A 72,089-nucleotide genomic window follows, 5' to 3' on the forward strand; every position below is an offset into this window, starting at 1 on the left:
GGTGGTATTTACTGGTCTAACCACTAGACCATAAACATAGACACAGAACCATAAACATAAATATCTGCTGGTAATTCTACACTAGAGTTTCATTTTAGTAACTGTTGTTTGGCTGTGTTCAATTAAGTTGATTAAAATGACTTCTCAGGACTCATTTCCCATTGCTTTCAATGCCTTCGTCCCTCATTCAGGGCCAGAGAAGTAGTAACTACATCGATGGGAATGTTTTCACAGTTTGCATGGCATAGAGAGTTTTCAAGTAAGGAAGAAAGGAATCACACATGAATAAGGTTGTGAAAACACAAGGGAAAGGAAAGAGGAAAGTGGTTTAGCAGAACATTTCAAAGGTTTTAATAAATCATACATTTACACTGAAATGTCATTTTAGCCAGTTTCCCTTACACTGATCACTGAATGACAATATATTCTTTATCTGTGTGTATGTGAAAGGCTGCAAGGTGCTGCTATGTTTGCACAGCATTTCTGAGGGAAAGTACTGATTGGAGCACATATAATTTCCATTTTTATTACTACAGGTCTTTTCACATAGCTTCTGTTAGTTCAGCATAAGAGTATTGCAGGAAGTAAAATAAAATGTTACAAATTTACAATGTAAGCCAGAGATTTCATTCATAGTCCCTAAAAATAGGAAATCCAGAAAAACCTGGATTCCTATTAGATTGAAAATGGAACAACTTTATGCTCTACTGATTTTTTAATGCAGCAGATCTTGGAGAGAAAATATAAGATGATGCCATGCAGAGATGCAAGAAAATATTTTTTGAAGTGGAAGAATCAGATAAATCATGAATCACCAGTGTCACTGCGCATGTTCTCATTCCTATTTTTAGATCACTGACCACCATCCTACCATCCTTGCCCAAGGATTTTAAGCACTGCTTTCAAAGATTCATAAACAAATGAGACAAACATTAGAAATCAGCATAATCACCACAGTACTTTCTGACTTTGTCTTCTGCTCTGAGCTGCAACCTTCCATTTAAAGCACTATCCTATCCCAAAAATTAGAGTTTTAAGCCAGAAACTATTTGCAGATTCAGTTACAAAACAACTGATCGATAGATGGATGTAAAAATCAATAGGAATGGATATAGGTCATCAGGGATAAGCCGGCTAGCAAAGATACTGAAAATCCATCTAGTTTTTGCTTCCACAGTAAAGATGCAGCCATGCCAAAAGCCAATATTGTAATTAGTACATTTGATGTTTTACAGATAACTCTCTTCAGAAGATAGATTCTAAGTGGTCTATGTGTATACTCCTGCTACAGTTCAAGATTGTATTGCTACAGCTGTAGTTTTTAATGGTGCTAAATTCAATGAGATTCAACAGAAAGAAGAAGAGCAGATACTTAAACAAAAATGTCTTTTTTAAAATGTGCTGCCATTGCACTACTGTAAGTATTGTGTTTCTGCGTCATCTGGACAAAGCATCATTTTCTTAAACTTTCTTTTAAATAGAAAAAAAAATAAACTTTTAAATAGCCCAAGACAGAAAAACCCCTAAGAAACATGTTTACAGTAGAAGAAAAACTAGCATCTTTTCCCCTCCACTCTCCCCTTCTCTCCTTTCTCATCCCATCTCATCAGATGTTTTATAACAGGATCAGAATGATGTAGGTTAGAAGGGACCCCTGGAGGTCACTTGGTCCACTGCACTAAGCATCACCAAAGCCAAATCCAGCTTCAAAATTAGACCAAGTTACTGAGTGAGGGTCATGTCCAGTCCAGTGCTGAATATCTTGAAGGATGGAGATTCCACAACCTTCCTAGGCAGCTGGATTCAATGATTGTCCAACCTCATTTTTTTCCTCGACTCTATCTGGAATTTCCCTTGCTGTAAAATGAGCCCTCCTTGAGTCCACAGCCTCTTTTGCATCCCTTGAACACTGATTAAGGCAAACACTGGGTACAGCACAAGACTGCTTTTGTTGCTTTGGACAACCATGGCATTCCAATAGTCCTTACTACCTGCATCTAGAATTTCTTCCAAAATGCATTTTTCAAGTACATAATCTTAAGGGCTTTGAGTCACCAGAGGGTTTGCTGACAGATAAGACTTTATAATTGCATATTAGCATCTTTGATCGGCCTGTTGCACGACACATACCTGGTTGGCAGGGAAACAAGTTTTCATTGCTAATACTAAGATCTACATCATTTAGTCTGAATGTTTTAACAAAGAGAAGATTAAGATAACTTAATCAGTCTGAAGTCCCCGGAAAGAAGTTCTTGAAAGAAGTTAATGCCTTTCTCAGAGAAAGAGGAGAAAAAACACAGGATGAAAGATGCAAAGTTATTTTCTGCATAAAGCTCATATAGCCCAAGGGAGAATATGGAATGGCAGCAAAAGGGAACGGCTGTTTTTAAACGAAAACATTGCTGAAGCAGTACTTCATATAGCTAAAGTGTGGGTAAGTACAGATCTTCCCAGCTCTTAATGTGGCAAAGAAACACTTAGGTAATGACATGAAAGAGTCAAGGAAAACTTAAGAAGATGTGGGACATGCAGTATGCTACTCCACTGATCTCTGATCTTTGTCACTTGGTTTACACAGCAATATGAATGACAGCTGAATGAGAGTTGTCCTCCACATTCTTTTTTTCCATTGAAAGTTTGTTTTCCTGTTTCTGTAAGAGAAAAAGATGGGTTCTAGGTATTGACAGTTTGACATAGCAGTTTAGATTAGCCATGGCACCTTATAAAATAATTAGCGAGGAAGTGAAGAATCAAGTTCAAGAATGTGGTAAATGGAGCAATCATCCAGCAAAGTGAACAGGAAAAGATTTTGCAGTTATAGTGGAAGAAATCATTTAAACACCCACATGTGCAGTACATATGTGCAGTAAAGAAGGAGGCAAATTAAATACCAGGTTTCTACATGTTCTGCTGTGTGATCAGAATAAAAATGAGGATGCACTGTCTGCTTGTTGCATGGAGTGCTATGCCTTTTGAGAGCTACTACAGCAATAAAAATAATACCAAATCTCAAAACCATAAGGCAGTTTCTTGAAGCTGGAGATGTACAAAGAATGAAGACTTCAGTGTGGCCTAACAGCACTGAAAATTGTGAAAGGGACTAGAAAAACTGATGAAAATAAAGTTTTAATGCTAGCAATACATTTACAAGCTAGGGGAGATAGCTCCAGGTAACCTACTCATTTTTGAGTAATGAACTCAGACAGTTATTCCATTCAAACACCAGCAGCCCCACAGAATATATTAGCAAGTAACCAAAACATAAAATGAATTCAATGAGTGTAAGTGATGGTTTGTTTCGTTTGGTGAGATGGCAGAAAAAGCACCTAATAAAATCGTAATCTGCACATCTAGACCTCTGACTGTTGCTAATACATCCTGGGACAGCACTGAAAATGTTCGATTTCATAGTTATGAAACAGTCGGCAAGCTGATTAGTAGGAGACAAAGGTGGCATTTAAACAAAGAACAGCTTATTGATTTCCAATCAACCTCTCATCAGTTTTATCTCAAGCATACTCAGCAAGAAGTCCCTCTTGCTAGCAGCTCCTTAATCTAATGCTCCACGTTGCCAATAGAAAGGTCCTGTCCCTTCAGGATCACAAAGGACTGCTCTCCCCTCCGCCCTGTGCTGCAAAGTACAGCGTGCAGGGACAACTGGCAGGAAGTTTTCTTCAAATGCACCCCCCTATTGTGTACCAGCGCAATGCTTGTACTAATGTGGATGTAGCCAGTGTACCTAAATGAGCTCCTGTTACACTGTACAGCCGCATCTACTGAGGCGAGTATTCCCTGGGCAACAGGAGGACGCTGCTGCCTGGGTTTCAGCAAACGTTGCTGTTTCTGTAGGAGTGCCGGTACCATTAAAAGACTTTCAAGGACAAGCACAGGGAGCAGGGACATGCAGGGACATGACATTAAGACGTCTGAAAAACTGTAGCTCGGTTTTACACAAAGGCCAAAAGAGGGTGCTCAGGGCTTCTTCAGAAGCATGACAGAAACTTCTTAGTAGCCCTAATCAAAGGTAAAAAGACATCTGTTTGCAGGGATGAAATTGACCCTTGGTAGAATGGGAGCATAATCAAATGACATTAAGGGAAAGGGCTTTAATTAACACTTAACACTAGTTATATTAATTTTATTCTATTATTCTATTTTTGTTAACTATGACTTATTCTTCATTTAGCATTATTACATTAATATTCCCTAAGTTGTATAAGATTTTATTAGCACTTTGTCTTACTTGATGGCTTTATTCATGCACTGACTCAGGAGATTTTATAATTGTACTTTCCATTACTAATATATTCCTATATGAACACCAGAGTAAGGAGGTATAACAACACAACTGAAGGAAAAGAAACCTAATTTTTTTTTATACTGCAGAGGTCATTCTGCTTCCAACAAGTATGAAGAACATCACTGCTCTGGACCTCCTACAGAAACAGAATATTTTTTCAGTGGTTTGCTAAGTCCCACATTTCAGACTAGAGAGAAGGTACAACTTTTAATGATTTTGATGATGATGCTAGGGTCCACCAGGGTTCCCATGGGAATGACATTCAGCTCCCTGGAGAGACACTTCAAATCCCCAAGTTTCCCTGCCAACTGGTGGAAACCTATTTGCACCCTCTTCTAACCCCTACTCTCAGAACATGGCTCTCATAGGGTACCTGATATGGGGAACCACTATTTTGGCACCATACATTCAAGCTGACAGACACTAACTTCAGAATAAAAATGCCTGTGTCTTCAAACTTTCTGTGCTGAAACATTCATCGGAGGTTATGAGATTACCATTTTTAGCAGCACCCCACAAGCAAGCAGACAGGTAGGCGAACAAACCAAAGTACTGCTGAAGGAAGACAGTTGACAAGTGAAAGGTTCCAGTCCTCCTTTATCCTATGGAGATATTTTACCTTTCTTCTAGAAATTAATGACCCCTTTGTACAGTTGAGTTTTTAACTGGGGAAAGACAGCGGGAACCTCTTCACCTCCTGTCTTGTTTTTCCTGCTCATGCACCCTGGCTTGACAAGCGGACATTTAGACCCCTACAGAGGTCTCCTGGTGATCACCCTGACAAGCTGATGACCCTCCTGGAAAACCTTTCCCATGGCCACCCCCAGGAAATTAAACCATTTAGTGCTTTCTCCAGTTAATGCCTGTGTTTTCTCCCCTATGGCTTCTAGATCACACTTTTTGCTCCTGATTTTTAACCACATTTCCACAATAGGCTTATTTTACCCATGTCTCCTGTGCCAGCTCACATTTTTTTATATTGTGTGTGGAGAGTCTTTGAGGGGGAAAAAAGAGAGAAAGACAAACCTCTCTTTCCACTTGGGGAAATGAGGTATGGAGAATCCTCACTCCAAACTCAAACTGGGATGGGAAAAGGCTCAGTTTGACAAATGAAATGGCATCAGTGCTTCGGATGAACACATTAATCAGCAGAGGTGTGTTTCTGCCTGCTGACTACACCAGACTTTGGGAGAAAGCAAGGGGAACTGAAAAGACAGATATGAAAAATAGTGGGTTTTCCACAGCTTTGAAGTGGTGGCAACATGCAGACATCTGACACAAGACTGGCCAGATCACTGACGTATTTAAAAACCGACATTGTGGTACCTCCCATTTTGCAACTTGAAAATACGCAACCAGTTTATCAGTGCTGCTTTGGACAACATTGTTTTCCTACTAAACAGACCTGTGACAGAAAATCATGGATATTCCAATGTGCTCTGCTCCGTGCATGTAAGTGCCAGTTCCTGCTGCAGTCAGCATGTGCTGCATTGGAAGAAGAGAAGTGTAAGGAACTGAAAAAGCTCACAGCTGGCTGGGTATCTGGAGAAGAAAGTATGTCATTAAATAACATTATATTGGACAGTGTCTAAATTTGTTCCCACCTCAGACAGACAAGTACCTGCATTAAGCAAAAAGTTCAGTGAATACATTGAATACTAGAAATAATACACTAATATTATTTACAACACGTGGTGATGTGGCCATATTATTATAAGATGGCAGCAGCTTTTCTTCTGAAAACTTTGTGACTATTACAATTTCTAATTCCCACACTACATCTGAGTTAAATTAATTGGAGAGACTCATGCAATAAAAAATGTGGTTTAAGTCTAGACAAATCTGATTATCATAGGTCCTTCAGAAATATGTTATATATTCCCAGCATGTCAGATTTTACATAGCATTACCATTAAACATTGTCCAACTTCAGCTGACAAATCAGAGAATAAAGACTAGGATGAATCTAGCAATTTATTTCAGTTTTAACAGATTGATTATGTTAATGACAAGTAAGATAAGGTATTTAGAAAATGACATTAGATGGATCTGAATAAAATAACTTCATTTCATGTTAAATGTATTTCTAAAAAGTATTTTCAGTATCATAAACAAGTATGGTAAAATACAAAAAAATATATAAACAATAGTTTGCGTGGAGTTTGCTGAATTGGTAGTAGAGTATTTTGAGATTAAATAGAATTCCTACTTAGCTAAAAGCAATTAGGGGAACAATATTCACAGTAAAGGCGCAGTCTCAGAATCTGCAGAATTACAAATTTGTCAGATTAATGGAGAAGCCTGTGGATATTAAAGAAAAAAGTGGATCTAATTCTGCTTCCTGAAGATGCTATGAATTTTGCCAGTGATTAGTGTGAACAAGACAAATCTTACTAAATTCACCCAGAGAGCATCTTAGGTTGTCACTTCTTGTTTCCCTGGTTTGCATATAAAGCCAGGATGGCTGGATTCATGCTGCCTTTCCCAAAAGGTAAAGATGACTTCATGGTTATTGGTGTACTTGTCTTGGACCTGTTGAGAATCCAGGTTACCACTGTTGCTTCAAATCCAGAAGGGGGATTGTAGAGCTCATTTAAGAAACATGTTAAATTAATCCAGCTGAAACTGGGGAAGGCACAGCAGCCACTCAGAGTGAAGGGCAGGTTGTATCTGGCCATCCGGATTACACTCAACCAGCCCAGACCAGGATCCACTTGTGTTAGTTACTGAGAACTCCTGCCAGTAGGACTGTCTCATTATCTAGATAAATGTAATGCACAGATCCATGCCTGAAGCATCATATGACATGATTTTCAGTTTCATGTGAAAAACTAAGGTATAGAGATCTTAGATGTTATGCTAGCAGTTACACAAAAAGAGAATTGAATTTACAGTTCCTGTGGGCAGCAAGCTCCTGCCCCACATGTCCTGGCATGCAGAGAGCACCATGTAAAACAACAGCTGGGATACTTTACCCGTGCAGCCTCTTATGTTCCATGCAAAGTGCTCTGCAAGCGCTCATTCTTCCAAATGTTCTGCAATATTACACTCACTGACCACTCCACTGTGTTGGTCAATGCCATTCAGAGGATATTTTGTTGGCTGCACGATCATGAAAGGAATTATGTTGCACATAAAAGTCATGCTATTATGCATGCCCTACATTTTGCCCTGTCTCAGTTTTAATTAATACTAATCAATGCTTTGCAAGGACAGGTGTGAGTATGCTCTTCTTTTGAATCCCTTCTTCCTGTAAATCTTTCCTGCCCCAGTTAAGCTAATCAACATTCTTACAATGTGTTTTCATATGAAACTGTCACTATTCCTTAAATGTGTTACAATCTACCAATTACCATTTTCTACTGCTCATAACACTTCTTTCTTTGTCATTAGCACTTCAAAATATTCTCACGTCCTACAATATCTCATTAAACTGGAATCCTGATTATTTCTATTGTGCTAGCAAGTGTGTCACTGGCATTATAATGGTTATCTTTTTCCTATTTTAATTATCCAAATGAAGCAAAAATCAGTCCCATTTCTTTCTTCCCAGATGAATTCCATCACCTTTCATTTAAACATCCTTATTTATACTTATTTCCAATGCTACACTATTCCACTGTAATGAAACACCTTTTCATGGCATGTCCCCTGCAATCTTACTGCAATATATACTGCATGCTAAGGCAAAGCTAAGAACAACCCCATTCTGAAACTTTTCTTAGCTGTGCAGTGGCAAACAGCCCCTATTTGTTGCTGGATGGACCTGTCTTTGTGTAACATTCAGTTACTTTTTCCCTGCCATACAAATTTGGTGCATTATTATTATTATTATTTTGTCATTGCTGGAAATATTGACTGTGAAGCACGTCATGCCTCTGCACATGATGTAAAGGCCCCAAATGGAAAGAGAAGTCTAGTCTTGAACACTGACGATGTAAATATGAGCCAAGAGAGAAGGGATAGCAAATAGATGGAGCATGGAGGTAATAACAAGGCAATCAAGGTTAGCAAAACATGCCAGCTGGAGCTCTTCTGTACGTATCACATCAAGAGGTAGGTTGACAGAGGGCCACAAAAAGAGAACGACCCCATATATTCATGAAGGTGTGTGAGATGGAGCTCCATCAGTAAAAATGTTAAGGTGTTTACAGAGGAGGATTTTCAGAAGCACCTAAGTCATTTTAGAATGTGAGCCCTATTGGCTGTTAGCAAGGCTGATACTCATAAAGAACTTCGAAAGTGCAGGGTGTAATTTCTTGTCCTCCTGATCCAGTTTTAAAATACAGATAAATTACAATATAAACAAAATCAAATTGCTTTACCAGATAATGTCAAACATAATTCTCTGAGAGTCCCAGGTGCTGTAAGATAATTTTGCTCCCTTTGGTGAGTCATTTAGACTGTCTACAGTGATGTCTACTTCAGAAGCAAGTTGTGGAACACAATTTATCATTTGCAAGGGTTCTATGAGACAGCAGCATTAAGGACCTTTTACCTTCAAAAGCACTGGCACTTCTGGAGTATTGGTAGAAAGCAGGACTCACAAGTAGCGACCAGAACACATTGAAGCAGGGATGTCTGGTTCGCCAGCTCTGCTTGAACACAAGTACATCAGCTGCCTTAAGAATCACCTTATCATGGTGGGTTGCAGGACAAGGCTATGGTCACTGGTCATTGGTCATGGATCAGTGTTGAAGGGGACCTGTCTAGGAAACAAGACAGGTCCTAGGATAGGGAACAAAAATTCAAGTGCTCTGTGCAATCAGACGTTGCCCTCAGAGGCAGGGATTTTTGGACAATCCCTTCCAACCCACCTTGATCTTCTCTGATAGGAAGATGGTCCTCCAGTACTATAGAATAAATGCAGATGCACAGCAGGTAAATACTAGCAGCAAACTCAGGAAGTGAGCATGAGCTAGGAAGCTGTTCCTCTTACAGTGACAATAAACAGTGCAACAAACGTAAGACAAAAATCCTTATGCCAGAACTGAAGTTTTGACTGGGAGTAGCCAGGATGGAAATACCTCCAAGCCCTTCCCAGGGGACTGCCCTAAGCCAAATCTCTGTTGAAAAACTGAAATGGCAATTCTTTTTATCAGAAAGTATGGTCCATGTATGTGTTGGGTGTCTGATTTATATTAAGCTAAATGGGCATTAACAAACCAAAAGCAATTTATAGCCACTTAAATAAAAATTAATTTTCCTGTTATCTGGATTTTCCTACAGTAGTTTATGCCACTATAAATCTTCAATGATTCTATCACTGTCTTTAAATCATTCTATGAAAATTAAGATACTCAAACACATATAACAACTACAGGAAAAAAAGTATCCTTCTTTTTATTTGGATAAGTTCTATATCAAGCTGTCAGTTTACATCATGCAATCTTTAAAAAGATGGGGTTGCCAAAAAATGATGCCTCATTTTTTTTAAATGTTTTGGGCCGCCAGCAATGAGTTTTCATTTTTTTGTATTGTAGGTTATAGGTAGCAGATATTTTTGTTTTCAATAAAGAAAAATAATTATTTTTTTCAAGGTGTATTTATGCTTAGCATAAAACGATCTTTTACTTTAAATAGGTCCTCTCCCAGAAGAAGATCATTGAAATCAGGACAGAAAAGTCCATGGTACACCCTGACACATGGTTCAACATAAATAAGGTCTACAAGATGAGTATATTTGTCTAATCATGTGTTATTTATAACACTGAACATTTGCTTCTACACTGCCCTGTTCAAAGCATTTTCTTTCCAACCAATTTCAGTGCATACAGAGCATCAGGAAAAGACTGCACTTGCCTCTGATTAAAAGAAATCTGATACTGGAAGTGGAACTGATTGAGACTGTGCCCAACTGTTCAGAGAACCAATTATTTTACACATTAACCTAAGCTCCCCTCAGCAGCTACTGTAAGCGAAGAACATGTCAGATCCTGGTTTAAGATGACGACAAATACCACCACTATTGAATTATCACAGGCTCCATCTGTGCTGAAATTTAAAATGGAATCCAAATAAAAATGTGTTTACACAATTTCATATTTCAGAGCATGCATCTGACCCTAAGTTGTTTTTCTATACCGTACAATTCTTATTTTTTAATGGATCTTAAGCTTGAGGTACAGAAAATTTTCTCGCTGATCCAAATTTGTACTTAAAAATTCAGTCTTTCAACAAAAAAATCGGTTACAATTCCTTTTGTTGTTATGCACTTGAATTAGAGAATGCAAAACCGCACAAAGGGTCAAAATATGGACAGGCTTTCTTATTTTGGAAGACTATCACAAATTCAAAAATAAAATAATCTGAACTAGATACATTACTTGGTTGCTAAGAACTCTTCTGGGGATTTGAATATTGGAGCTGAATTAAAAAAGAAAAAAACAGCTATCTAATAGGTAAATGAAATAGCAGCTGTGCAAACTCTTCCAAATAATCACTAAACCGCATTGACATTTCTGGCAGAAGATAGAAACCAATTGTACATTCTGATTACCAGTGTGACTACACGTGTCTTAGGGCTAAATTGCTCCTTGTGATCTGCTCACTTAAGTGTGAAATCTGTACAAGGATGTCTGTACAAGACCGACACAATGCACTTCTTAAGCTGTCCCTGATTTTGGAGGATCAGTGCTAGTGAGTCTCCCTCTGACTTCTGTCTCATTAAGCATGCTTACATGTTTGAGTAAAATACACTTCATGTTCTGTCCCTTGTTACAGTCCAGAGGTACCGTGTTCCTCGTTCCACAGCACCTCAATGCTGGGTGAACTTACTCGGCTACAGAATGTGTATGATCTCTGTAATGTTTTGGGATTCCTTGAGCTGGAAGTCAGACACCTTTGCTAAGCATTGCGAGGAAACAAGGTGTATGTGGCCACTTCCATGTGTCTGTCCTCCTCTAGTATTAGAACAAAAGAGCTGATATCACTTGTATGTGCTTTGATACTGCAGGTGGCATCTGAAAGCCAACGTGACCTGATCAAACATGCATCCTTTGGGCAATGAAGGATCTATGTACCCCATAGCAAAGCACAGTGCAGAGACACTCAAACTGGTGGCAACCAAACTCCAGTGTCAGAAGCAGCAGCAGCCTGGTTATGTCCCTGTGACTGAGATGGAATTGCTTATTATTTGAGGCAGGGTACACGCTACCTGCTCAGGTTGGAACTAAACTGGGTATCTCCATCATAGGTCAGATACAGTCAGAATGATGACTAAAGATGAAAGGGACCTCTGTCAGACATTTTTGACACAGTGTTTACTGAATAATACAGAGTATTGTGAGCATAACCAAGGAAATACTGAGCTGGGATTTAGAAACACTGACACTCTTAAAAATGAAACATGAATAAATTAAAGAATTACTTGCTTCACAACTGTAAGCAACTAGCTTCCAGGAAATACTCAAGAGCCAGAAGGGAACTAATGGTGAAACCACAGACACATGAAGTTTGCCTTCAGGTTCAAGTATTATACTTTTAAACAGAGTCCAAAAAAAAAAAAAAAAAATTGCAGCTTATCTACAAGTGACAAACCCATCCTGGATTTTTGATAGTTTAAGTGGGGAAAGAAAAATCACAGTTAAGTAATTAGAACAAAGAAAGTCAGAGTTCATTAAATGTATGAAGCCATTACCAGAGGTAATGACATCACTATGGAAGAGAAAATTTAGACTCTGTGTGTGCTATAAAAATAAAAACAAACAAAATAATAAAAAAACCAAAGAAAAGCACACAGACCTCAGAGTTTAAAAATGGTGCATAGATCTTACATGCTGTAGGAAGCACAAGGCAAGAAAAGACAGAAACCTAGATGCAAGACACTGTGCACTACTGCACTTAGGAGGAGTCTGCACATGTCAGAAGAGCAGAAAAGTCCCAGGCAATGATCAGTTGAGCGCCACAGTGCTCCCACTGAAAGCAATGATACGTCTTTTAGGCCACACTAGCAGGCATATACTGAAACATTTTGGTTTGTTAGAGCAGAGGAAAGCATTTCCTACAAGCCAAAATGCTGAGTTAGTGAAAAAAGTGTTATAAATGTGAAGCAACAATTAGAAAAAGTACACAGAGATGATTTATTCCTCACAGGATGTATATATCTTTTAATACCGGCAAATCCTCAGGCTCTAATAAACTGAAGCACCTATTTTAAGGTACACACCAATCAAGCCATGCTCATATCTCTCAGGGATAAACTTTCTGGTTTGTGAAATTTAACTTCCTACTTTTTTTTCCTGGATTCCTCATGCATTTTTCAATTTGTTTTTAATTATAATGTGCATTTGGTCATTAGTTATTACCTCAAATGTCATCTGTAAAATATATATCCAGAATGTCTGATAGCATAAACATCTTTTGTATTTGGTCTTGGATAACTTACATTCTTTTGCAGTATCCTTTATAACACCCACGGATAATACACAAAGAAGGAGACAGCAGAAACCCAAAGTTTGAAAGGTGATTCACACTCTTCATATGAAACAACAGCAATAAAAATAGGAGATGTATGATACAATTTACTCCTTTGTTAAGCAGCAGACATCGTGTCAGCCAATGGCTGTAAGGATTTCAGTACTGGTTCAGCCTAGTGTCTCATTAAAAACTGATAAAAACCCCCCAGCAGTCTAACTTAAAACTGCTACTTTTCCAAACGAAGTATGCTGTCATGCTTTTGCAAATTAGAATATATATCTATTTTGATGCATGTGCAACTACTGAACATTTCACTAAAATTTTAGAAATATCAGAGTGACATCAGTCAGTTGTGCATAATACGTAGTGAAGTACAATGCTTAATATTTTCTTCACCTGCTGAATCTTTTCTTTCTAGAGAAAGGTGTGATATTTGACACATTTTGGGGGGCAGATTCAATGAAGTATGCATCGTTCTGTGCCATGCCCTCACAGCTGACTTCCACATTCTGTCTATAACTGATGTCCATATTCTGTCTAATTTCTGAGTCACAGATGACCTTGCAGGCAATCTACTTTTATTACTTTCTGTCAGATAGCTGGGCTGATGTATAACTCTATTTCTATAAACAGGCTATTTCCTCAGCAGGTATCTGAATTTTATCAAAAGTATCATTTATCAAAGGAAGCCCTTTGTATAAGCATTGTACAAGCTTTTCTTGTTTTAAGAGCAGTCTGTACTTGAAAAAGTCAATCACCATTATAATTTTTTTTTCCTGGAAAATAGCATGTATCATTGCATATAAACTCCTACATAATGCCACATTTTCATATAAGCACACTCAAGTTGCATTTGTATTGCAAATGTATGCATACAAAACAGGCATTTGCACAAGCAAAATAGATAGAAGATTGCACAAATTCAAGGGTTTTTGTCATAACATGGTCTGATTCTCCATATTTAAACATCTAGCCTTACATAGCCTAAATATAATGCAGTTTATGTCAACTTGAAAATCTGGGACATTTACTGTGAACATCTTGTGCAGTGCACAAGAAGGAAGAGATATGGAGACTCCAAAAGTTCACTTTTTAGACTGTTGGGGCTTTGAAAGTTACACAGCTTTTCTTGGTGAAACAAGCTGCTGGCATATACATCGCCTATGGGTAGTTCCCATGAACGTCTAGGTACCTTAAACCTTCCTGACCTCCGTGCAACTTCACTGATGTCATTCTACATTACAGGCATAAGTGAAGAGCCCTTAAGGAGAGTCTAATGCACAGCTAAGTTTCCAATTGTCCAACTAACAATCCAGCCACCACTGTTTCACTATGGCTAGAACATTCACTTTCTGTAGGGTGTACAATGAGATAGACATCAGTGAGTATAATATATTTAGTAACAAACAATGTTGCTTGCTCATGTAATGGAGATTTGAGAGAAAGACACCGCACAAAGATTTCCCACTTATATTTTGAGTAAAAGGACAAAGTATAAAATACACTGATCACAGTGGATCAAGTGCAACAGGCTTGGGGGAGACTGGCTGGAGAGCTGTCAGGCAGAGAAGGACCTGGGGGTAGTGGTTGACTGCAGGCTGAATATGAGTCAGCAGTGTGCCCAGGTGGCCAGGAAGGCCAATGGCATCTTGGCTTGTAGCGAAAACAGTGTGGCCAGTAGGTCTAGGGAAGTAATTGTGCCCCTGTACTCGGCATTGGTGAGGCCACACCTTGAGTACTGTGTGCAGTTCTGGGCTCCTCACCATAAGCAGGACATTGAAGACCTGGAGCAAGTGCAGAGAAGGGCAACCAGGCTGGTGAAGGGGCTGGAGGGCAAATCCTATGAGGAATGGCTGAAAGAGCTGGGGATGTTTAATGTGGAGAAGAGGAGGCTGAGGGGAGACCATATCACCGCCTATAATTATCTAAAAGGAGGTTGTAGAGAGGTGGGCGGTGGTCTCTCCAGCCAGGTGACAGGTGATAGGACCAGGGGAAGTGGCATAGAGCTGCGCCAGGGCTGGTTCAGATTAGATGTTAGGGAAAAAATTTTCACTGAAAGAGCTGTCAGGATGTGGAACAGGCTGCCCAGGGATGTGGTTGAGTCACCATCCCTGGATGTGTTTAAAAAAAAGGTAGATGAGGTACTTAGGGATATGGTTTAGCATAGGACAGGAATAGTTGGACTCGATGATCTTAAAGGTCTTTTCCAACCCAGTCATTCTGTGATTCTGTGAACTGAATCCCTTACTGAGACAGAGTACTTAGTAAAGAAGGCAGATGTATCTAGCAAAGAAGCCTGAGTCTAAACACAATTTCAGACGAAATAAATCTCAGCCATGTTCAACCACAGAGATTCTTATTCCCGGAAATTTCCAGTGGCAGATACAGTCTATAAGATTCACAGAATCAGAGAACCGTAGGGGTTGGAAGGGACCTCGAAAGATCATCGGGTCCAACCCACCTGCCAAAGCAGGGTCGCTAGGACAAGTCGCACAGGGAGGTGCCCAGACGGGTCTTGAATATCTCCAGTGAAGGAGACTCCACCACCTCCCTGGGCAGCCTGTCCCAGGGCTCTGTCACCCTCACTGTGAAAAAGTTCTTCCGCATGTTGGTGCGGAACTTCCTGTGCTCCAATTTGAAGCCATTGCCCCTTGTCCTGTCCCCACAGACCACTGAGAAGAGGTTGCCCATTTCCCCCTGTGCCCCACACTTCAGGTATTTATAAACATTAATCAGATCCCCTCTTAGCCTTCTTTTCTCAAGGCTGAACAGCCCCAGTTCATTCAGCCTTTCCTCATTGGTGAGATGGTCCCCAGGCCCTCCACTGGTCTCTCTCCAGGAGATCCCTGTCTTTTTTATACCAGGGAGCCCAGAACTGAACACAATAGTCCAGGTGGGGCCTGACCAGGGCAGAGTAGAGGGGGAGGATCACCTTCTTTGACCTGCTGGCCACAGTCCTTTTGATGCACCCCAGGATCACATTGGTCCTCTTAGCCACCAGGGCACACTGCTGGCTCCACGTTTATCTTACGTCAATATATTTGCCCTTTCAGGCATCAACTTGCTGGCCCATGGTCCAGACTGGGTGACTTTTAATCCCAGCAAAGGCCAGAGTCTCCTTAAACTTTTTAGTGGACCCAGGTAGGTCTGACACATGAACGTTGAGGAGATACCTCTATTTCTCACCATTGCTGGACTTCCCCACCATTACTGGACTTTAATCACAGTTGTTAAGAGTTAGTTACTTGGCTGAAGCTATGGATGCCCCTCGTTTTCAAGGCAATTACTACATAGGTCTTCTGAATACCAAACGCAATCCCTGCAACATCTTTCTGTTACAACAGAAGAAAACTAACACAGAATTAGTAATTAAGTCCCATTCAGTCAGATGTTGCTCCTTGACAAGTGAAATATATAGATTATATATGCAAAACTGAATCATGACATTATATCTGCAAGAGACAAAACAGCTTTCTCAAATCAAAGCTTCTTTCCTCAAAAATAAATAACTGCATCACGGTAACAGGTTTCAGAATAACACTGGGACCACATGCTATGCTATCTTGATTTCTGGATAAATAAACCTGCACCCTGTTGTTTATTGGATGAATAAACCTTTGGGACATGTGACAGTGTACAACTAGAACATGGTGACTCAACATTCAGGCATTCTTAATCAACACTTTGAAAATTAAAATACTTAATTAATAATCTAATTGAACCTTACAGTGCTCTCAAGCACCTAGCTACTACTATTTATACGTGACAGATACCAACCCTGCAGTTAAATAAGCTGCTTGCAGTCACCAATGGAGCTGAAATCAAAACCATGATTAGTGCTCAGAAGCTCCTGACTCACGGTGCAGTTTCATGTTACGGTGAAATGGATCTAACAGCAAGCTGTGACTGAGAAGGGAGGCCTGCTCATCATCTCTCCCAGGCTCCTGTTGCCTGTCTTGCACTAGATTTAGCAGTCATGCAACCACACAGCCAAGCTACATGATACTTAAGGTCAGACACCCTGAACCTACTGCAGATGTCTGTGAAACTGATTTCAGTGTACATGCAATGCAGATATCTCTGCACAACAGCAGGAAGACCAGCATGTCAGACTTGTTTATGTGACGGCATAAGGACTGGGCAGATGTTGCATTTAGCACCTCACCAGCCCTGTAGGATGACCCCTATCTACAAAATGTTCAGCTAGAAAGCAGTCATTTTGTGTATAAAGTATAAAATGTAGGCTGACAGCAAATCTTTAATCCAGATTTCTTAGTAAAAGGTTTCCTTTCCGTCTTACTGTCTTTAAGATTTTTCAGCCATTACAGAGATGCTACCAGGGTTAATCTTTTGCAGCTATTGGTGCTGTTTCACAATAAAAAAAATTAGTGTTCAGATTTGCCAATAATCTTTTGTTTCTTACTTTTTCAGGGAAAATATTTTAAAATATATTTTATTAACGGAAGAATTTACTTATTTTCATTTTGTCACAACTTAGTAATATATTTATATACGAGTTAGATTTCACTGAAAACAGAGGAAGGGTCTGTGTCTAACTCACAAGTATATATTGATAACTGTGTATTTAATAGCAAGGTTGTGATTAGGATCATCCCCATCACTCAGGTTATTCTTAGCTCTGAGTTCATAAGCACACTCAGTGGCTTGACCAACCATCATAACTCTTAGCCACCTGGTTTACTCTGCTAGTTCTATTACTTATTTCAAGTTTATTAAATAAATAGTATGCAAATAGTCATCTGGATGCAAATCAAAATACTATTTTCCAGCTTCTATGCTAGAGGCACCTTATGATCCCTCCAACTGTACAGCTCCAACTATCAATTTGATTTTTTTCTCGGGACTGTAGATTTTCAGACCTTTCTGTGGCTCTTTTGGGGAAATTGCCATTGTACACAGTGATTGCTGTGAGCAGGCTGCTAGGCAGAACGCTCCCAGACTGTCCAGAATACTGTTCCTTCATCCCAAGCAGAGGGCACTGCCTCCCCTCCCAACCACAATGCTATGTAAACACAGGACAAAGCACTGAAAACCAGCTCAGACTTTTGATCTCCTAGCTCACAGGAGTCCCCGATCCTGCTAATCTGCAGCTGCTCATGCCTTCTGCATTCCCCATATCTCTGTGTGCCTGCAAGCCATCCGTATGTCTCCAGCTTTTCAGACTACTCCAGCTCTTTCACATTTGCTTCTCTGCTATTCATGGCAACTGCTCCTCCTGTCATCCCTCTATTTTTCCTACTCCATTGTATGGCCAATGAGCCTGCCATACCTCCCACCTTTCTCCACTTCTTTATTATCCTTCTCATATACCCTGACCTGTCTGAGCACCTTTGCAGCTTCTGACACCTCCAAACTTTCTCCTCTCATTCTCCACACGATCTCTCCAGATAATGTCTCACTCTACCCCTTTCCATACATTTGATTTCACTCCGTCCTCTTACTTTCAAAGTTCTGGCTGGGCTCCTAAGCAGAATTCTCTCCCCTTCTGGCTTCACAAGATCCCATGAACAATGCTAGGAAATGAAAAAAAAAAAAAAAAAAGAGAGAGTTTGTACTAGTGAACTTAAGAAACATTCCTGTTACAGATCAAAAAAGGGAGAGCTCCACAGGTATATAAATTATGTAGTTCAGCACTTTCTTCAAAGTTAACTTTTTAATGGATATTAGCCACAAAGCCATTTGGGGGGGGGGGGGGGGGGAGGAAAAAAGCTAATTTAGATATCATTCCAACATAGTACACTCTACAAATGTGGTTTAGATAATTAAGATATTGGTGGCAACAGCCTCTGACTCTTGCAATGTGCTCAGAAAAAAGCCCTTGATCAACACAATTTATACCGAAATGTAATGACTCAGCAATCTTTTTTTATGCAAAGTGATTTCTAGAAATAGACTTTGTATCTGTGAGGAGCAAACAGAAAACTACAGCATGGAGGATCAAAGTTAAAGTTATCTGAGCAGTTTAACTAAACATTTGAAATATTTTACAAACAGTGGGCTCCTTTTTCAAGTTAACTCTGAACTTCTTGATTTCACGTTCTGCTTTTTGACAGCTGTAGTATCTTACAGCTGTCTCTGTAGGGTTTGTGGGTCTTTTTTGTTACCCCTAACAGTATCTGTTGGCAAACTAAAATCCAGCTCAGATTCTGCACCTGTTACACACCAAGTATTACCAGGGATTAATCAGCCCCCTTTGCCGTATGTACGTTCTTGGTGCTGAATTACAGGTATTAGTCAACCACATAGCACGAAGGTGTTTGTATTGAGAAACAGAACCAAGGAGAGAGCTTTGCCAGCACACCCAGTTTATGTGACCAGTGAGCTGGCCTGAAGGGTTTTATTTGTGTACGGAAGTCGAGTTTGGTTTCCAGTTTGCTTGCTGCCGATGATGGTTTCAGTTTGATCTTATGACCCTTCTTGCTACCTAATTCCCCAAAAGTAATATTCAGTCCCTGAAAATGGCAAACTCTTTCTTCTCTTTTTTTTTCCCCTCATGCTGGAAGCGTATTCTGGCATGAAAATGCATGGTATGCTAACAAAACCTGGGTGTCAGGAACTGGGTCAACATGAGAGCTCTGCGGTCTCAAACACGGGTGGGAACAGTCTCACAGCGTGCGCTCCTACCCTGGCAGACACTGCTGCTCCGTCAAACCGCTCCTAAACAGCGAAGGCTTCCCTAAGGAGCGCTGCTGGATGCAAGAAGGAGCGATAAAGCCACAAGCGGCGGCGCCAGGAGGAGAGGCCAAGCTCTGCACGCTGACTGAAGGCGGGACAGACCCGACCATCGCCTCACCACACCGCTGTATCCCTGTGACAGCAGGCGGAGCCGGCGGGACTTTATGTGCGCCGTGGAGCAAGTGGGAGGTGAACACATGTTGGCTTTAAACTATACGACTTCTCGGAGCCCTTCACACGGACCGAGCCACCGCCTGCCGCCGACCCTCCGCCTGCCACCACAGACGGGGAGAAACCTCCCACCGCCCCCGCTCTTCCCCCTGTCCCGCCCTCGCTCCCCATTGGCTGACGCGCCAGCAGGGACGGAGGCGTGCGGGGCTAATGGCGCAGGCGCGCTGCCTGCGCGGCGTCCCGATTTCCTGTTTGCGCTGCTCCGCTTCCGGGTCGGCGGGGGAGTGCTCGGAGGTTGTCTCTGGGTCCGCGGCGTCGCTGTAGCCTGGGGAGCGGGACCGCCACCGCCACCCGGGCGGAGGGCAGGAGGGGCGGGCTCGGGAGCGACGGCCGCCGCCGCCGGGACGGCATACCGCGGCGGGGCGGAGGAAGGGCTGCGGGAAGGCGGCGGCGGCGGCGGCCTCCGCCGAGGCCTGGATCGGTCCGCCGCCGCCGCCGCTCGGCCGATGCACCCGGGGCGCCAGCCATGGACAAGATCCTGGAGGGGCTGGTGAGCTCGTCGCACCCGCTGCCGCTGAAGCGGGTGATCGTGCGTCGGGTGGTGGAGTCGGCGGAGACGCCGCTGAGCCAGGCGCAGTGCCGCGCCATGTTCGCGCTCAGCACCCGGCTGGTGCTGCAGGGCCCCGACCCCTTCCAGCGGCAGGTGGGGCGGCAGGTGCTGGAAGCTTACGGCCGCTACCACCGCGCCGAGTTCGAGGACTTCTTCAACCGCGGGCTCGTCCTCGGCCTCCTGCAGCGCGGCTACGGCGACTTGAGCAACCGCGACCCGGCCATCCTCGACTACATCCAGGCCGGGCTGCGCCTCATCATGAGCTGTCCCTCGGTGCTGGAGCTCTTCGAACTGCTGCAGGTGGAGGCGCTGCGGCTGGTGTGCGAGCGGCCGGCGCCGCCGCTCTGCGCCCGCCTCTGCCAGCTGCTGGGGGACTTCCCGCAGTGCCTGCCCCGCGGCAGGAAGCTCTCCCTCGCCTTCTGCCAACAGCTGGTGCGGAGCATCGCCCACTTCCAGAGCCAGGGCAGCCGGGAGGCCGAGCTGCGCCTCTACGTCTCGCAGGTGACGCAGGTCAGCGGGCTGCTGCGGAGCGTCTGGAAGGCTGAGCCCGACACGCTGCTGCCCTCTCTGCAGGAACTCTTTGCTGTCATCTCCGCCGCCGGTGAGCGCCTCCCGCCGGGGAACGCGGCCGCGGCTTGGGCGGGGGTCTGGAGGGGCGTAGCGTGACGTGGGCGCTTGAGGAGAGCAGCGGGTTTACCAACAGAGAGGGAAAGCCGTGCCACCGGCGTCGGAGGCTTTGCAGGCGTTTCCTTGGAACCGTGGCTTCCTGTCGAAATGCTAAAGTGCAACTTTTTGGCTTCTCCCCCTCTTCAAAGACGATCTAGAGGGAGAGTGGTGATTTATTTAGCCGTAAAGTAGCGTGGGTTTTGGAACAAGCCTTGTTGTGGTGCTTTAGTTGATATGCCAGAACAGAGTTTGAGTGTCCCTTTAGGAAAAAACAAATACTACAAGCTGCTCTTCCTTCTTGCTTCTTTTGGAGGTCTCAGAACTGTTTACTCCCCAAAACTGGGGTATGCGTAAGGAATATGTAGAACTTGGATATTATAATATGTATGAGTAATGTAGGTGCAATTGTAAATAGGTCCTTTCTGACCTCAAAAACCTGTGAAGTACTGTATCAGCTCAGATTGGAAAGTGCCTTTGCTGTTGAGGCAGCAGGGAAATTTAATGTTGTAATGTTATATTTTGCCATAACTGGTATGGTTAGCAGATAGTTGTTAAGATGTGAGAAGTATCAGCTCTGTTGGATTCCTAGGCTAAACATCAAGTACGATAAGCAATCATGTGGTGGTATTTCTAAGGAAAAAAATCCCACTTCTCAGCTCTGTTGAGGGTGGGGGAGGAACTTGCCAGATTGCCGCTTGCTTCCATGGATATTAGATGAATGAAAGGAGTTTGTAATTCAGTGGGATTTGTTCTGCTTAATCAGTTGACACTCTTCAATTTCATTTTGGTTTGTGATGATGGAATGTTACAGGTGGGATAGATTGATTTCTAAACTTTTCCCTTATAATCAAGTTATAGGATAAAAGATAGAGTTTTTCTTTTTTTCTGGGGGTTTTTGGTTTAGTTCCTTATATTTTGTCATGTTCAATTATTGCAGATACTTCATTTGAACCTTCTGTTGCACTGGCAAGTCTTGTGCAGCACATACCATTACAGATGATTACAGTACTCATCAGGAGCCTTACTACAGATCCAAATGTGAAAGATGCAAGTATGACTCAAGCTCTATGCAGGTCTGTAAAGGCAGGAAAAGTCTTTCTTGCTTTTTTTTTTTTGAGCTACTTGTTACTTAGGTTCCACTGAAAAAATCCACACAAAAGCTATAGAAGGAAAAAACCCTTTTAAAATGGTGTTCTAAGTTCTGTTGTTTAGCCTGTTAAGGTAATATGTGTTTATGATGCTATGGATGTTATTGGAATGGTTTCTCTTTAAGGTTGCTGCTGTGGTTTCTTAAGCTTTGCTGGAGTGAATGGAGAAGAGGGTTAAATAGAAACTAAGAGAAAGCCAGCTGTGTTCCTTTTAGATGACATTTTATGTTTGGGTCTCCTACCTATGGGAGAGGGTGTAAGTTCATGAGGCTTAAAATTAAGCTGAGAAACAAGGCCTTGTTTTCAGGAGGTCAACCTGTCTGTTCTTCCAAGCAGAGTGGCTTTCTCACGTGATTCTCTTACCCATCCTCTCCTCTAAAGAGAAGAGACAATAAGAATTAGTTTTACTCTTTAGCTTTGAGGGTGGGGGTTTTTTCTCTTTAGATGTCTTTATGGCTTCTTAGTAGGATTCATAGATCACAGCCTCTATTTCTGATTTTCACTCAAGCCACCAGAGGTTCTTTGCATGTCCTTTGAATAATAGAATAGAAATGATGTAAAAACAGTTGCATACTATGCTTCTTGTCACTGATGTGAACATTGAGATGAGTTGCACTTTTAACAGACTCAGATGGCAGTCTTGGTTAGTATCTTTAGATGTGTGAATAATTGCAAGGCAGATGAGGACAACCTTCTTGAAGTTTCATTGAATTGTGTTTTTTCAAAGCCTGTGGAAGGAACTGTTACTGAGCAGTGAAGGGTAGAAAAATGAATAAAGCAGTTAAACAGGGAACTGTTAGGAATTTTGTATTGTTTTAAAGAGTAACTGTAATTTCAGGGTAAACTTAATGTCTGCTATATTTTTTAACTATGTCCATTTGAGTGTAGTGAAATACACATTCATGTAGTGGAGTACTTGCCTATCATGGTGAAATACTGAGGGGTTTTTCCCACTGAAATAATTTCTTGTCTCTACATTAGGAAACCATATTTCATTTGAAACATAGTATTAATGTTATAATTTGGGGTACGACGTTATTTAGGAACTTGAAAATCTGTTCAGTCAAGCAGATGCTTTAGCAAAGCTGTCTGCACAGTCTGAAGTTCAAAGCTAGGAAATTCAGAAGGATTTGTGCATGCTAATAGTTTGCCAGTAATGTGCCAGTGTTAGTGTAACTATAACCTTTAGGTTATATTACCTGCTTCAACACAATGTGATTGTTCAATTGTAGCCTCTGCTTAGGCAAGTCATGCAGTGCTGAGCTTTGGGTATGTTAAGAGCTGTTGTTATCAAATAAGTGCTCTTTATTTAATGCTAGCTGTGTGGTGGGATTTTTCTCTTGTGTTTGAAACAGTGGCACAGTGCTATCTTACTTGCCTTGTCCATTCTTTGAAGTAATACTTGATTTTAAGAATCTCTAGTTGTGTTCCATGGAAATCACATTTTAGGTACTCCTTGTTATTTTTGCTTGTAGATACTCTCATGTATCCAGTTTCTTTTTTCTACCTCTGGCAACCCTTTGTAGTAATTGCTTTTTTCTGGCATAGAGGAGGATAATGCAGCTGGAATGTCTGGAGCACCAGATGACAGTGTTGTCATCAGGCTTGCATCATTCCCAGGAGATGCAAAACTCCAAGCACAACAAGGTCTCCTGATGGGAGTACGCTGAGCTTTGGTGACTGTAAATTAGAGGCTTTGTTGCTCACTTCCTAATGATAACTTTCATGACACCTACAGAGCCTGTCTAAAGTTGAACACAGATTAGTAAATAATCTGTAGTTAGAAGACTAGTAATTGGAATGTGTTCAGTGAGGGTTTATATTAGGCACAGGTTCATGTAAGAAATGGTGCTTGCTTTTTGGAATCATTGAGTTCTTAATTGGCTCAGCTGCCTCATAAAACCTAACCTGAAGCATCAGTGAGGAGAAGCAGGATGTTGTTGGATCCCTTCCGTGAGATACGTTTGCTTTAAGGGTCCGCCTCAGTGGAGGTTGCAGGCTGTACTCAGTATCCTGACAAGTGTAACGCCTGTTCACACTGTGCTAAAAAAAGCTCCAGACATGACCAGGCCCTTCGCCCTGTTATGAAAAAAGTAAAATATTACGAAATATGTTAAAATTTTTGTTGGGGGGGTGGGGTGGGGTGGTCCTGGTAGCCTGAGGAACTTCTGTTGTTGTTTTGTAGTGGTTTTTATGAATGCGAGATATTTGTGCCTGAGCTGGCAGATTGTTTATCTGGTGTGGCTAAGAGGGTATTTTTGTGAAATAAGTTGCTGTCTGAGGTTGCACAGATATTTTTAATTTCTATCCAGAGATATCGGAAATATTGTCCTTGTTATGCGCATATATGGACAGTAGATCTTGCTTTACAGTGATACAAGGCAGAAGGTTGTCTGGAGGCCTTTAAGGTTTGCTTAATCTGGGCAAAAGCACAAAAATACTACATGGGACACGATGATCATGAATAAAAAATACAGAAGATGTATCTGCCTCTATGTAAAAAAAAAATGCAGTCATTGATTGCAACAGAGCCAAGTAAAGACAATGCAGAGAGGACTTAGTAACCACAATGTATAATCTTGACCTACTAGATATCAGATTTGAGGCTTTTCAGGACAGTCTCAAGTATGTCTGCAAGTTTATTTCTGTTGGCACTTCTGGCTTTTGTCTCTGCTCGTAAGAGCATTATTTCTTCTCTCAAACAGATTTTAAGTATGGGAATTCTACCTTTGTCAAATATACAGAGAATGAGGCTTCTCTTTACGAGTGTAGTCATACTGGAATGATAGTCATTGTCCTATTAGTAACAGTGTTGAAAAGTGACTAGAGATGACACAGTATGGCCCATCACATAACCAGAGCAATGGGCTGGACCACAGAGAACCCTAGTTCCCACCCAAAACCACTGTTTTTCATTTGGTTGAAAGTACACGTAGTGTAAGTATGGTAACCGAATAGTTTAGAACAATGGTTCTAATGTTGGGTTCTACAGGATGCTCTTAACATGTCTGAAAAGTTAATTAAGAGAACAAAATATATTTTCGTTAGGCTTAACTTAATTGTGTGGGTGTCTGTGAAAAATACCAAGCCTTCAAAGTGGAGAGGAGTGGGCAGGAGGCTTAAAGATGCTGTAGGGCTAGAAGGTTTGGGACCTATCTTTAGGTTAAGATTAATTCTTTGCAAACAAAAGCAGTTTGGGCCTACTTTTTTGATTCCCCATTTAAGAAAGTATAAGGAAAAGGTGCTCAGAATAAATATGGTTAAATTTAACACCTTGAGGAAATGAGAGCTTTGTGTAAACTGAGAGCAGTGATTATCCTGTTGCCATGTTTTTCCCCCAAGCTTTTTTTTTTTTTTTGTAAAATGAAAGATACCTGGTAAAATCTGTGCTTGATTGTTTAAAAGGCAGTCCTAATGGTCCCTTGTTTTACAGAAATGTAATTCGAAGATAGATAAATTTTAGAATGTGTGTACTAAACATTTTTCATATCCAAATTATGAATGCTGTATAAACTTTTGTTCATAGTAATACAGCATATCCAGAATTGAGATCTTGTGTTGCTAAAGACCATGGCTTTCTCTTTTGTTTGGAATATGAAGACTAAAACCCTGATTTCAGTCTGTTTGGAGCTCTGTTAATCTCTAGGAAGAATATGAAGGTGGATAGTTTTGCTTCAGATTAATAATTATTAATGATGCCTATTTGTAGTGATAGTGACTGTTTATTAGAGTGGATTACTTGTAACCTATTGGGTTCTGTGCTAGGATTCAGCTACTTAAAATAATCAGTCTTTACGAGGCGCCTTTTCAGAGAAGTATAGAAATATGCTGGTGACTTCCTATTTTCATTGAATTATAGAATAGACTCATAGTGTTACATAGATTGAGTGGAGCCATTGGAATTGGTCTGCTTTGATCCTGCTTCAAGCAGAGCTGGCTGGCTTAAAAGGCAGTTGTTGTTTGGAACTTTGTCCATTCGATGTAAGAGCTTGCTGCAGGGACAGAGGTGCCTCAGCCTTACTTGTTTGAATGTTTGACCACCCTCATGGTGAAAAGGGGTTTTTTCCTTCCACTTTGGTGTCTCGTGTTTTGAAGAAGAGGGTCTTACAGACTAATACAGGAAATTCAAAATATTGCCAAGTAAAATCTCAGAACAACAAGGCCTTGATTTCATGTTGTAGCTGGCACTGCCTTACAATATTGTCTGTGTTATTAAAATTTCTTCAACTAAATGTCTGTTTTAAGTACTGGTGTAAATTGTCTGCTAATTTAGAAGGATAGAATACCCCTATATTGCACTGCAGACATTTGACTATATTTTCTAGGCAGACATGAAGTCCTTTCACTGCTCCTTAGCTGTAGTGAAATTCTTCCTTGTGGGGCACATGTAGACCCTAGGCTGCTGGTAGCTATTTAAAGATCCTGAATCTAAAATGATTAGATTTTACCCTTATAACAGAGTAATTGAGTTGGCTTCTAGGAACATGGTTCAAAGTTGAAGAGTCTTCCTTTTCAAATGCAAACTTGATAGTTGGTTTGATCTGATTTGGGGTAAAAGGTATAGGAGTGGAGGTTCCCAGGTACAGGTCTTTTTTCACCTTCAGTAGTAAGCTTCACTAAGTAAAAAAACTTAGCTTAATGTCTATAAAACTGGAGTTCATGTTCTTAAATAACTAGTAACAACCATACACTTAATATGTAGTTTTATAGGCTTATGGTTTTGGGGGGTATATTTACTTTTAATGTGTTAAATAGATCATTATGTATTGCAGAGTTAAATAACTTAGGATAAAATCACAATTACTATTTGCTTAACACTTTTGCATTATGTCTTGTGAGTGTATGTGTAAGTGTATAACTGTCTAGGTATAATGTATAATTTTTTGTTGAGGTTAAAATAGTGGTATATTGGGGTTTTGATTATTTTTTTTAATTTTCATTAATATTTCAGAATGATTGACTGGTTGTCTTGGCCTCTGGCTCAGCATGTGGAAACATGGGTGATTGCACTGCTGAAAGGACTGGCTGCAGTCCAGAAATTTACCATCCTCATTGATGTTACTCTACTTAAGATTGAATTGGTATGTAGGAAAAGAACATTCAAAGTTACAGGAGAGGGAAGGGAATTTGTAACAGCCTTGCAGCTGCATAGCATTTTTTGTGTTGCAACATATATTAGATTATTATTCTGCAAAGATGATGTAAATCTATCTATAGCTTTCAGTTGGATGTAATGAATCTGTTCTAAATGCTTGTGGATCTGGAGATATGTTCATGTTGTTACTGAACTGTTACTTTCTAGTTTTACTGATACAAACATGGTTTATTTCAGGTCTTTAACCGGCTTTGGTTTCCTCTAGTGAGGCCTGGTGCCCTTGCTGTCCTTTCCCACATGTTACTTAGCTTTCAGCACTCTCCAGAAGCTTTTCATTTGGTAAGTAAATGGTCTTTGGTTCTTTGAAGCTTCTGGAAGCTTCTGTGGGTTGCGTGTGGTCCAAGGATGCATGTGGTTGCCAAGCGTAACTGGGTGGGGTCCAGGAGCCATTGCCGTTAAGTTTCCGTGGCAATAAGCCTTTGCCAACACTCAGGTCCAGCTGCTTGGCGAAGCAGCTGGACGCAACTGCTCCTGCGTTGTGCGTGCTTCTGGCAGGGAATACCTGGGCATCGCATCCTGTCTTTGAGCGTGTGCTTCTGGAAATCTGTTTTGTGGTGTGTGAAGCTTACTGACAAGGTTGGGCTGCAGGTGGACTTCAAAGCGCAGCTGTTTGGGGGCAGCAGACAGCTGGTTTGGCTGCAGGTGGACTTCAAAGCGCAGCTGTTTGGGGACAGCAGACGGCCAGTTATCTGCGAAGTATAACCTAGTGACACTGGATAGGTGTATGAGACCAAGAAGTACTTCGCTCTGAGTAGGCTACACTGTGTGTGTTCTGGTCTGCGTACAGGTTAACTGAAGGAAGTCTGTTTTAACGGACACTCTTAAAAATGCAGTTCCATCAGTTAGCGGTAGAGGGCGCTACTGTTAGTACAGCAAGGTGTATGTGTAGTGCCTTCCCTGTTCTCGTACTTCGTGTTTAGCTTAAAATTTAAGTGAAATTACGTCTTTTGGATGTAACTGTAGTAACTGTAGCCTGGCACACTTTCCTTAACCTATCCTTAAGGCTTCTAGACTTTGTTATTCCTCCAGGCCTTTGATTAGTGTTCATGTAATTGCATTATGCCTGTTACACTATTTTTTTAATGATAGAAGTCTGAAGTTTTTCTCTCTCCTCACTCTATTGACCTAATCTTGACCTAGGTTAGACATTTAAGTCACAAATGAAGAAGCCAAATAGATTTTGAGCATAGTCAAGGCTAAATCTTTCATATATTTGCTGTCTAACTTTTTCTTTGATCCCGAGAGACACAAAACATTAATGAGAAATTTAAAATATGAGAAGGCTTGTTCTAGAAATAGACATTTGCCTGAAGAAGGGATATGTCTGCCATAGGCTACGTGCAGTACTGCATAAACATCTGTCTTAAGTCACAACTAAGTCCTGAATTTTTCTTGTCATTTAAACAACCTTCTTCACTATAGTTTTTTTAGCTACTGCTGTCACTAGTAACCTATATTTTCCTGCACTCAAGCTATTTACATTTTAGTAATAATGGTCTGAATCTAAAATTGGTAAATGTACACTTGCTAATTGATTTTGCAGTGCCTACAAGTTAATATTCCCCTTCCCAGTGCCTGAGCATCACTAGCATAAATGGCTTGTGGTGGTGGGGAGGGGATATAGAAGAAAACCACTGTCTCCACTTGGGATGTGGAACTTGCCGTTTGTTGTTAGTAGGGAATTCTGTGGTGCCCAGCTGCCTCGCTAGGTGGGGCTGTGAGCCAGTTTCCATCCGGTAAACTAAAATAGCATGAATGTATTCATTGGCTTTACATTCGAAGGCAAACTGAGGTTTGCTTTAAAAACAATATCAGAGAAATTAAACCAGGGTACTGCGCTGTTTAGTAGTGGCACAAAAGTAAAATATTCACTGTTTATATTGCTAATGAGTACTTGAGACTCTGTTTATGAGCTTAGAAGACGTGCGTTAAGATTTTGAAGTTCTAAAACTTTGTGAGCTAAAGAGAGGGTTGAGTAATTGTGCTGTTTGGAAATTGCCATGGGTAAAGAATAATGCGTATTTCTCAAGTCATTGTGTCTTGACCACTTCGTATTTAAGAACCAAAGGTCCTCTGGTTTTTTGAATGTGTAAAACAGTAAAATTTTTGTAGGGAAAAAAAACCCCAGGAAAATGTCATTAACACCCTTTCTTTGTTTTTGTGTTCAGATTGTCCCACATGTGGTGGGCTTGGTTCACTCCTTCAAAAGAGATGGCTTAGCTTCCAGTACAGCCTTCTTGATACAATTGACTGAGTTGTTGCATTGTATGATTTATCATTACTCAGGATTTCCAGAGCTCTATGAACCCATTTTGGAAGCTGTGAAGGTATATTGGGAATATTAAGCGGGTGGGCTGGCTTTATTTCGGTTCTCCCAAATATGAAAGCTATAATCCCATAGATCTTAATTCTTTAGAACTTCTGTTAGGAGAAAAGAATTGACCACATAATCTAATGTTAATTCTAACGGTCTTTGGAATAAGCTAGAAGTATTCTCCTGAGTGCCCATAATACGATTATAGCAGGCTCTAAGAAAAATCTGATATTAGATCCTTTATTAAAATCTTAATTTCTTAGTCCTCATGTAACTATGTTTCTTCTGGTAATTTAATTTTGACCCAAGATAGAAACTGTGCTTCAAATATAAGTTCAGAACACTAATAGTATTGAAGAGAAGTGGGTTCTGAGGAGTACTTGACATGGTGTTAATCTTTGGGTAGCTCCAGAACACCATTATCAAGCACTACGTCTTAATCGTGCAGTCAGTATTCTGTGCCTCAGTGGATACAGGATCCTGTTCTGTGCTGTTTCAAAACAAAAATCAGCCTTTTTCAGATGGGTGTTTATGTGCATGGTGCACTTTCAATTTTATTTGGCCACCACCACCCAAAAAAACCCAAACCACCAGAACACATGGGTGTTCCTGTCTGATTTTATAGCAGTGCTATTGCACTTAAATGTTACGATTCTTAAAAAGTCCAAATCAGTTTAATTCCAAGTATTCTGGATTTTATTCTTTTTCTTACATTATTGCTCTGGCAAATTAAAATGTATTTCTAGTGGAACAGAGGATCCTTTAGGAGTCTATTAAAGCTTGAAGCTTGAGAGGCAATTTTTGGGGGCAGAAAGGCTTATGTGAATATGCAGTTTAAAGATGAAGGGGGCTAGGGGGCGGGTTGGATCTTCTAGGCTATCAGGGGATAGCAAGACCCTTAAAGAATATGGGAGCAAGTGAAAATAGAGAACTGCTGAATGGCAGGACCTAATACAAAAGCAAATGCAAAACTCTGTTAAGGGTGTTAAATATTTGTGTTGTAGGACATGCCTAAGCCTACGGAAGAGAAGATAAAGATGGTTCTCAATCAGAGTGCATGGACTTCTCAGTCCAATTCTTCACCATCTTGTATATCACAGCCTTCTGGAAAATCTGAAACTGGCAAGACGGGTCTAGTTAATTTAGGAAATACTTGCTACATGAACAGTGTTATTCAAGCACTTTTTATGGCTACAGAGTAAGTCCTTTTTAACAGCTCTTTTCATTGCAAATTAACTTCTGCGGGTGTTGCATTCTTTATTTTCACAGATTATTAATGTGTGGTAGGGTCTCTCATCTTACTAGAGCTGAGTAGGTTTCTTTACACTCAGTTACTGATTACTTTGTTCAAGTCCAGGTTTTTTTGAAGACTGCAGTTTTGGCTGTTAAAAATCCTGTTTCTTCTGTCCAGTGTCAAAAGCCAAATGCCTTTTTCCTCAATGTCCTTGCACCCGTCAGTATTGTAAAAGTTTATGGTGATGCTATTGTTATAATTTGGAAGCTATTGAAAGGAAAAAAGAAGTGTCTATTACCCATGCTTAAACTTTTATATATTGAAATAAATAAGGGTTTTGCTGTGTTAGTTCCTGCAGTACAGTAGTTTTGCGTCTGTACTGGAACAGAAATGAATGAGAAGCATTACATGTTTTGCTTTGATATTGAAGTAATTATCTGAACCAAAATGATAACTGCAGTGTTAGAAATCTAGCAAGGGAACTAATGTGTCTTTTTTTTTTTTTTTCCCAGTTTCAGACGGCAGGTCTTATCTCTGGATCTAAATGGGCGTAACTTACTAGTGGCAAAATTACAGCATCTTTTTGCTTTTTTGGCCTATACCCAGGTATGTCAGTTTACTTCATCGGGTAGTTCTTAAGGCTAGGTCTATCTGCCAAAGCCAAGGAACAAACAGCATGTGACAGGAGTCCTCTCATGTACATGAAAAATATAAATGTGATAGACTTGTTGGGGAGTAGGTCTGCCTCTAAATGTTCATATGGTGTGGGTGGACTTGGAGAAAGGTATATTTCATAAATGAAACATCTTGGCATTGTGTCGTTTTTATGAAAGGTCATAACAGCTTTTCTTTGAGAAGCCAAAAATTAAAAAAATCCAAATAAGACTTGACATATAAGCTGACTTTATGTAACTTTCTAGGTTAAACTGTGACTTTCTGCAGTGATTTTTTTTTTTTTTTACACTAAACTTTATTGTAGATCAAATTCTGAAGTGAACTTAACGTTTAGAGAATTTTGCAACTGCTAGAAGGACGTAAGAGACTTCTGTTGTCTTTAATAGCAATAAACTTGTGAAGGGGATGAGGCTGGATGATCTTAAAAGTAAACTGGCATTTATGAAATACTAGTGTGTTTCTGAAGAAAGTAAACACTTTTTTAAAGCTTGCTAACAAGAATGGTAATTGCTATTACAAATAACACCTGACTTAGTGGCTCTGAAGGCAAATATTAAGTCTATTTTTATCTTTGTACTACAGGTGATAACTACAGGATTAATGGTACTCTCTTTCTATGATTAAATGGTTGTGTGCCATGTGTTTCATACAGTTTTTCTAGAATAATGTGGTCCAAAGTTCAGTGATGAATATCAAATACTGTAACCAGTTTTTTAGTAGTTCACATGTAACCTTGTCTTTCCCTTTCTTATGTGAACAGAGAGACACATTCACTCCTAGATCTTTCTTTGAGGCTTCCAGACCACCATGGTTCAGCCCTCGATCCCAGCAGGATTGCTCAGAATATCTCAAATTCCTGCTAGACAGGTACAGTGCCATTAATGGCAATAGAGCTATAGTCTCATTATATAATGTTGAAATCTTGGGAGCAGTCATGTCATGGTTCCACAGGATGAGTAATGACTGTCAAATTTTGGGCCTCGCACCTGGCTGTCTCTGTTTTTCTGTATGGTCTATAGAACACTTGTTTTTCTAGGTTTAATCAGTAGTAAAGTATGGATACTGTTTTGTACCCACATCATTTAAAGCACACTATAGTGGTATTAATACTGCATTTTTATAAACCGAAACTTGGGTATTACTTTAGAATCATGGTCCTGTTGTAAAACTGCTGTTGCTGAAAGCAGTTAGTGATGCATTTGGAATGTTATGTTGTTGGAGACAGCTACAGCTCGTACAGGTCAGATAAGTCATGAAGAGATGTACATGCATTTATAATCAGTATAATAAGCAAATGAACTGTGGCATGCCTAAAGCAAAAATACCTAAATTATTAGTAGCCCTCTTTAATTTTGTATTGCTGCGATATGGCTGAAGCAGTGTTATGACATGTTCCATTTCTGGGGAAGTTTATCTCAGTGGTAAGATAGTGGTGTTATATATGTTTGGTTGGGGTTTTTCTCCCGCATTTCATTGTTCTGTTTTGTTTTGTTTTGTTTTCTCATAGTTTCTTACCTTTCTTGGCTACAAAATCCTGGCCTTTTCTTTGAAAATAGTCTGGCACTAGCTAACTAACTACTTGTTCTCTTACAAAGTCAGACATACAGAACCAGCCAATGGGAGAACTGATTTATTAAGATAATTTAATGGTAAATAATAAAAGCATTGCTTGTAGGTTTTCTAATACTTGCCAGTTCTCTCAGTATATCCGTTTTGTGTATGTGTTAATATATATATATAATGAAAACCATGTTAAATGTGTTTGTGTTTCTCTGTTCTGTTTTGGGTAGTACTGACCTGTACATTTCAACTTGCTTATATAAAAAATAAATTTTTTTTATATAAGAAGCTTCTAGCCACTTAACCATATATTTTTTAATTTTTTTTTTTTTACTGTAACGGGGGAAAAAGTCTGAAATGGTGCAGCGGTATTTGTTTGGAAAATAGCACAGCTATTTGGATCTATTTTTCTGTGTCTTCAGGCTGCATGAAGAAGAGAAAACTCTGCAAATCTTGACTTCAGGAAAGAGTTCTGCAAGTAAAACCAATGAAGGGTCCAAGACACAAAAAGAATCTAGTAAGGGAAGAGGAGAAAAAACCCTGATAGAGAAGATGTTTGGAGGAAAACTGAAGACAACTATATGCTGTTTGAACTGCAAAAGTGTATCTCAAAAGGAAGAAGCTTTCACAGATCTCTCACTGGCTTTCTGTCCTCCAGCTTCATTGGAGAACGTTGGCCCAAAACATATGGGGTGTTCTGAAGTGAAACAAGGTAATGTAGTGCAAGGTGGTCCTGGTAGAGAAACAACTCTTGGATCTGAAGGAAATGATGGACGCGATCCAGCCATGAAAGAAGGAACCAAGAAAGAATTTTTGACTAAGCCGGCCCCTGAGAAGACCATGAATTCTAAACCTGGCAAAGCTCAAGATAAGAAAACATCTGGCGGGGCAGAGAAAACCCTGTCAGTTACAGACTTACTGAATTATTTTCTAGCACCTGAGACCCTCAGTGGAGACAATAAGTATTATTGTGAAAAGTGTGGCTCCCTACAGAATGCTGAGAAAACTATGCAAATCATTGAGGAACCCGAATACCTCATTCTCACTCTTCTGAGATTTGCCTATGACCCAAAGAGTCACATGAGGCGCAAAATCTTAGATGACGTGTCTCTGCCACTTGGTTTGACACTGCCAGTTAAGAGAGTTAAGAGACCATCATCTTCACTAGATGCAGTGTCAGGAAGCTGCTCTGTTGGTGATGAGGTTTCCGAGAATGGAGAAAATCTTCCTAAAAAAAGGAAACCCTCTGGTGCTGGTGAAGTGGCTTGCCCACAACTGGAGCCCTATGCTTTAAACTCTGTGGTGATGCATTCTGGTGTAACCTCTGAAAGTGGACATTATTATTCATATGCTAGACATGTTACTGGTTCAGGGCCTTCAGGACCTTGCCCCGAATCTAGTTCTTCAGTTCCTCCTCAGGAAGAGTTATTGACAGAGGGGAGTCCTACTGTTGTAGAAAAAGGCACTGATGAATCAACAGATTGGTTTCTGTTCAATGACACTAGAGTGACATTTGCCTCGTTTCAGTCAGTTCAGAAAATTACTAGTAGATTTCCAAAGGACACTGCTTATGTTCTATTTTACAAAAAACAAAATAGCACCTGTGGCCTCAACATGAATTTGGCAAATGGAGACCCTCCCCTTCACAAAGACCTCATGGATGCAATTGTGAAAGATAACAAGCTATACTTGCAGGTAAGACAGAAACGCTCAATGAAGACCAGTGTCAAAAAACCTCCGAAGAGACAGTCTAAAAGAAAGAAGAAGTTAGGTTTCAAGTCTTCCTGCGTGTTAACCTCCTAAATCAGCAGTGTTGTTTCTGCCTTAGTGGAAATACAGGAAAACATAGGAAATGCCAAGGAAAACATCTTAAACTCATTTTAGTTGAATTTAGTAGAGCTGCTCACATAGGTTATTTGACTTTCAAACAGTTCTTGTTTTCATTGTTTTCAATAAATTGTAAGAGTAGTTAAAATATACTTTAAAACTTTTTAGTGGTGTCCTTACTAGTGCATTTTCATTTGGAGTGGAGTTTCATTTATATAAGTGCGCTTCCCCAAATGCTAGAATGGCTAAAATGAAGGCCAGGAGCTAGTGACTAGAGTTTGCTCTCCCTTTGCTGCCTGTTGTGCCCTGCTCTGAGACTAAGCACTGCCAGCTGCACATTTCCTGTGCTCCAAGAACTTCAGCTAGATGTAGTCACCTCTTCAATTTGCTGTAACAAAAACCTACTGTTACCCACGTTTTTATATGGTTTGCTTTGACCATAATTGCAATGTCTGGACAGTGTAACAGTATGAGTGTGTTACTGTGTGCTCTTTGGTGGATTAACCTGTTCCAATAAGAGTTCTTGGCCTACTCAAATTAGAAAAACTAGGTAAGTTCAGATTAGAAAAGAACACCCAAATCAGACTGTATGGTTAAAGTATGTGTGTCCTAACTGTTTTCGTTTGTATGCCACCTCTCCTTTTTACCATACAGGATAACACAGAGCATAGCTGTTTGCTTGGTGATTTCAGATCATAGAATCATTGAATAGATTGGGTTGGAAGGGGCCTTAAAGGTCCTGCAATGAGCAAGGACATCTCTAACTAGATCAAGTTGCTCAGAGCCTCATCCAGCCTGACCCTGAATATTTCCAGAGGTGTGGAATCAGCCACCCATCTCTGAGCAGCCTGTTCCAGTGTTTTAACAGCCTCATTGTAGAAAGTTTCTTCCTTATACCAAATCTAAATCTACCTTCTTTAAGTTTAAAACCATTACCCTGTGTTCTGTCACTAAGGCCATATTAAGAAGTTTGTCCCCATTTTTCTTACAAGCTCACTTACAAGTACTACAATGTAGTCTCCTTTGAGCCTTCTTCAGGCTCAAAAACTCCAATTCTCTCAGCCTTGTTGTCATAGGAGAGGTGCTCTAGTCCTCTGATACTCTTTATGGCTGAGCACTGTGGAGCTGGACACAGTACTCCAGGTAGGATTTCACCGGAGCGGAGGACAACGATTGCTTACCTTCTTTCAATACAGCCCAGAAAGCCAACCATAACCTGGGCTGCAAGCACTCATTGCAACTTACGTCCAAGTTTTCATCTGCCAGTATCCCTGAATCTTTCTTCATGGGTTTGCTCACAAGCCATGGCCCGAGCCCCTTTGCAGGACCTTGCAGTTGGCTTTGTTGAACCCCCTGAGGTTCATATGAGCCATTTCTGAAGTTTGAGCAGATCCTTCTGGATGGCATCCTGTCCCACAGGCATGTAACTCACCACTGAGCTTCATGTAGTCTGCAGACTTGCTCTGGGTGGACTCAATCCTGCTATGTCACTGATGAAAATGGTAAATAATACTGGTCCCAGTAGGGACCGCTGAAGGACATTGGTTGTCACCAATCTGCCGTCTGGATATTGAGCTGATGACCACTACCCTCTAGATGCACTCATCCAACCAATTCATCATCTACTGAACAGTATGCCCATCAAATCCATACCTTTCCAATTTAGAGAGAAGGTTGTTGTGAGGTGCTGTGTTAGAGGCCTTAGAGAGGTCCAGATAGCTGGCATCCGTAGCTTTTCTACTGAATAATCGTTCCATCATAGAATGCCACTTGATTGGCCAGGTAGGACTTCACTTGGTGAAACTTCTGGCTTCCTAGAATCATCTCCCAGTTCTCCACTCATCCCTGCTGGTCTGTTGTTTTCCTTTCATGATTTCTTACACCTTGGAATCAAGATCTTGTGTGCTTTATGGAAAGTATCCTTAAAGATCTGCCAGCTCTTTTGTTCTCTCTTGTCCCCAGGGGCAGCTTCACAGGGGAAGACCTGGAAGTCTGTTCTCCTAAAATTCAGAGCCCTGACTTTACTCTTTGCCTGTCCCATATTCCTCAGGACTGTGAACTCTTCCAGTGCATGATCATTGCAGCCCCAGTGGCTTCTAGTCTTCACATCACCAATTAGCTCACTTTTATTGGTGACCATCAGGTCACTGAATCCCTTCTTGTAGGACTTTCTATTACCTAGCTTAAGAAGGTGTTCTCAGTGCATTCCCAGGATTGCCTACAGTTTGCCATGATACTTTCCTGGCAGTTGTTAGAGATGGAAGTCCCTCTGCAGTCCAAGAGCCTCTGAGTATGGTGCTTCCTGTAGCTGGAGTAAGAAAGTTTTGTCAGTAGTCTCCCCTTGATTGGGCTGCCTGTAGAAGACAGAAAACACAAGGTTTTCTTTGTTGTGTTGATACTTGATTCTTGCCCATAAGCTTTAAACCTGTTTGTGGCTATTCTTCAAAGACAGCTTCTATGCTATCCATTTCTTGATTTAGAGTGCAACCACTCCTTCCTCACCTGTCCCTTATGAACAGCCTGTAGCCATCAATAGCTGTACTTCAGTTATGGGATTCATCCCAACAACTCTTAAGGGCAACTGGGCCTTACCTTTTAGAGAGGTAGCAGACTTCTCTAAAAGGAAAGCCTGTCTAGCATAATAGACCTTCTGTTCCCCTTAGAAGGGAGTGGTCTACAACTGTAACCCGGCTTGTTTTTCTCATGGAGGTGGTAATTTACAGGGGCTAGGCCTTTTTGACCTTGGCAACACCTCTGTTCTAGATGGATCATCATCCACATCATCCATTGACTGGTCTTCTGTGTCCAGAGTCTTGTACCTGTTGTATGGAGGCACATGGGAGGGTGAGGTAGATAGGGAGGGGGTTCACCCACATCCCCAAGTGTGAACTTGTCTCCGAGATCATGTTGTGTTTTCAGTCAGAATGCTGTGACTTCCACTGATGTGTGAATGCTTTAAGTGTGAAACTTCCAACTTGAAGCCAGGTTGGTTTTCATCATGGGCATCCAATTGCAGTAGCATCTAGCCAATAGAGTAATGGGGGGGAAAAATAAATCAATCTTAACACAACGTAAAGAAAAGTAGTATGACTACAGTGGTGCTGTAACTGTTTTTCTTATGAAGCCAAACATTTAAAGGAGGAAAAATGTCACCCACGTGGAACATAAATTCCTATTTGTGTGATTTCGTGTTGAATCCAGTGCTTGCAGTCACATATGTCAGTGTTACTAACAGGAGACGTGATTCTCTGAGTACGCATGATGGGCTTTGTCAAATCTGAAGAGGTGCTTTAGCCATAGGGAGTAAGCAACTCTTTCAGGATATTGAGAAAATAGTTTGTGAAATAATGAATTTATTCTTTAAAGAGTTTCTCTCGGTTCAGTGTTTTCAGGAGCAGTTTCTGGAATATTCTGAGATGTTAGTTACGTGGGGCTTTTTGAATGCTGCTGTATGCCTGGAGCCAGTGAAGTTGAAGTCAATTGGTGCATATACACAAAACATGCTTTTTCATAGACTTGCAAACTTTCTCTGCAGAATGCCTAAGTTAGGTAAAGCATGTAGTCATTTTCCCTTTTAGTTTACAAATGAAACTCAAGTTGTTAGTTTCTCAAACTTCTCTAATTAAAAAAAGAAATATAGTCTCCTCAAAATGAAGAAGAAAAAGTATTTTCCAAGTATATGTATTTTTTGTTTGGGTTGCTTTTTTTTAAATTTATGATCTTCTACCTACCTTTCAATTTTGTGTTCTTCAGTATTGGCTTTCTTTGTACCGCTCTGCTGACCTCAAGTTCCTCTCCTTCTTTTTTTTTTTCAATTTAAACTTATTAGAAATGGTCAGTTACTGGTGCTTTTTCTCAATACTAATGTGGTGATTGACTGAATTAATTACTGTATTTCTGAGAAGCTGCATTTCATTGGTGCTCAGAGTTCTAAATGAGCATTTTCCTGCTAGGTAAAGAAAATACTCTTTTTGTTCTGAGAGAGCTTTGCTTTTCAGAGCAAACTTGCTAAAACTTTGTAGCGTACTGCTTTTGTTTTACTATTCCATACCAGTTTACCATCTGTTAAACAAAAATGCTTTTGTTTTAATTAGCAAAATGTGCAATATGGTTTGCTCTCACTCTAGTTGAGTCAAATTAAAAATCCCACACTGAGAACAAGTGGAAAGCAGAGAGGGAAGCTCTGCATTTTTCTCAGTCCAGAGAGCTGTATTGATTGTCAAGCTTTACATATCCGCTTTAGCATTTGTTGTGCTAAATATAATCAGCCTGAAAACGTCCAATATTTATTTATTTAGAAGCAAGGTTGTTTCTTACAAAAATGCCAGTGCAATATACTATGGTAGAACAAGTTACTATAGGTTAATATTAATCAAGCCAGTGCCTTGAGAGAAGAAAGAATTGTGCTCATTTAGCACAGACCGCTGAACAGGAATAAAGCTTGAAAGACTTTAAACTGCTAAATAACTTCTAGTATTGAAGACACAAGAGGTATATGTTTTTTAATGCCAGTGCACTGTCATGAAACTTTTTAAATCACTGATAATTTGATCACTGCTTCATATTTTTTCCTGTGCTTGTGCATATACAGAGATAGCTTTGTTGCTACTGTGTACAAAACATTTGCTGTAGTGGATGGAAGGTATGATCAGGTTTATCCTATTCATGGTGTGTTATGGCTGCTTCTGCACAGAACTTGTAAATGGTTGACAAAAGCTGTGCTTGCAGCTTGCTCACACTCTGTGCTGACAGCGATGCATGTCTCCAGAGATGCCCTAAGTCATGTGCAAGGTAGTGGGTTCTTGCTGTTCATAGTAGTGTTTCTCCTTTCTGTTTGGTCTGTAAAGAAGCCCAGTGACAGTAGAGCAATCGTACTGTTGTTAATGGTACAGGGAACGGTATGTAATAGAAGACATACATTAGCTATGCCAAAACCCTGTGGTGTCCAGTAAGTGCAGTAAGGCAAATGAAAAGAAATTGTGTTTTTAGCTGAATATGGGGTAGGGGATCTCTTCAGTAAGAGTAGTTTTGTTTTTATGTACAATTGTAAGATTCATGTAGCAGCATCAGTGAAACTGTTGTTGGTGATCATATTTTTTGGTTAGGGAAAACTCAACTACTGAGATTTGAGGCATAAAGTTGCCAGAAAACAGTTCTCTGGAGGGATGGAGTAAGTAAAACTCCTTTTTTGGTGTGGTTTGGTACTGTGCTGCATTAAAGGAAACATTTTTTTCTGAAATAGTTTACAAAAGAACCAAAGAAAAACCAGCCCCAGGTAGAGCGTAGTGAGTCCTTCACTGCTGGCGTTTGAGAAGAAACTCTCTTCCAAGCTAAACAGCATAAACTACACCACAAAACTGTTTCTACAACTGTTATCTTAATAGAAATATTCTGTTGATTTCTGGTACTAGAAGTGAGTTCTCCATATTTCCTTGTTATAAGTAGTAAATTTATTTTGTGTTCTATGTGTCTTACAGTTAGCAGATACACAAAAATCTGCATATTTCTGGAAATAGTGTAATACTGTATTTCAGGAACATGGCTGGCTTATCTGTGTAGATAATGTCCTCCAGATACCCTATATAATTTTTGGAAGCGAGTACACATTTCAGTGCTTAATAGTATTAAATAACTTTAATTTTAGGCTTTATTTTTTTTAAGAGGGAAGAGTAATTTAAACACACAAGTACTATTTTTAGCACCCATGAAAGTACATAGACAAGACTTAAGTGTTTTCATGGTAGTATGATACAAAGTCTTCCAGGTTCTTGGCTCTGTTCCTTGCTTTCACCGGGAGGTGGAGAAGAAAAGGAACAATTCAAGATGATCCAGGTAATTACTAAACCCCTGTTAAGATTTCCTCCTGTTGCCTTTAAGGGGAGGTACGTACTGATGTAGTGTCACCTGAAGGAAGATATCAGTATGAGCCTGGGCACCTAAATTCTTTTGTTTTGCTTCCTAAAGAAATAAAGCTTGTACAGGTCCACTGTCTTTTGGTTTTCCAGAGGCCAATACCTGCCTTCTCTCCCTCTTTTTTTTTTTTTTTTTAATTTTTTTTTAAGCTTTTAGTCAATTTGAGAATGGGAGACTAAAGACAAGAAGTTGCTGCAAGGTGTATGAAACTAATAGATATCTCTAATGAGGGAAGAGCCTGTGTTCATGCCCTTCTTAGAACTTTTAAGAAGCCACAGGGGTGTTTGGTTGAAAAAGCAGCTGGCAGGAGGCTATGCATTCTTGTCCTGCTGCTTGTGCTGGTACTGTTTCCAGCAGCTGACTCTGATAGAGTGCTTTAGAGTTCCTGAGACTTCCTAATGTTAAAACAGAGTTAGTGTAGCAGTAACACCTGAAAGTTAAAAAGCTGCACTCAATGGAAACTAAGTAGCTTGTCCAGCTTTGTGTCAGAGTGTGTTGTTACTCTATGCAGTTGTTTGAGAGGAATAAAAAACTGTCTTTTAACTAGCGTTGATTTAATGGTCCTACCTTTTTATTTGGCAACCAAGATCAAGGGCATCTTAAAACTGCTAGGATGAAAATTAATGTGAAAGATATATCAAGAACTAATGTCTTGTTAGTTTTTAACCAGCAGTCTAATTCTTTAGTGTGGTGCTATAAAAGATGATTTTAGCATAAACTTAAATGAATTTAATTATGATTCACGTATAGTACTATAATTCAGTGAGATCTCGGATTGGCTGTGGATGTTCAAGCTAAAGTTCAGCCAAGCCATTCAGACCTAGGAATACAGAAGTTAGTGACATTGCCTTAAAAACTGTTTCAAAATATGCAGAAATCAGCTACCTTTGAGGTTGGTTTTTGTGGTGGGTTTTTTGGGGTTTTTTGTAATTGTTTTTATCATTTCATTTCAGGAGCAAGAGCTTAGTGCTCGAACGCAAGCACTTCAAGCTGCTTCAGCCTCGTGCTCTTTCCGACCCAATGGATTTGATGACAATGATCCCCCGGGGAGTTGTGGACCGACAGGTGGAGGAGGAGGGGGTGGGTTCAGTACTGTTGGTAGATTAGTCTTTTGACTACGAAGATATCCTGGAATACACTGGTTCCAACGCAGCCCAGTTCCAACTGCTGAGGACAACTGACATATTGAACTTTGTTGGATTTCCTACCAAGATTTGAGACTTGATCCTTATTCAGAAGCCAATGTTGGGGTTTTTTTGGTTATGTTTTATTTGAAATAAATAAGCGCATAATGGAAAAAAACTACCTCTTAAAAATTCAGTTGCTTTTCTAGTAAGGTGTGCTTGCCCAAAAGACACAAAAGGAAGATTAAGTAGTGGCTAGTGATACTGCATTAAACCGAACAAACGCACTTACATCAGTTTCTGTTGTCCTCATCCACTGAATGAAGAAAGCTCACTTCTTCTATTCTGACAGCATTGCTTTCCATGGAACCCCTTTCAGATGGGCTAAACTGCATACATACACCCCCACCTTATTTTCAAATCTAGTACCTTTATAGATTTCCAACGTTGAAATTTGTAATGAAGGCAATAACTTAAATGTGACATGATATAGTACTTTCCAGATGAAAAATTATTCAATATATTTCCAGTATAAATGTAAAGAAGGAAAAAATATTTATAAATACTTGCTAATTGTTTTCAAAAAAGCGCATGTTCTGTAGGAACAATGTTTTTAAATAGAAATTGTTAACTTTGTAGCATTTCTAATTGTTTTGAGGATTTAAAAATTATTTCAGGGAATATATCTGCTATGTATTGGAAAGGAAGAGATTCTGTATGTGCCTTGCAGTACTGTGACTTAAACTTTATGAGGCTGCAGAAAAGGGGAAAAAATGTGTTGTTAGTCAACTGTGGGTTGTGGGTTGGTTTTTTTGGTCAGTATTAGAAATCAGTACATCTATAGAAAGCTGTTAGACTTCCAGGACTAAAAATCTGGTAGTTTGAAATGCAGTGTGTTGCCCATTACTTCTCTGTTAAATAAATACATACCTAGTGATCTATAACTCTTGTGGCCTGCATTGCTAAGAAAAAGCTGGCCATAAATACCGAGCTATGTTTGTGAAATCACTGAGAGGCTACCTGTATTGATCCTTGCTGAGGATCTCTGCTTCTAAGAGTCCTTTCAAGTTTTGCCTTCTGATTTTTGCCTGTAGTGAGAAATTTTCTGGTGAGTGCAGGCTTTAGCTGTCTGCAGAAGACCAAAATGATGCTGTTTATGGATCAGTGTTTGCTTGCTGGTTAGGTCAACAGAGGCGATGGATTCACTTGCTTAGTCTTGGCAGAAATAGTGACTTTGGGTTTGATGTGCAATGAGAATAACAGAAGTAAAGGAGTTACGCTGTTGAATCTGGTGATTAATTATTTACTTGAATAATCTTATAGTGAAGTATAAATTTATTTAAAGTATTTTTACAAAATTCTGCAGTGTTTCACTGTGGTTTTTATATTCTACTAGGTGACAAAGTGCATCCTTTAAAGCATGCAAACCTGGCAGGTGTTAACTGTACAAAATAAACAAATTTCTTAGAAAATGCCTTTTAAAGGCATAAAATAAGTTGAGAAAATTAAACCTTATTCATAAGATGTCAATTTATGGAATTTAGTCTGAAAGGTAACTTGCAAGCTATTTTTATATTCTTGCTAAAACTATTCTACTGCTCTGCTATAGGGTGTTTTTTTTTTTTGCTCAAGAATGAGCAGCTCACCTTTTTTTTTTTTTTTAATAACTTCTGAGCTTTGATTTGATTGTTTGCAGACCTACACTTTCATTGCTATATCAGCCATAGGCCTCTGAACCAGGGCTTCAGCTGTGGAAGTGTGGAATGTTATCAGGCTGACGTGAGGAACGCTCTCATTTGTTGGCCTTTTGAATGAGGTTTTCGTAAAAGCTCACTTGGGCTTGAAGTTGTGTAGCTTTCAGTCTAAGAGGGATTCTTTTTAATTTACTTTTAGGCTTCTCCACCAGTTGGCTCTGCTTTTGAAGTGTTTTGTATGACAAGTTAATTTGGCTTTTCTTTCCCGAATTATTAGGACACCCTGGAAAGCTGTCTGTTTGCATTACAATGGGAGTATTTTGTCTTTCTGTATCAGTTTACTATACTAGTAAGTACATGCAGGGGCAAGTGTTTCTACTCTGTATGAAATCATAATTTTGTAAAGGTCAGCATTGGTTTTATGTTCTCACAGTAAAAATACAAATTACATAGGCTACCTAAAAATAAGGTGCAGTAAGTATTTTGTATGCCTATTGTACTATATCTATTTCATGAGGCTTTTTACTTTGCCTATTCTAAATTTAGGTGTTAAATATGGATATTTTATGAGAGTAATGCCAGTAGGTTTGGAACTCCGTAGGTATGATATGTTGGTATGTCTCAAACTGAAAATAACTTCTTTCCTCTTGTTAACTTTTGTTGATGCAATTACTCTGGGTTTTACAAATAGATTTTAAAATTCACGTTACTTATTTGCAAGTCTACTTGGTGACCGACAGCTATCTTAAGCTGATTCATACCTAACTTGAAAGGTTGCAGTAAATTTAGTGAGAGTGAAGAAGTATTGCACACTCTAAAATGTACACTTTTTTTCATTGCTTACAATAATGGTGTTGCATGCTCCTATCTTCTGGACATAATATGAGGGAACTATGTACATGTGGTATCTTGATTTCTGTTGCCTATGATTGATTGCTGGATGGTTTGTTTATTGACCTTTTTGCTCTGTTCTTAATTTGTTTTCTAAGTTGACTCAGTAGGATATGAAATACATAATACTGTTTCTGAGGCTTAGGGGTTTTTTATTTGTTTACTTTTATGAAGGATACACTGTTGTACCAACTCAAGGGGTATATCTTTTAAAATCATACTGCCTTTTAACAAGACAGATTGTGTTTTGGTCTTTGTTTTAGTGGTCAGTGGAGTTGTATAAACTTTCTTTCATGCAGTTCATTTTGTGCAGTGTTTTCATGTGGAGCATTCTAGTGCAAATGTCAGCCCTGCAACAAGTGATTTCAATATCTAAACTCACATTTATCCAGGCTGAGAAGAGAAAAGGCCTCTGGATAACTAACTACACCTTCTGGCTAGCTGTTTTCTTTTCTCTTTTTTATTTTTTTCTTGTTGGCTACTCTGGCAAGTTAAGTATTTGACCTTCTGTATACTCTGGAAGTCTAGTTCCATGGGTAAGGCGCTTTTCATCTGTTAACAGTAAGGGTTCTGGAGTCAGGGTCTGTGTCATGTCCCCTCTCCTCTCCTCCTCCCCCCCCTTTCTTTTTTTTTGTTTTTTGCACAAATGACAGGTGAAGAGCAGAAGCAGTGTGAGCTAAAAGAGTGTTAGAACAAAAGCAAGTGGGTAGGTATAAAATTTCTGTAAATAACATCTAGATTAGAAACCAGGTTCCTAATTGCTAGAACTAATTCTGGAACAGCCTTCCAGGCAGAGACTTGCTTTGAAGGAAGAGCCAAGTACATCTGTGAAAGAAATTAAATGCAAAGTGATACCTGAATAGTAGGCAACTAGACTTGATAAACCAGAGGTCCCTTTCCTAGAGTTTTGATCTTCTTTTGGACTTCCCGTTAAAAACAAAGCTAGTGATGTGTTACAGCTCAAAGATTAAAGTGTAAATGAAGGGAATGCTAAACTACAGCATAACAACAAAGGTTGACTGCTCAATTATGGGGGTGGGTTTGGTCTCTCATTTAGGGGGTTGAAGCATAAAAACTAGGAAGTGTTGGAAAGCGAAAGCTAGGACGACTTGTGATCCAAAGAAGAAGCGTGCTTAGTTTCTAAAATAAGGGCAATTCCCTAGTTAACAACCTATTATGGGATGTAATCAGTTGGAACACTTGATATCTGAAGTAGGCAGTAATCAAATGTAAGTTACTGAACTTTATCAGTGCGCGGGCAAACGGTCAGTGATTTAAACAAGATACCAGAATAGACAAATCTTCAAAGCTTTCATGTTCCATACAGCCAGTCATCATAGGTCAACCATAATCTGGATTCATAGTTCTGAGTAGTGTGCTCTTAAATCACATGGATGTCAGGTCAAATGCAACAGTTGAAAACCCAAAATTGTGTGACAGTGTGGGGCTTGTGTACTACACTGTTCTGCGTGGACTTAACTACTCAGTATCCCTGTTTCACCAAGTGGGTTAAAGGGGCTTGGCCCGTGAGTTGAGCTCTGGTTGCCATCAGTGTGATGGCTGTGATGCACAGTATAGAATTGGTTTACAGTGTGGGCTTTTTATTTTTTAAATGCATGTGCATCTCCCATTCACTGTGAGTTTTGCTTTTGCTTGTGTGAAAGTATCCAGATCAAAGGGTAAGTAAATGAACTTAAGACTAGCCAGAGTGAAGCAGAGATGAATGTTTTTAAAGACAACACGCCACTTGCTTATATAAAACTGAAGTATTTTTTTCTAAGTCTGCTGGATTTGAGGCAGCTATGTAGATTCAGGATATACATTTCTTTTCCTTTTATCCAGTGTAGGTAATACTTTTAGGAATCAGTAGTAAAGGTCTGGAATGTACTTGTCAAAATGCACGACCTGTCACTGCTGCCTTAGTAAACAGCATGCTACCGGATGCCCTGCAAAGCTGAGATGTTTGCTGGCTGGCTTCCCCGGATATGAACTGGGAAGGGCAGCTGCTGCCTGTGGACTGTGCCTTGCTGAGTGGCTATTTGGGACCTTGACCGTCATCTGCATCAGTGGGTGGCCAGAAGCAGAAGCTTTGGGGTGCTGCCTCAGCATGTGTTTCGGCAGAGGAGACTGCAAGATGAGTCTGAGGTGTCCCAGCCAGCCCCACTCTTCAGGCACTAGCATTACATTCATTATATCAGCATGCTTGGGGGGGGGAAGAAGCTCTCAATAGGCATATTGAAAATGTGCTGCTGAGGAGAGTGTTTCAGATTGACATTCAAAAATGAATTCAGCACCAGGATGCCATTGGGCTAGCAGCTTCCGTGAGGTCAGTGGTCTCCATAGCTATTCTGATTGCATGCCCCATCAGTAAAAACTCTGTGCACCAATATATGTACACTTATTTATAAATTATGGATGTACTACCAACCTAATACATTATGTATATATGCAGGAGTAGAAATTGGGAAAGTATGAGATAAAGATAAAAAACACTATCTTAAATTATTAATGTTAGAAAAAAAATTACGTCTTGCACCCAAATAGATTGGTTTGCGCACCCCCTGGGGTGCAGGTACCTCACTTCAGAGACCATTTCTCTGGGCTATAGTCTTGAAAAGACTTTCAGCTTGGTGGGAACAGGTACCAAAATTGATCTCAGAGTTTCTTTTACTCTGAGAATATAGGTTGTTGCCATTACTTCATGCTACATTTGTTCTGAGTTGTTACGGTCCGTGAACTGTTGTACCATTTCTTTCCCTACTGTGTACATTAAGTGACAAAAAGAAACCCAACAAAAAAAGGTGCCAGCCTGAAGTGGCTTGCAGAGATGCAAAGCCATTCTGCTGCTTAGGGCCTCACGGGCACATCCCTTGCCAAACACAATAATGTGATAGTACTTGGTTTTAAAGGTTAGCACCATTTTTCAACTGACTCACCCTTTCTCAAGTGTTCTCCACAGAATTACAATATTCAGTGCTCGATTCCTTAAATGAAAGTTATTTCATTTTCTTGCTGTGTCTTTGATAGTGTTTGTTCTTCTGAACTACGACTGAAGTAATTTTTGCAGTATGCCTGTGTTTAAATCTTGTTGCTGTTAACTGGCCTAAATATATAATAGTATTTCACTTCAGTGGCTGGAGCAAATGAGTGTTGGGCTGCATAAAGAAGTCAAAATATATCTCTTTAATGCCTCAGAAGGTGTCTGAAAGGACTGAAGTTTTTATGTGCTTGACTTCAGCTGAAAGGTAGACTGTCTAGTAAAATGTAGTGCTGGGTAGTTTTGTGTTGTTTGGTTGTTTTGGGGGTTTTTTTAGTTGTGAATTACATCTGTAAATCTTAACTTGAAAGTTCTCACACAAAAACTTGGAAAATGAGCAGATGACTCGTAACAGTCAGGCTAGATACGGAGCACCAAGTGTAGCCAGTAGCTGAATTTCCTGTTTGTCTTCTCAACTGGTGGTGTTTAAATCTTCAGAGATGAAATAACCTTCTGCTTGAAGTTACAAACACCATCATCATTAGTTAAAATGTAGCCATTCTCAATGAACATGGAAGTTATAGTACAGAAACACTCAGAACTCCTGTGAGTAAGGACAATGTTACAGAATCACAGAATTGTAGGGGTTGGAAGGGACCTCAAGAGATCATTGGGTCCAACCCCCCTGCCAAAGCAGCTCCCTAGCTCATATTGCACAGATAGGTGTCCAGACGGGTCTTGAATATCTCCAGAGAAGGAGACTCCACAACCCCCCTGGGCAGCCTGTCCCAGGGCTCTGTCACCCTCACTGTGAAAAAGTTCTTCCGCATGTTGGTGCGGAACTTCCTGTGCTCCAACTTGCAGCCATTGCCCCTTGTCCTGTCTCCACAGACCACTGAAAAGGGGCTGGCTAATTCCCCCTGCATCCCCTGCTTAAGATACTTATAGACATTAATTAGATTCCCCCTAAGTCTTCTCTTCTCAAGACTGAACAGCCCCAGCTTATTCAGCCTCTCCTCACAGGGGAGATGCTTCAGGCCCTTAATCATCTTCGTAGCCCTTCTTTGGACTCTCTCAAGGAGATCCCTGTCCTTTTTGTACCAGGGAGCCCAGAACTGGACACAATACTCCAGGTGGGGCCTGACCAGGGCAGAGTAGCGGGGGAGGATCACCTCCTTTGACAATGTTCTGATGGCTGTTTTAGACCTTTGTGTATTTCTCCTCAAGTTTCTCCAAGCTACAAGTTGAAAGGAGGTTTTGGGGAAACCTAGGAAACTCAACCAATTAACAGACCAGTTAATAATGTCTAAATTACTCCTGGGTGGTGAATTGTGTGAGAGGGAAGGGAAAGGTTTGGGTTGCCCTTAGAATGCGTAGTTTGAAGTTGAGTCTCCTCTAGTTGGCTGCCCACATCTCCCTCTGGCATTAGAAACAGCTGCCTTTATGTGGTCTCAGAATTAAGCTTAGTACTGCCTATGAGGATAAAATCGTGGGAACCTCCCCTTCATCCAAGACCTACTCAGATTAATTGAAGAATTATTCTTGACCTGAGCTGTTTCAGTTTAAGTAACTTGAACCTACCAACTTCCAAGGTAAAGGACTCATCAAGCTTTATCATAGTAAAAGACTTCATCATAAGTTTAAAAAGAAAAAGTTTTAGTTCCAGAAGGAACGGCTTGTTCTCTGCTGGGCTTTAAAATCTCAGGGCTGCAAGAGGTGTCTTGGCCGATGAGACTGTGAAGGCAGCAGCTACACTGAACTCACTGGGGAAGGGAATTGGCTTTAGTCTAAGCAAGCAACTAGGTGGATGATTTCATCGTTTGGGTTTGAATTGCTGTGTTTTCATCATTTGAGTTTGTATTGCTGTATTTTACATTTGGGGATTGATGTGAATGAAGACATGTGTGGGGATAATAAGCAATACGAATCTGAGTATGTGGAATAGAAAGCAAACAAACCTCACTCGAGCGCTTAATTTCTTAAAAGCAGTTACTAACATTTCTGTGGAAGAATTGGTTCCTGGCATGGGATCCTAGGTAGTGTCAGTGTGATCTTGCATGGCAGCCTACAAAAGTACTGTTACTCCCATGCTTTCACAGGGTGTGTTAAAGTGGAAGGCACGTATGGAAAGACTAAAATGTTATTAGTACAACTAGGCCTGAAACACACCCTCTGTTCAGAGACCACAGGCCCAAGTATAGTCATAGATGAAGAACACTTCCTTTCATTGCAGGTATGGAGGAGCAGAGTATTTCTGAAAATTCTCATTTAGCTGGGAGTACATCTAATACGGAGTTTGTACGTTGTGGTCAGTGTTTCTCCTCCAGTTGTGAGTGCACAGCATAAGCCACAGTTTGGGAGAAGCTTTAAGTGAGTAAGTTCATAACTGCTTTGTTTGACAAGTCGGCTTTTAAACTTGAAGTCAGTTCATCTTACGTGGTCCCCTTTGGTGCTAAGGATGTGCTGAATTGGAGAGACCAGGATGAACTATAGAGTAGCAGCTCTTTGACTTTGCCCAGCTCGCATTCAGAGAATGGGCATGAATGTTTAACTTCAGAGGGGATTTGATGAAAGGAAAACAACCAGAGGATTTGAACAAAGGGGAGGGAGAAGCTGGAAAGAAACGTGAGTAAGAGCATCTGAGTGTGTGGTTATGCAAAGCTGTGGATTTCCTATTCTTTTTGAGACCAAAGAGATGTTTAAGCAAAATCTTACTAACTTCGTGCCGTGTGTGTGTATATATATATAAAGAAAAAACACGTGGGAAAAAGTATAGCAGACATTTGGTCAAGGTAATTGTGACCTATTAGTTGAGCCAAACTAATATCTGGTCTCCTATCCATCTACATTGTATTTAAGCAATTTATTATTTATTTATTTATTTTTACAAAAGTCATTATTTAGGGTTTTGTTGCTAACTTCATCTTCCTTGGAATTAGCTGTTTATTTTTTTCCAAATAATACTTCTGTGTGAATATTCTCCCCAGTTTTGTAAAGGATGTGGGTATGTATAATAAGGATCAATCCAACCTGATGTGATGGGTATCTTATTCTAGGTCAGTGATAGCCTTGTCCCTGAAGCCACCTTAACCCCAGAAATGTTTATGGTAGGTGGTGTTCTCCTTAGATCACTGGGGCCCAGCAAGATTGTTCTCTTGACTCCCCTCCTATTTTAAGTGCCTTGATGGAAAACTGAAAGGATGCAGCCAGAAGCTTGCTGGATAAGAGAAACTGTGGTATCACTGAGCAGGGAAAATTTTGATTTGGACAGCTTTCTCAGCAGATCTTGTGCTCAGTAGTGGTTTTCACCAATCCTGTCCTGTCCATATGGCAACTTTTTTGTGTGTCTTTAATCTTATTCTCCCCTAAACAAAGTAAATGCAATAATTTATCATGATTGTTACAAATCTTTTCCTGCTGTGGTTTCATCAGTGGCATGATGTTTTCCCTCTTCACTTCCACTATCCCACTCCTCATGTCTTTTGCAGCTGCCTTGTTCACTGTTGCTAACCTCTGCAGGGCACAAACTGTATCTTCTGCACTGCATCTACACCTGTACTAGACTGTATGTAATAGTGGTTTTTTGCTTGGTTAGCTTTTAAATGCTACTGTGATGAACTTTAGTTCCTAATTATATCATTCACAGGATAACAAAAATGCAATTAAAAAGCTTCAAATGATCTACTGCAGCTACATAACCTGATGTGAGTTTCTTGAAAGTCTGTTTTGCCTGCAAAAATTCAGGCAAGTAGCAGTTATGGTAAAAAACAGGTTAGGTTCTTCAACCATTTAAGATCTCCTAAGGAATCTGTATGCCCACTGGTAGAAGGAAGTAGTGTAGTGGTAGGTGTGCTTCGGGTGTTTTTAGGGAATTGCATTATTAAGAGGTTCTCACAAAGGCCAGTCACTACTCAGTTTTATGCAAAGGCTTGTGGTTGCAGGTGCTTGAACCATCTTTTTGAGTCCAAATAAGGTGTTTTCTGTTTGGCTCTGGATAATGCTGAGATACAGGGCAGCACAACTATTCTGCTGGTGGTGGGGCTTGGTGATTCACTGTTGGCTGGAGGGAATGTCAAATCAGGCTCTCTTGATTCAGATGGAGCCACAGGAACCAGTGCTGATGGGTGTAACAGAAGTGTTAGAGTGTTTTTTCACCTGGAAGTCACATTGAACTAAGTGACACCACTTACTTTGGCTGCCAAGTAGAAGCTTGCTCTGGATTGGCAGGGTATGAAAAGGGATGTTTGTGGCCTCCAAATGCATTGCTGCTTCTGAGGGCAGAGGAATTTCTGAAATTGAATTTCACAGGTTTTAGCTGTAAATGAACTTGTGCATGTGGATGTAGTATGTGAAGAATGGGAAGGAATACTCCTGATTAAAACTCCTGACTCAAGTTTTAGTGTAGTCTTGCCTAATTTTCTCTAATTAATATACTTAAGGTATCAGCAATGCAACTTCAGCTGTGTTTTGTCTTGTCTATCCTTTATTACTTCTTGACATGAGATTTTAAACTTGCTTTGTGTAGCATAAGTTTTTATAAGTATAGCCCAAGTATTATAATTTAAATACAAGTGGATTTACACCACTTAGTCACTGAGGTCCCTGATGTGCTATATTAATTTTGGAGTAATTATGTGTTTATCCAGTAGAGAGCACTAACGACACTGCTATCTTTTAGTTGACATTCCCATCAAATTATTCGGTGTATGGAGTGCTGGGCTGAGGTTGGGACTGTAAGTTTTTCTCTAAATCAGTGCGTGGCTGAAGCTCTGCTATAAATAGTTTGGTGGGGTGGGGGAGAATGTAAAGCAGGAGACCACAGGAAACGCTAAACTAACGTTTACCCACAGTGTGGAGTTGCAGTAATACCCTGGTCTCTCCTTAGCAGTGGAAAACTAAGGGAAGTTTTGATGTGGAAGCTGATCAATTTCTCTCTGGGCAGTTGGTGCTGGGACTGTCGGACTGCTGGGATAAATGGCTGACTACTGGTGCTCCAGGTATCTTTAAGGTCTCAGGGAAGTCAGCAGTATAATCGAGGTGGTTTCTACCTCTGTGTGCATAGGCAAAAATCTTACTGACAGTGGCTAAAAAAGCATTTTTATTAATGTTTTAGTGCCTGACTTGCTTCAGAGCCAAGACAGCTAAGCTGGATATGAGAGAGCTTTCTGAAGCTGAAATTCTAGAGTCCTCATGGATGATGTAGCATGAGTGAGACTAATTTGTCTTTGACATGTCACATGGAGTTGTGGCCAGGAGTTTAAAAATAGCAATCCTTTTACTTACTTTGTGAAAAAATTAGATGGAGTGGATGAGAAAATACAAACAGACCCATTAAAAAAAAGTTTCAAAGTAACTTTAGGAGATAATCTCAAATTTGTGTCCTGGGTAAAATGTTGCACCATGCTGTCCAGCAGTCCAACTTGGTTTGCTCATAATAGCTCAGTGAACTGTTAACCTTACTTCTGGAGCGTGAAGATGCTGCCTGTAGGAGAGAAAGATGTTCTAATTCTCCCTTAAGGTTATAGGAGAATTTTAATAATGTGACCAGTGTAATTTAATCTTCCTAAATATATAGGCAATTCGAAACAATCATACTGAGAGAAGCATGAGTTGAAGTAATTCATCTCAGTTTTGGGTGAATTGAAGAATAACTGTCTGGAGGCAATATCTTTATTATGTTATTTTTAGGGACTTAAAGCAAAAAAGCAACAGCCACTCTGTGAAGCTGAGCATGAACTTGTAGCATTAGCTCTAGGCTTATTGTATTAGCTGATGTTCAGTTTGAATTCAGTTGGGAGACTGCAGTACTATCTTGGAAACAACTCCCTATTTTTATCGTTGTCTCTTCACTTATAATAGAGGAAATTCTATTCAACATGTGAGGGAAAAGATCTAAGCATAACCAACTTAGTTTACTTATCTAAATAAGCTGTGTGACTTGTATCATTAAAAAAATAGCATCTTTCTATGCTTAAAGTGAAATTGGTATGGAAAATCTGCTTGCTGGGGGGAGAACACTTACTGGTTAGAAGAATTTCAGGTTTCTTTAAGAGGGCAGTCGTAGTTGTTGCTGGGAGACACATGATTTTTTTTTGTATTGGCTTTTGATAATATGAATGCAATTAATTAATGCAGCCATCACAAGAGTTAATTCTTTGGTTGTAGTTGCATTTGTCAGTTGGTCCTAAAATCTACCATCTGGTAACAATCTGCATTAAAGTACTGGCCTGCCTGAAATTCATGGGAGTCTTGCCATGGACTTCAGCAGGTCCAGGATTTCACTCTGCTCTTCATCTTGCATGACTATTGCTATTCAGGGTGTGGCAAATATACTATTTTCTGCATCCTGATTTATGTGAGCATTTGCTGAGCAGATGTTCAGGGCTAAACTTGTTCATTTCCATCCATCTCTCCAATAGCAAGTGAAAAAGTGAGGCCATACCAGTCTCAGGTGTGATTCTATTCACTTGGGATGCTCATAGTGATCCCAGCGTCTGAGGAGTTGGAAAGATTATGCAGGATTTTTAAAATGCAGCCATAAACTAAGCAGTAATTCATTACTTAGGCCGTTGTGAGCGAGCTGACCAAGCTGATACACGAGTGGCTGGGGAAGGGCTGACCTGAGCCATGGCTGAAAGACCAGGGGCTAGGTGGCTGTGCTGGGCTTCCAGTTCAGCTGCTGATGTGGTGCTCTTCCTTCTCCAGATCATCACCACTCCCAGAAGTGGGTCACCACCTAGGCACCTGCGCAAGGGAGAGAGCCTTTATATGAGTTCTCATTTCCCAGCATCCCAAGTAAGATTAGCACTTGCTGATGGGCTTAAAAGAACAGTAAAGAAAAACCTCTGTTGGCAACCTCTTTTTTTTTTTTTTTTACTGTTCTTGCTCATAAAATACCTTGTGTGCTTCGTTAGTTCAATAACCTTGGGGAGGAGGGTGTTTGTCAAAAACCCAGTTTACAGTGTAGATAAAATAAGAACACATAACTGGCATATCTTAGCCAGAACCGACTGTGGGAGTCACTCCCACAGTTATAACTGGTGCTCACCAGCTCCTACTGAGCCTGGTATTTTCCCATTGCATTGTTTTTACTGATAGCTTCCATTTAGTAATAACAGAAATCTTTGCAAGGGTGAAAGGGATTAACACTCTTTGTAATTGAGTAAAGAAGTGTTAAGTGATTTCCACAGCCACTGAAGAATGTGAACCCTATGTGACAAAAGTAATCTCATGATTTAATCTTTGTTCTTTACTGAAAACATTTGGTGAGCATTTTATCCCGCGTTCAAATAGAAGATCTTTCCTGTTTTGAATCTCTTTTGGGGAGGAGCAGTAAATGAGGTAGGAAGGCTGCCAGAGACAATTACTAAAATGCCCAGCTCATATATATGTATAGTCAAGAGACTATGCTGTTCAGGGGGTTGTGTTGCAGAGCATGGAGTAAATTTTTGAGCAATAATAGCAAGGCAATAAAGCAGTCAGAATAAGACAGTATCCTCTTTCTTTTTTCCCCTCGTGTTTTCCCAAGGAAGACTTCTGTGGCAAAAAACGGTTTAAATGTTGTTGCTGCTTAATTGGAAACTCGTGATATAACAGTAGAGGACTGAAACTCAGCTCAAACAGCAGGGTGTGCTTAAGACAACTCCCCTGCTGCAGAGGGATGTTGTTGGCCTCCAGCATTCGGACCTGTTAGACCCCCCACTACTCTGAGTGCAGAGCAACCACAATAATAGAAGTTTCCACCTGCTTCTTGTTAGGAGTTAGCATCTCATTTTAACCTCCACAGCCATCCATGCACTCGAGACAGCCAGGCTGATTATTTCCATTAGCAAGAGCTGAGATCACACCCTGACGAACTCCATCTGGTCCAAACCTGCTGTAGCCATGCAGGTCACGAAGATCATCACGATCACCACCCTGATGTCCCATGTGCTGCTGATGGTGTCTTCCCATACATGGTCTGTCTTGCTGTTCTGAACTCTCTGCAGGACATAGCCCTGGCAGTCAGAGGTGGTTGTCCTTTTGTGTGTGTGGCCTTCTGCAGCCCATGTGTTGTGCAGTAGCCACAGACCTGTGCAGTAAACATAGGCTTGCATAGAGGAGCCAGAATTCACGTGCAAGTTGGGCCTTGGCTTTGCTGCTGTGTGTCAAGGGAGATGTGAGAATGATCACAGTCTCTAGACATTTGGCATGAAGCTTTCAGCTCTGCCAGTGAGCTTTCCTTGGTTGCCCTGCTTCTGTTTCCCTCCCCTCCAGCCCAACCATCCAAGTCAGGTAATTGACGCCTACCTACTGGAAGGAAGGAGAGGTGATTGATGGTGTTGTTTTTAGCTCTTGCAAGGTGCTCTGAGGCTGCAGTGGTGACTGCCAAGAGAGAACCTAAGCCTATAAACACCTGCAAATCTTGGTCATGTCTCAACCATTTGTGAATTCTCCAGGAAGATTAAACACGTGGGAATGAAGCTTCATACTACATCATCTCATTCCTGAGTCTACTTAGTATTTGATTAATGCAGAGATAGGAAGTTGGTGAACGTTTAGTGTAATAAGCACTTTTAAATTTGGGGCTGAAGTATGCTGTTTACATAGCAAGTAATTTGATTTGTTGGGGGTTGGGAGGAGGAGTGCCTGGTGAGCTCTCTAAACTTTATGGAGCAGGGACAGTGTATTGGCAGTGTCTGGCCAATACAGCTTTATGCATAGTTTCTAGTTCTTTTTTTCTGTGCATGAAGTTCTGTTATTGGCAAAATTAGTATGAAATAGTAGTTCAGAACCTTGTAGATTTTGTTGTCGCTGAAACTGTGTTGGGTTTTTTAAGCAGAAAAAGCTACTCGGGCTAGCATGTCAGTACTTGCACTAAGATTTCCAAATTCCACAGTGTATTTTATGGTATGTTCCTCAGTTGTTCTCTTCCAAATCATCTCTAATAGTATGTAGGAGCTATTTCTCATCAGTCTTTATCTGTACTCTGTCTCTCTGTCATGCCCCCTTAGAAATAAGCTCTAAGGAGTGGGGTTTGCACGCTGACCAGAGCCAGTTTCTGTTTCAGAAGATGTATTGACACCTTATTCTTCTGTCATCTTACAGTTGCTTCATATTATAAGTAGAATCTTAATGTTTTTAAGATATCTGACAGATATTAAACATAATACAGTGCACAACCCTTTTTGCAGATGAGCATTGACCAGCAGAGTGAAGGTGTGGAGAATCACTTAGGTGTAGTAGTAACTAAATAGACTAACTCAAAGAAGAAATCAGACTAAATTGATAGTTTTAATGATTCTTGAGCTTATAAATGTGTCCTAGAGTCTTAAGAAAGTGTAATAGGTGGATAAGCCAAATAAGCAACAGGCAGCTCTCAGAAGGGAGAGAGATCCTATCCTCTCCTCTTACCTTGAGCTGGCTTCCATCTTTGTGACTGTATTTAAATCAAGTTAAAGCAGTTCAGTGCCTTTCTGTTCTTCTGAATGTTCCCACAGATATTCTGGCTTGCTTTCAAAACAGTGTGGGGTGGGGTGTTGGGTTTTTTTGTTTTGTTTTTTTTGTTGGGATTTTTTAAGGATAGTAAATCCTGTCAACCTACTTGGTAATTGGACAAGTGCTGGTGTCAGCACAAGGGAGGGGATGACCTGTGCAGCTGGGGACTGAAGGGAATAGGCTGGGAAGGGGGTATTGCAGAAAGAGAGAAGGAAGCCTTCTGTTTCTAGAGGGGCTGGCATGTTAATTTGACTCAGTTTTATCACAGTGTTGCATATTTGCCTTTCCATGTATTATAGATGTCCCCTTCAGAAAGCTAAAGGAGTGTGAGGAAAAGTGGTGAGATGTCCTGCCTGTTAAATTAAGGATGCAATATCCTGCTATCTAATTCACTAAGGAGATAGATATATCTTTGTATCTCATACTAATGTGTGAAGATGTTAAAACTTGCATTAGCAGACAGAAGGCACCATAACAATAACAGCAAGGATGGAGCTGACCTGCTCCTGATTTATTAATGGCACTAGTGGAATTTGAGCTGATTTATCAAGATGAGACTTTATCGTGCTTACTAATTCTACACAAATAGCCCATAAATCATTCATCAATTACATCTCATTGAAAGTTTTGTTGTATTTTTTTCTCAAACCCCTATAGGCATAGAAAATTGTTTTGATCTGTGTTCACATGTAATAAAGCTATTTCTTTTTCTTCCTCTTACAGTATTTTGGGTTGGGCGGGGGTGGGAAAGATTAAGGATATGCCAGATTGGTTGTGCCACTAGCATTAGTTTGAAAGGGCAGGAGTGTGTGATGCTCATATGGTGTTACAAGGCTGCGTGGGGGCGGTCTGAGGTGCTCTGGGAAAGCTTGGCATTCTGGGTTGCTCAGGTCTCACTGTTAAATATGGTGGCAAACTAAGGCTTTTCTGGATGTTTCAGAGTAAGGGAATTCTGCAGTATATACCCAGCCAGGTCTTAACACTTAGTGTGTTCCTCAGGACACAAGTTCTTCTCCACAAGCGTGCAGTAGCTGATAAGAGGAAAGTCCCTGCACTTGGTGCAGGATTTGCCCCTGGAGTAGGGAGTACAAGTGCTGCTGCTGCTGCTACCAAATGTGCAAGGAGGCAGTTTTCATGGTAATCAGTAGAAGGATGGAAAACAGCCTCATGGTCTGGTGGCTAGCAGGGCATGAGGAGAGGGAGGACAAACCGTGGCTTTGGGTTTTGTTCTGTCAGTTGGGGTTTTTTCCGCGAACAGGAAGTGGCATTTCTTCCCTGGGCCCTACCTCATAGAAACAACAAATAAAAAGAGGAAACAGCCAGTTAGAAATGATTGACACAGGGAAGGGAAATATTCTTTGCTGAACAGATATGTTTTGGGAGGGAAAAGTGAGTGGAAGAAAGAATAAGCCGTTCTGAATGGGTACAAAACGAAAACTGTGGATTTAGGAAAAAAATGTAGCCCTGGAATAAGGTGGCTAAATGCCATAATCAAAGCCAAAACTCTGTCTGGTAAGTAATAGAGGCTGTCACAGCAGATGAAAATTGGTAAGAATGCAAGCTAACAGTACCAGGAGGGAAAGATTGCCTGGAGGGCTTTCCTACATTAGTAGGACATTTAGTGCCTTAAGGCAAGCCAGTGAGAAAGCTGCTCACATGAAGGGTGGACTGGCATCACTCTTTCAAAAATATTGGTTTTGGGCTGCTCACCTCTAGCGCCTGGTGACGTTTCTTCAGGGAAGGAGACAGCATGTTTGTATAGCACGCGAGTGCCTGAAACCGTACTGAGCCCTGGGGGATTCTTTATGCAGTAACCAAACACAAGCCCGAACTGCTAGGAAGGTCAGTGTCCTTCAGGCAAAACTTGTTATTCAGCAGAAATACTAGGGCATTTCAGTCTCAAGTGTTTTCCTTTCCTTGGACACTTCGTTCTGCCTGCGCTATCAGCTATGTAGCTAATAGAAATGCTTGGATTCCTTGCTTGTGGTTGGATTGAAATGCTTTCTTACTTTTTAGTTGACTTGGTGGTGTTAGGCTTGATGATCTTAGAGGTCTTCCAAACCTTAAAGATTCTATGATTCAGCCCCAGAAAGCCTAGACATTTTCTTCTAGTACTCAGCCTCTTCCTAGGACCTACTGGGAGGACTGTACACCCATCAGCATAGCAGGCTTTTCTTCTGCATGTGTACCCTTGCCCCCAACCAGGCTTCCAGCAGCAGTTTTAGAAACCATGTGCTGAGTATGATACCTTTCTGGACTGTTGTGGGAGACAGTGAGAATAAACATCTCAGTATGATGCATACCAAATATGACAACTGCACCCATGAGAAGAATAAAGCTAACAGCGATGGATCCCAGAATTGCAAACTGGGAGTTGGGATTGAGTTAACGCAGGCTTCCAGGGAAAGGAGAAAGAGGACTTGGCACCAATCAGATAAGGGAAGGAAGGAATTAACTGTTGAGAAGGAAGATAGATACATGGATAAAGTGTCTGGAGCAGAATCCCAAATCACCTTGCGTTAACACTTGGGAAAGTTGCCCACAATAATTGTACACCCCTGGATATACATAGGGAAGTTAGGAAGAATTAAAAATAAACAACAAAACCATAATGTCTTAAGGAAATAGGGTAAATTTATGAAACTTACAAAATATGCCTGTTTTAAAACACTATAAAATAACTTGCGGGAATGCTTAATGTGGACTAAAATAACCTTTTGTCAACAGAACATAATTGGCTCTGGTTCTTTCGAGTATTTATACCAGCAGATAGGCTCTGTACAGGAGTTTTAAGTTACTGTAACCATAAAAGAGAAATTGGGAATGTGAAGAGAATAAAAGTACTCACTTTGTCTGACTTAGACCACTGACAGAGGTCAGATTCCCAGGCTTCCTCCAGTGCCCGTAGAAGGAGGAACAGAGAAGGAGAGTGGCTTTCTGGAAAGATTTAAAATTTGTAGAAACTGAAACAGCTACCATAAGTTTCCAAGCTTGACCTTAAAGAAGAATCTAGGTGAACTATTTTTAGTGCCTGTATCAATGTAATTGTATGTCAGTGAATAGTGCTGTGACCGAATGAGGTGATTGGAAAGTGAGCTCTGCTTACCTGGCAGTAATTGGGATTGGTTGTTGTTTTTGTGTGACTGGTTTATATATTGCCAAACAAAAATATGCTGCAAAGTAAATCATGTCTAAATAAAAAACAGGCCATTGATACCGAGGTAACATCTTGCAGTTTGTGAAAGCCTGACCACTGATCCTTAGAAGTGACTCAGCATGTAAGAAAATGTTCTTGGACCATTCACACAATTGTATGGGTTGGAAGAGAGCTCCAGAAATCAATTCCAGTTCCCCTGCCAAAGCAGGTTCCCTAGGACAGGTCATACAGATAAAGCATCCAAACAGGTCCTGAATATCTCCAGAGAAGGAGACTCCACACCTCCACACATGCCCCACTCCAGGCAGCCTGTCCCAGGGCTCTGTCACCCTCACCGTGAAAAAGTTCTTCCGCATGTTGGTGCGGAACTTCCTGTGCTCCAACTTGCAGTCATTGCCCCTTGTCCTGTCTCCACAGACCACTGAAAAAATGCTGGCCATTCCCCTCTGTCTCCCATACTTCAAATATTTATAAACATTAATCAGATCCCAAGATAATTGTGATCTACTGAGAGCGCCAGTAAAGATTCACTTCTTCAAGATCTTGTTACCATAACCTGTCACTTACTGTCTTTAGATCCGTGACTTGGAAACCTTCAGCCATTTGTTACCTTAGCTTTCCATACTAGATTTTTTTTATTCTTTTCCAGTGAGAAGTTCAACAGGAGCTGGGGGAAGGGAAGAAGTGCCAGCAATACAAACCCTATGTTTTCTTTCAGAAATCTCTTACCTGTCTGGATCAGTCTCTGTGCTAAGCTGTGGTACCCTTAGTGTTTCACTCGGCATCGTTTCAGAGTACAGTGACGGGAGGTGGCTGGCCCTGCCTCTCTTGGCAGCTCCTCTGGGAAGAGGGCAGAATCCAGCAGCGTACAAATACAACTCCAGAATGCTGACTTTTGTTTTGAGGCACTTGGGTGAAGGAGCATACAGACACTGGTGTCTTACTGTGGAACCAGAAGTGAGACATAAGCCAAGCTGCAAGTTGAGCTGCAGAATGTTTGCCAGTGGTCTGTACGTGCGGTTTCTGTACAAAATCTCAGCGTTCTGGAGTCAGTGCACTGACAAAAACATTGCAACACTCTGGGATCGATCTTAAGCAAGGAGTAGTTACTAGGCAGGAGATGCTGAATTGAGTAGAACATGGTAAAAGTTACTCAACTGACATTCGCAGTATAATGAAACAGCAGAGAAGTCGTTACACACTCCTCATATCCCTGGGAAGCTGGGATGGAGTGACCTGGCCAAAACTAGGTTGCCGGTGGTTAAGCTGGTAGTTGTGTTCTCAGCATTATGTCAGCTGCCCCATGAAGAATAAAGGGGAAAGCATAAATTGCTTATTTAATGCTTAGCAGGCAATTAGTTCTTTAGAAAAGAATTGCAATAAAAAAAGACTCTGGTGTGGGTGTAAAGGCAGGAGCTTTGAAGTCTGGCCGTGACTGTAAGTTATGCATACTTGTGGTCAGGTGAATCTTTCTATCTAGTGTGTTTCCAAAGTTCAACTTTTTTTTTGAAAAAACAGCTATATTTGATTTTAAAAGGAAGCTACCCTGAATGCCTCAGCACCTATGTCACCAGGACTGGATATTTAAAAAAAAAAATCGTTTTAGGAGTGTCAGGTTGGACTGCTGGGGTTTGCACCCCATCCCAGCCTTTGTGCACTTGGAAAGAGAGGAAGCAAGCTAGAAATGTGGGATTCTAGTTTCTGAGCAATCCAGCTCCTTCTTTTCAGTCTAAAGAAAGGATTTGCCATTGTGTCTGTGTGAAACTTAGGTGCAGACAGGTAACGCAGGCAGAGCTTCGTATCTAACCAGGTAGATGGATTTACAGAAGTAAAAATTATGCATTTTGAACTCTTGCCTTAGAAGCGTTGTAGCAAAATTTTGCCATGGGAAGTCAGTAGGGTTTTTTGTCCTTCTGGAAGATTGTCCAGGGGCTGAACGTTTGTTAAAAGCTTTGGAATTTTATGGTACTGCAGTTTCCTTTATATTCCTTTCTCCCCCTTCCCAAGTTGATGAAAGCATAAGAAACCATTCATGATGCAAAGCTCTGGGCTTTTGTGTTCTTAGGATATGCAGCCAACAAGGTACTTGGTCAGGGGAAGACCAGGAAAGCAGAAAGGGGGAAAATGAACTTCTGTATTTTGCTGCTTATGTAGGCAGCAGAAGTAACAGGATTTATAGCTGCACAAGAAAATCACATAGCTGTTTCAACACCTTAACTAAGGGCAGTGTAAATTGTTAAGAATCAGGTGTCAGTGAAAAATGGCATCTCAAATAAGCCTTTTTCTGGAAAGTGAAGATTTATTTTTTTTAAATTTAGAACAGAGTGGTTTGTTTTGCAACCTTAGCTGGCAATCGGGGAAAGTCCTAGGCTGTCTCCCCAGGTCCCCCTGGCAGGATGCTCATTGAGAGGGGAGAGGGGCAGCCAACATGCTGCAGGGAAGTGTGAGGCTCACATGCTAATGGTTTTCAGTGACTAGATCTGGCCTCTAGAGCTTACATCCCCATGTGAAAGAGGAGATTTCATCTTGTTTAAAGTGGGACTCGTCATTCTGTTCGTGCTTTTGCTCTTCTAAGTGTGCTCTGTGTAACTCTGGCCATACCACACTTTCACCAGCCATAAAATAGCAAAAATAACTGTATTTCATCTTGGGGAGTGCTGTCAATGTATAAATGAGTGAAGTATTACAGAAATAGCAAGCATAGGGGAACAAAGTAAGGAAAAACATTACCGTAAATCTTCCTTTATTGCACTTCCTATGCCCGCAGAAAGACATTGGGCTAAAAACTATTGTTTTGTGGAACTGAAACCAAAATGAGAGATAGAACGATAGAGTTGTCTTGGCTGGAAGGGACCTTTCAGATCATCAAGTAAATCCTTCTCATTATGAAACTAATGGCCACTGTTTTACAGTGTGACTGGTTGCAGGCTTCTCCTTTGGAGAAGGGATCAAGTACTTTGAAAAGACATGTTATCTTGGCTTGTGTGCTGCTCCGCGCCACCTCTGAGCAGCCCACTGCGCGGTCACGGCTAGACAATGGAGAGCCCTTCTCTTGGGGTTAAAGCACGGTGATGGTAAAAAGGTATGCAACCTGTAGGTGGACTTTAAATTGGCTTTCTCCTCTCTTCAGAGTCCACAAATAGAATGGAAATTCAAGAAATGAACATTTCTTACCAGCAGCATTTAAAGACAGCATGTTCTCTTATGTAAGCAACATGTTTTCAATAAATTGTTCCAAGCTGTACAAATGTGTTTGCCAATCCTCAAAGCAATCATTTGCAGCCAGTTTTTTGGATGATAATAAGAATAATGATAAAATAACACTGAAAACAATTTTAAAATAACCTTAGGGATTTAATATAAATCCATAAATACAAGGAAATTCTGAGTGAAGGCAGCCAGAGTGTATTTAACTTAGCCTTGTTTTGCTTCCCAGTTACAACACATACAATTGTTCATTAGGAGAAAGGGGTCCGAGCACACTTGATAAAAGTACAAGCCATATGTGCTATTTGAAAGAGCTGTAAGCATGGCAATGCTAAGAGGATGTTGTGTTTATCTTAATTACAAGTGGTTCTGTGTGTTTGTTAGAATAGCTCAACAGTTTTAAAGAAAATATTATGTATTTTATTTCCTCGGCTTATTTTTAAATACTGTGTGACTAACCTTACATCTAGTTGTCATCAGCTGCTTCTAGTGCCCGAGTTCAGAGTGTAATAGTGATTAGTGTAGCTAGACTTCAGCTTTCCTGCAATAAAACATATTAATTGTTGTATAATACATTGCAATGGAAGGTTTAATCTTACCATGAAATCATTATTATCTCTTTATCTATGTAACATCTTTGCTATACAAATATTTGCCATAATTATTCTGTAAACAGTGGTTCAAGATAAATTTTCCTAATAAGTTGATGCTATTTCTGTTTGTATAAACAAACAGGAGAGACAACCCACGGAAAGACGAAGCTGGTACTGAAATAGGTCTGACCAAGTACTTTTTGGGAAATGGATATGCCTGTTACATCACGTACAGTTTAATCTTGGTGGGTAAGTTTATAGAAGTTAAAAAGATACTACTGTCAGTCCTCAGTCAGGAAGCCCTTTTCCCATCTTAGCTGAAAGAAATGCAAGTTCAGATATGGGCTGTGAGATCACTTTCCCCCCATGTTTTTCCCAGGTATTCTTTATCTCATACATTCCCTGTTCTCCAAGTGCCAACTCTGAGACCTGGGACAGATTTGCAGGAGTCTGAGGACACACAGCTACAGCTGTGTCAAGCCATGTGCTCAGAAAAATAAAAATTAAAAAAACCAAAAATGAAACTCTACTTCTTGGCTGGATACCCAAAAACCATTGGATACATTTGGCTTTTAAACTTCACGTTTCTCAGATGCAAATCTGTATAATGGGGATAATAATACTCACTTTGCATGGTTTTTATACTGTTGTGCTTCTTTTAAAGGCGAGTTTTTATGCCAGATTTCTTAAGCTTGGAAAGATGCAAACAAGGAAAATTCTACTGTGTAATTGTACTGACAATAACAGGATTTATCGGCAGGCTGGAAACGTTAAACCTGCTGCTCAGACCTGCAACTTGATCTGAAGGAGCAATTATTAGTGGCAACAGGCTCTAAACCTTCCTGCCACAGAAAGGCCTTGTCAAGTCCAGTGTGCTTGTTGCAGACAGCATCTCTGAAGAGTTGCATTACAGAGTCCTGGCAGGTCTCTACTGAACATGTGCAGACTGGAATATTTCCAGACATTTGCCACATCGCTGAATTTCATTTTATTTCCAGAGGACAGTCCATTAACTCCCCCCATACCCTGAATTTCTAGTCCCTGCTCAAAGCTACATGTAGGCTAGGGTTTTCATATGAAAGATGTAGCATGAGGAAAACAGCACCTCTCTTTTCAGCTGCCTTCTTGGAAATTAGCATGGGGTTTGGCAGAAAAATCGTTAAAAAAAAAAAAAAAAAAGACTGAAGAAGCTCATGGGATGAAAGAGATCAGGTCAAAGAGTTGAAAGTCCAAAACTCCAGGCACTGTAAGAAGGGGACTAATAAAGAGAAGGCTCTGGCAGCTAACATAATAATGATCCTTCTGTATTAGTCTGTAATTAGATCATTTCCTTCTGAGATGGCCAAGAAGTAAATCCCTATAAATACAAGCTTATGTGACACTGCTGATGAGATAATATCACTCTCATACAAGTCACAGCCTGAAATCCAAAGATGTAAATGTATAGAAATACAAACTCCCCTCACAGATAGGAATGATCAGGACTTTGCACCACCAGCTTCAGGCACAGGAGGCAAAGGGAGGTCAAATAATTTGCTCCCCCCCCACCCTTACCCATCTGCCAAACCAGGATCCAACATAGCTATATGCCAAGCCATGATCCAACTGCAAGATACCCATCAGGCACCGGATGTTTAGGCACGTGCGTCACAGGAACAAAAGACCTATTCATCCTTTTCACACTCAGCATTGGGGACATGGAAATCTCCCAGAAACTATGAGCTGCAACTTGTTACTTCAGAAGACTGCCCTTCCTGAAGGGATGCCATACATCGATGGCACAGGTGACAGGGTTCGTGATGTCTGTACAGTGTTATCGGTTTAGCTCAGTGGGACAGACCTCATGGCAGCGGAACGTGTTCAGGTTTTGCAGAGCTCAGGGTCGTGCTATAGGGAGCTGAACAAAACACTGCTGCTTGAGCAAGCCAAATTTTCTCCGCCTGTGTTTGTAGGAGAGCTATTGGACAAGGAGGGAGCAACCCTGCATTTGGCTGCCAAATGCAAAAAAAAACCCCAGAAAAATAACATTCAGGGATCAGATCATTATATGAAATATATTTAGGGTGTGCTGAAATGCTTGAAAATACAACTCGTGTGGTGGTTGGGAGCATCCCTAATTTAGTCCTTGTGTGTTCATTATGGTACCATCTTCAGTGGCATGATCTCATCATTATCTTCCCTGCAGCTTCCTTTCACATGCAGACATTAAAGATTCTGTATGGGCTTTGGATGGTGGGTGATAAGTAGGTCGCTAGCTGAATTGTGAAGACTAAATATCTTGCAGCTATTGAGCTCTTTAAACAGTCAATTCTGTACTGTAAAGGCAGAGTCCAGTGGAGGGGGAAAAAAAAAGTTTTAACCCATAAACCTAATGATGTTATCACAAAGCTGGCATGGAAGGGGGCTTAACAGCAATTGTACAGGCAATCTAAGTTTTGGCAATACCTGGGTTTAGGAGCACTGGATATTGCCATCTTAACTGTGTGGGTGGGGCCTGCACAATTGCTTGTGTGTCATTAACATTACAGAAATGAATAACCATTCAAAAGGTCTTTCCTATGTGTATTGTGTTCTTTAGTCCATGAGGATTAACTCCTTTCTAGGCAAAGCTTCAAAAGGGAAAATTATGTACTATTAAAATAGCCCATTTTAGAGCCTCATATTTTCACTTAGATCTTAATCAAGCTATTATTGTTATTAAAATATTCTGAAGGGAATTCAGATTTCATAAATATGGATTTTTTTTCTCTGAGCTGCTTTTGCGTGCAGAGCAAGTTGGAAATGTACATAGAGCCTCTAATGGGACTTGGTGGTTCCCACAGAATTCACTTACAGTTTCTTAGTGACTCAGTTGGAGACCCTAATGATCTCTGAAGTCTTTGCCACATTTACTTTCCTGACATCTTTACAAAGTCCCAGTTGTGAGAGAGTCTCTTGCTAACTCTGCTGCTTACAATCTTCTCAAGACTGTCAGAAAGGCACATGAAAAATCTGAATTACGTTGGCAAAGCACAATGAAGAAGTTTGGGGTAAAGCTCCTGTAGCATGCTACAGTTCCCTTTATTGTGGTGAAGTATGACAGTCTTCTCATGACAAGGGTGGATTGTGCCTTTCACCATCTTTATTTTTTTTGGTTTTGTCGGCTTGAACCCATCATTTAATGTTTACCCAGTATATCTAGGATTTTTTTAGTTGAGCTTTATAATAAGTCACGTTCATAAGCCCAGCGGTTCCATACTCCTTGCTCGCTTTCATGGGCCTTTGGCAGCTCTTAGTGAAAAGCTTTGCCTACACAGCAATCTTCTACCTGCAGCTCAGTAGGTATAACCATCTCCCCCCTTCCCCACACGCTTCGACCATTCCTTCTCCCCTGCAGTAATTTTGCCCCTGACCTTTGGTTCCATTAAAGCGTGTTTGTGATGAATGAGCCTGTAATATCTAAGGAATTCAGGACATTATACACCAGCCAATAAACCACAGGAGGAAGCTGGTAATCACTAGACTTTTTCTCTTCGGGGTGTTCTAGTTGCCTTCAGCCATCTGACAGCCTTCCACTGCTGCATGTAGTGGCTGGTAGTCTCTCGTGTTGATGTTTGGTTTTCCCTGTCGGTTTGTTGCTGAGTCTTTCCCAGTTGCATTTCTCTGCTCTCCACTGAGTGTCTTCTCATTTTATCTTCTTTTTTTATACTATACATTAATACTATGAGTTAGAATGAGTAAAATATGTGTGACGCGGATCACTACTGCCCAGGTGAGCACGAGGAGTGTGTGAGCTACAGCAGCTTTACAGACCTGCAGGCCATGTGGCTTTGGGACATCTGGTAGGTAGTGGCACAACGGTCTGATACCAGTGCGAAGCAGGGAAACCTAAACCCAGTCTCAGTTTCCGTTCTGAATCGGTAATAACTGACCCCTGACTTACAGGGACGCAAAGGAGAATGGAAATGAGCCAGTAGCTGGGAGCTCCTCTTGCCAGAGCAGCTACGTGTGACGCCAGCCGGCTGCGGGGTTTCTTCTGGATGCACTGCAAGGTTGTTTCTTTTGAAGCTGTGGCACTAGCTTGTTGGGATTGCCATTTAAATGCAGTAAAGATGCTGGAATAACTATAAAATAGAGGGTTTGCTACTTGAATCTAAAGTGACCATAGGAGATAGTTGAGGAAAATAAGCGCTATGGTAAGAAAAGGAACTGGTATGCTGGTTTTGGCTGGGTAGAGTTAGTTCTAGCTGTGGTAGCTGGTGTGGCGCTACGTTTTGGATTTGTGACCGAAAGAGTGTTGATAACACACCTGTGTTTTAGCTGCTGCTGAGAGGTTCTTGCACAATGGTGAAGCTTTCTTATGCAGCCCCACTGCTAAGCAGGCTGGGGAGGCAGTGGGAGTCAGAAGGGGCTGGTGTACATGATGCTGTGCTCAGCAATAAAACCTGGGGGAAGGAGGAGGAAGGGGGCGCATTGAGTGTGTTTGTTTTCCCAAGTGACCATGACATGTGATGGAGCCCTGTTTTTCTGGGGATGGCTGAACACCTGCCTGCCCATGGGAAGTAGGAAATGAATTCTGTGTTTTGCTCAGTTTTGTACTTTACTGTCTTTATCTCAACCCCCGAGTCTTCTTACTTTTGTCCTCCCCATTCTGCCCCCTGTCCTACGTGGGAGGGGTGAGCAAGGTGCTTTGTAGGCCTCAGCTTCCTACTGGGGTTAAGTCACAACTGAAGTATAACATAATTAAACTCCTCTCTGGGTGCAATTCTAGACCACTCAACAGCCCCAGGAAATTATGTTCTCCTGATATTGTTTGAAAGAGGGTGAGATACAGTCCCAGGACCACAGAACTGCTGAGGTTGGCAGCCACATCTGGAGGTGGTCTTCTCCAACCCCACTAGTGAAAGTAGGGTGAACAAGGGCAGGCCTGTGGATTTTGGCTTCTCCAGGTGTGGAGATTCCACATTCTCTGTATTAACCTCTACAATTTTATTTGGGAATAGCTCATAACAAGTGCTACATAGAACACACTCAAACATACTGTTTTTTCAGGAATTTAGAAAACGGTAATTTTTATTTATCTAAACAGTATTTCAACCCTATACTTACATCAAATGGGTTAAACCTTTTAGGCCAATTGAAAGGGTGTTACCACATGCGGAATGGATGGTCAAGTTGCTTCCTTACTCGCTGGCTCTAATCGAGCTGCTCTAGAATAATTTTTTGCTCTGTTTGCTGTCTTTAGTGACCTTTCTTTAGTGACCTTGAAAGTATAATGGGCCAAGCGCTGTGCTGTCATACATGGGATTGATGCCACTAATAATAGGTCTTATTTTCAGTGATGTTGAGACAGGCTTTGGCCCAGTATTTCCTAGCAGTGCTGCAGAAGTCATGCACCTGCTCCCATCTTCAGTGCATCACAAACTCAGTTGTAAATGTTCCATGGAGAGCAGAAGTACAATTTTAATTTTATTTTTTTATTAAAACCAAAAAAGCACATTTCCTCCCTTTGACAGACAAATGGCTACCAGATCAAATGTGGCTGGAGAAGATTTCTGTGTAAAACTGCTTGTAAGAACATGGAGTATTTTGTCTATGAGTAATGCATTGGAATCCATAATTCAGGACCACAAAGTTGATTTTGCAAATTTACAGCACTGTAGTACTTACAAACCCACTTCTATGGTGAGGGTCCTGTTATGTCATCACCAGAGGAACACACCTACCCTGTCCCTCCTTGAGAAGCCCTTACAGTATAAAAATGAAATGAGCACAGGGAGACCCCATGGGATATAAAATAAAGATTTAATTTTTTTTTTTAAGAAATAGAGCTTGCCCTGGCCCAAGAGATTTGGATTCACATTTTCCAAAATTCAGAATTGTGAGAGTTGAACACTTACCCCACAGCCACTTTTAATTTGAAAATTAACTTCCTCTTTTTTTTCCCCTCCCAAGGCCGCCTTAAGTATCTTTAGTAAATTAAAACTAAGTATTGCCAGCTCTACCAACAACTTTGCCTTTACAGATATTCCATTAATAACTTCTACTTAACAGAATGAAGTAGAAAGTAATACATTCAACCTCTCTTTCTCCCACTGTGCAGTCCACTCCCTTGCACAGAGTTCAGCTCTCAGCCCAGACCACCCACATGATGAATGAATGCTCTGATCTTGCCCTCCAACCACCTGGAACTGGATAACTGCCTTTTAAAACAGACTTCGCCCTCTTTTACTTCCTAATGTCTCAGGTATATTTGTCAGTGTGCTGCAGACAAGGGTAATATCTACTCTACTCCTGTAATTATTGCTGCAGTGTTTACCATGTGGGGAATAGGGAAAACATGGGACAAAAACTATCAGCACAAAATTTTCCCTAAACTAAAATTAAACCTCGTTATCCATTTCTGCACAGCAAGAAAGTCAAGCTTTGGATAGGGAACCCAAGCTTGCACACCTATAATTCCTGTGATTCCGGAGCCTGTAGGAATTTGGGGGTACATAACCTCTTGGTTCAGAAGACTTGGTGGTACTGGTTGGTGCTTTAGGAAAAACTAGTTCCTTGAATCTGCACAATGCCCTGGTGGTTTGAGCAATCTGCGAAGAAATGCTCTGGAGAGTTGATGTCTCTCAGTGGCTGTTACTACTCATACTGCTCTTAGATGTTGGACAAGAACCAGTCTTGTCCAGAGAATACTGAAAGGAACATCCAAGCTTGATGATGTTGCGGTGAGAGAGCTGAGAAGCAATGCTATAAACTATGAAAGGAAGGATCGGTGAGGTGTTTCATGGGTCTGTGGGGGACTTAAGCTTCCTTACTCCTTGGCATACCCACTGAGAGTAGAAAGCAGGCTAGAATGATATAACTATAATATAACTTTCAAAAGATACCTAAAGGGTCTGTTCCCATCTACCTAACAGCTTCAGAGATGAAGTCTGGGAGGAAAATTACCATCTGTGCTCTGGGAAAGAAGGAACTTTAATTTCACGTCTGCTGAAAGCATACCTGGCTGTGGGAAGGGCCAGAAAGAATTGTCCTTACAAGGTATCACTGAGACAAACTCATGAAAAATAGAAATTATCGATGGAAATACCATTACAATTTTCCACTGAAGAGCCTCTGTTCCTAGACCCTGTCACAGCATCAGCAATCAGGATTGTCCACACTTTCTCTACTTCTAATTTTTGTTGCACTCATGGAAAACAGATTTTTTAGAAGGTAATTTTTTTTTCTAGTGATATGCAGTGGAGAAGGAAGAGGATTAAGGAGAGTAAGAAACTGCTGATAAAGACATCAGAAGTGAAATATTGATCAACACCTAACCACATAAATAAAAGATTATTTACTGTAAATGATGGGCTTTGATCTTTAAGTCAAATTCAACCATGCTGTAACATCAATAATTGACCCTAAGGATTTGTTTGGCTTCTATTTTTGAAGTGTTCTCATCTCACTTCTGGAAAAAAGATGTGATAACAGATTTGCAATGTGCCTGACCTTCATTCTTTGAGTTTATAATGGCCTAACCTAGCCCACATTTGCATTCCACTGTCTCCTCCCAAATAAACTGAAGCACCTTCCAGATGTGGTTGATATACTGATTATATTTCTGCACTGCAAAAGCTGTATCAAGATTTCTGAAGCACAGGTATTAGTTTTTATTTAATTTAGGATTCTGCCTTCCAGTAAACTTCTCTTTTCATAGTGATAAAGCCAGTTCTACAAGGTGCAAACTGGAAGCCTTTTGAAGCTGATTTCCTGCCAGCACGGGAGGAGTCAGTCGCTGCTACATTAGCATCAGTAGGAGATACTGGTTGAGAGGATTGCAGCCCACCATCAAGCCAAAGAAAGGGAGGAGGAAGAAACACAAACAGACTTGGAATTTTCTGAACTAATCCAGTTGTATCCTGGCTTATCTTTCAGACTAAAAACTCCATGGGATACAGGAGTATCTACTTTTCTGGGATTTGCATTATCACAAGAATTATAATTTAGCAGGGATGAAACAATGCCAGCTATGACAACTTTCTCAGAAGACAGAAAGAAAAATATGTTTTAATGTGTCAGTACCTGTTTTAATGTGTCTTAAGGCAAAATTCAGCTCCCCTGACAGTCAGAGCATTAGAAAATGTGTTAGCTATTCATAGGCCTAATATTTGAAACTTGTTCCTCTCATTATTCACACAGGAGGCTAAATAATAAGTAGAAGTGGGCAAATTAATTCAATTGTTGCTAATACCTCTAAAAACTTAACCTGTTTTCCCAGACTAGGCGCTTATTGCAACACTGCATTTTGAAATACATTC

General features: G+C 40.7%; 1 protein-coding gene across 1 annotated transcript; it reads left to right on the top strand.

Annotated features, from left to right (window-relative positions):
- Positions 1 to 20,111: 20,111 nt before the first annotated feature.
- USP38 (ubiquitin specific peptidase 38) lies at positions 20,112 to 42,821 on the top strand (the record flags this gene model as incomplete). Its single annotated transcript, XM_084263875.1, has 10 exons — positions 20,112 to 20,796; positions 21,799 to 21,934; positions 26,961 to 27,090; positions 27,342 to 27,443; positions 29,333 to 29,491; positions 30,483 to 30,676; positions 31,225 to 31,318; positions 32,148 to 32,254; positions 33,370 to 34,642; positions 41,641 to 42,821. The coding sequence occupies 10 exons, from the start codon at positions 20,112 to 20,114 to the stop codon at positions 41,800 to 41,802; spliced, it is 3,042 nt and encodes a 1,013-aa protein (XP_084120001.1). The 3' UTR covers positions 41,803 to 42,821.
- Between the last annotated feature and the right edge of the window lie 29,268 nt (positions 42,822 to 72,089).

This window comes from Gallinula chloropus (assembly GCF_964237585.1).
Source record: "Gallinula chloropus genome assembly, chromosome: 4".
NCBI lineage: Eukaryota > Metazoa > Chordata > Aves > Gruiformes > Rallidae > Gallinula > Gallinula chloropus.